Source organism: Erigeron canadensis, chromosome 7, assembly GCF_010389155.1.
Source record: "Erigeron canadensis isolate Cc75 chromosome 7, C_canadensis_v1, whole genome shotgun sequence".
Classification (NCBI taxonomy): Eukaryota; Viridiplantae; Streptophyta; class Magnoliopsida; order Asterales; family Asteraceae; genus Erigeron; species Erigeron canadensis.
The window spans coordinates 3,105,123-3,170,977 of NC_057767.1; the positions used below are offsets into that span (position 1 = coordinate 3,105,123).

At 33.2% G+C, this 65,855-nt stretch overlaps 7 protein-coding genes and 1 pseudogene across 8 annotated transcripts; 4 read left to right on the forward strand and 4 right to left on the reverse strand.

Annotated features, from left to right (window-relative positions):
* Positions 1-3,293: 3,293 nt before the first annotated feature.
* On the reverse strand, positions 3,294-4,444 carry LOC122607128 (deSI-like protein At4g17486). Of its 2 annotated transcripts, none has more exons than XM_043780049.1 (3): positions 4,268-4,444; positions 3,818-4,105; positions 3,294-3,580 (listed from the first exon to the last, which is right to left on the reverse strand). In XM_043780049.1, exons 1-3 carry the CDS (start codon positions 4,404-4,406, stop codon positions 3,348-3,350), a joined length of 660 nt encoding a protein of 219 aa, XP_043635984.1. In that variant the 5' UTR covers positions 4,407-4,444; the 3' UTR covers positions 3,294-3,347. The 2 variants fall into 2 exon arrangements, with proteins under 2 accessions (XP_043635984.1, XP_043635983.1); XM_043780048.1 differs by having other exon boundaries at positions 3,294-3,601.
* Positions 4,445-16,155: 11,711 nt separating this feature from the next.
* Positions 16,156-24,377, forward strand: LOC122608111 (nuclear pore complex protein NUP96). The gene is made up of 6 exons (XM_043781201.1): positions 16,156-16,282; positions 18,007-20,520; positions 21,131-21,254; positions 21,839-21,987; positions 22,694-22,791; positions 24,152-24,377. The coding sequence occupies exons 2-6, from the start codon at positions 18,064-18,066 to the stop codon at positions 24,345-24,347; spliced, it is 3,024 nt and encodes a 1,007-aa protein (XP_043637136.1). The 5' UTR covers positions 16,156-16,282; positions 18,007-18,063; the 3' UTR covers positions 24,348-24,377.
* Positions 24,378-25,059: 682 nt separating this feature from the next.
* Positions 25,060-26,657, reverse strand: LOC122608418 (deSI-like protein At4g17486). The gene is made up of 3 exons (XM_043781524.1): positions 26,430-26,657; positions 25,801-26,088; positions 25,060-25,488 (listed from the first exon to the last, which is right to left on the reverse strand). Exons 1-3 carry the CDS (start codon positions 26,566-26,568, stop codon positions 25,229-25,231), a joined length of 687 nt encoding a protein of 228 aa, XP_043637459.1. The 5' UTR covers positions 26,569-26,657; the 3' UTR covers positions 25,060-25,228.
* A 6,228-nt stretch (positions 26,658-32,885) lies between these two features.
* On the reverse strand, positions 32,886-34,346 carry LOC122608579 (deSI-like protein At4g17486). The gene is made up of 3 exons (XM_043781674.1): positions 34,179-34,346; positions 33,444-33,737; positions 32,886-33,112 (listed from the first exon to the last, which is right to left on the reverse strand). Exons 1-3 carry the CDS (start codon positions 34,318-34,320, stop codon positions 33,087-33,089), a joined length of 462 nt encoding a protein of 153 aa, XP_043637609.1. The 5' UTR covers positions 34,321-34,346; the 3' UTR covers positions 32,886-33,086.
* A 5,295-nt stretch (positions 34,347-39,641) lies between these two features.
* Positions 39,642-44,004, forward strand: LOC122608000 (annotated as a pseudogene).
* Positions 44,005-48,669: 4,665 nt separating this feature from the next.
* Positions 48,670-52,432, forward strand: LOC122606794 (factor of DNA methylation 1-like). Its single transcript, XM_043779648.1, has 6 exons — positions 48,670-49,570; positions 49,997-50,178; positions 50,275-50,364; positions 50,823-51,104; positions 51,338-51,550; positions 51,931-52,432. The coding sequence occupies exons 1-6, from the start codon at positions 48,670-48,672 to the stop codon at positions 52,150-52,152; spliced, it is 1,890 nt and encodes a 629-aa protein (XP_043635583.1). The 3' UTR covers positions 52,153-52,432.
* Positions 52,433-53,142: 710 nt separating this feature from the next.
* On the reverse strand, positions 53,143-54,237 carry LOC122607239 (elongation factor 1-alpha-like). Its single transcript, XM_043780174.1, has 2 exons — positions 53,374-54,237; positions 53,143-53,193 (listed from the first exon to the last, which is right to left on the reverse strand). Exons 1-2 carry the CDS (start codon positions 54,235-54,237, stop codon positions 53,143-53,145), a joined length of 915 nt encoding a protein of 304 aa, XP_043636109.1.
* A 7,870-nt stretch (positions 54,238-62,107) lies between these two features.
* Positions 62,108-64,750, forward strand: LOC122606795 (factor of DNA methylation 1-like). Its single transcript, XM_043779649.1, has 3 exons — positions 62,108-62,172; positions 63,367-63,579; positions 64,263-64,750. The coding sequence occupies exons 1-3, from the start codon at positions 62,119-62,121 to the stop codon at positions 64,491-64,493; spliced, it is 498 nt and encodes a 165-aa protein (XP_043635584.1). The 5' UTR covers positions 62,108-62,118; the 3' UTR covers positions 64,494-64,750.
* Positions 64,751-65,855: the final 1,105 nt, after the last annotated feature.

The window sequence follows — 65,855 nt, forward strand, 5'->3', positions numbered from 1 at the left end:
ATCACTAGACTTCATATTATTTTAGAAAAATCTTTTAGATTCCAATTTTACACTCGAATGAGTCCAGTGTGTTGGTTAATATATTAGATTGGTGCCGGTGCAATGCAGTGGCGGTGACGGAGTGGTTATTAACGTAAAAAAAGTTTCATTACGGTCGGCGATGTGATAAATTTTTGCGGTGGGAAGTGAAAGGGGGCCAGAAGAGACGAATTGTGAATTAGAGTTTTTTTCTATTTGTTTCTACATGAAGGTGAGATAGAAGTTGATTTTTTTTAAAGACATTTTAGTTATTGTATATAAAATAGAAATAAGGATATATTAAGATGGAGAGTAAATTAGACATATCAAGTTTTTAAATTTAAAGAGACGAGGGTTGAATTTATTTTATAAAGGAGTATAGAAGTATAGATAATTTAGACTTTTTTCTTTTCTTTAAGGGTGGTATTTTTTACTACACTTTCTTAGAAAAATTAAAAAAGAAAAAGAGAGTAGGACATATGGAAGGAAAGGAAAAAAAAGAACCGGTCTCTCCCACATTTCATCATCATAAACATATTTTGAAGACAACATATTGAAGTCGAATGATGTCATCTTGTTGGCAAATACAACAACAACAACAACAAGGTACCAATCCTGACATAAGCCGGGCTATGGGAGAGGTATGATGTAGACAGACCTTACCCTTACTCAAAGGTAGAGAGGCTGTTTCCAGATCCACCGGAGTGGAAGGGACCTCCGGCCCAAAAGTAAAAAATAGGGTTAGATCCACCGAAGTGGAAGCCTTAACCGGATAGGGATAATCTCGATCTCAAACTCTCAATCTCAATCTCAATCCCACTCTTCGGATCACAAATTCAGATCTTAGATCTAGAAATTTGTTACCGTTAGGGAGAGGGAGAGGTTAGAGAGAGAGGAGTTTGTTACCGTTAGTGCGCGCAAACACACACAGATACCATATCAGTATCTTGTTGGCAAATATGAGACCTAATTATCGAACTCCTGCTTGTCCGTATCAATGGTTCCTGCAGAAGTATATTCATTCACCCTCACGCTTCGTGTAAGTCTAAACAGCTTAGAGTGCTTCCACAATTCCGAATTGTTAATGCATGCTTGGACCACATCTTGGCGTTTACCTTTAGGTATAATGGGCAGGATCTGTCTGAAATCACCCCAAAGTAAAACAGTTAAATCTCCAAATATTTTATTCCTGTTTCTATAATCCTTAAATCCCTATTAAGAAAACCTTGTCAATTGATGGATGCATCATCTAAAATTTGTCAACCTTGTCAATTGATGGATGCATCATCTAAAATTTGTCGATTTTAAGTAATTAATGTTTTTAGTAATCAATATACTGTCAGTACATATCTTCTTTTATATCCAAGGATTGAGAAAGTAATCAAAGTAGTTGTATCATTACACTTTATTAATGTTGGCTAAATTAGGTTGAGTTGCTCATGAACATCTTATGTCACATATTAAGAATAACATAGACGTTAAATGTTAACAAAGACTAGGAAGAATCGATCACCACAATAATTATAAAAAAAATTAACACAACATTAAGTAAACAAAATTATAAGCATAAAAGGTAAAAAACATTACAATAATTTACTTTGTTTCAAGTTTTAATCGACTAAGAAAAAAAACTAATAATAATAATAATAATAAATAATAATAATAATAATAATAATAATAATAATAATAATAATAATAATAATAATAATAAACTAACTCAACGAGCAACAGACCAACCAATCATGAACACAGGTCAAAACCTGAAACCCAAATGTCAAAAAGGGGAACTTGAGGCCCAGACCAAAAGTAGGTTGGACGGGCTCGGGCTTGACCAGGACACCAGGCTTGTGAGCAACCTATACCAATGACTAAACTTCAACTTTGTTTCAACAAAGCTTTAAACATGAGAACATGAAATGGACAGCCATTAATAATTTCATGATATCTTTTTAGTAGATCTTTTTTCTTCTTCCAATAATTTGATGGATGATGGCCACAAAACTTTAGAAAATTACATGTGTAAAATATAGGATAAAGATCCTCCTAATGCGTTTCCAATTTTACTAACTTTATTAGTAAAATTTGAGACATCTTAACCATTGGACTAAAATTAATAATTAATATTCAAAAATCATTTTTAAATTTTGCCCTTTGATTTTGACTCACAGTCAAAATTCCTAATTCCTAAATTTACTAATAAAATTAACAATAATTTTAAAGGATTTAAGTCCATAAATATATGACATGATAATTTGTATGATGTAAATCATTAGGAATGAGAACTTTCTACATTATGAAGGTGTACTTGCCTTTGAAGCTAAACCACCCGAATGGTGAAGATATAGATTCATATTTTTAAGTCTTACAAAGCTACAAGATAAGATAAGATTATAGTATATGTTTCTACATATCATTCATAAAATATTCTTGTTGAAAAAAGAAAGCAATTACAAATTGACAATCAAATTATGATTTGATGTCACACAAAAATTTTTTATCTTCATATTTTGAAATTCGTACAAGTAGAATTGATTTGTGGTGTTAATTTGAAATAAAGATTTGTAGTGGTTATTAATTGAAAAAAGACTCTAAATTTTAATGACAAACTGTCATACTTATACTTTTAAGTTAACTTGCAGTTCCAGCTAATATATTTGAAATAATTTTACCATTTCTACTAAGAGTAGTCTCGAATGTTTAGAATAAAACTTAAATTTTCCATCTTTAAAATATTTAAAACAAATCATTCTTTCCATTTCAATTTTTTTTTCTCTAAAATACTTGAATTATGTATCAACTTTCAACTCCTTAATCCACACACTAAATCTAGTGATCTACACACTAAATCTACTAATACCTCTAAAATATTTTCCAATTTCCATCTACTAAAACTAGTTCTCTCATTTATTCACTAATTTAATTATTTTTAAAATCTATTAATTTTTTAAAATAATTATACTACCACCGCCGGCACCCATCACCACCACTGAAGCCGTTACCGTACGGATATCATTCTAGCCAAAGTAAATTATTATAATATATATGATATATCTGAGAAAAAACTAGTTAATTTTCCTAAAATAACAATAAGATTTATCCTACTAGTTAGTATAATTATTCTAATAATTATAATTATCTTTGAGAATCAGTTAGTTGTTATGCACAACCGACTATATATATTTTACTCCGTTGACAACTAACTCCCCAATTTGCATTGTAGATTCCAGCTCACTAATAAAGGAGCCAAAAGCAAAATAAATAAATGCAAATTAAAATTAAGAATTGACCAAAAATAATTTACCCTTAATCCAAATTCCAAATTACATTTACTACGAACAAGAAATATTTAGCATCAAAGGGGAACATGGATGAAGAACAGTTCTTCCATGACTTCTGGTCCGACCAAATATAGGTGATGCAAATGTCGATTTTTCGGATGATGATGGAGAACTCGACGATGAAGTGAACCTACTCGAACGACTCCTTAGTTTCGCCTTAACTTCTGCTTCATTACATTTGTTATCTTCGATTCCAACTTTAGTTGAACTTATACTCGCTGGAACTAGACAATTGCATAAAAGACCTAATAAATATTATCACAATATAATGTCAGAATATTCTCATTATACAGTGTTATTTAGAATAACAACTTACTTTAATTTGAGTGTTTAATTAATAGCTAACATACTTTTTTTTTTTTTACTAATAATTAAATAAAAATAAAGTAAGTCGTTATTTTAAACAAGTGATCAGGTTTGTGAAGCATAAGAGTAGCTAGTCAGTCAACTTGAAGGCTTACCGATTTTAGCTAGACGATTAACCCAACTCGGTATAGAATTTCCTGTAAGCCTAATACAAACATCTTTACAAAAGTGATTGCAATTTTTTGTAATTAAGTTATACGAAGTTCCTTTGTATTCGTGGCCAAGTTCTTCCATGAATCCTTTAACTTCCTTTATATTCATATCGGTCCATCCGATCAAAATCCGCTTCCTAAACGTAAACCCTTCACATTGTTTCGGTTCTCCTTCAAATATTCCGGTCGTAGCTTCTTCATGAGCTCCATAAGCATACTCAACTCCATGCACTTCAAAAAAAATTTATAAAAAAAAAAAACATCAATACCGAAAAATAAATAAATTAATAACTAAATAAAAGCTCGACTCATTGACAGTAGCATATAGTCATATTTAGTCATACATAACATAATAATACGATAATAGATACATAAAATATCGAACTTAATTACCTTGTACACCGGAATGATAGACACCTAGGCCTAGCCAATATGCATACTCATTCATGGGAGTAAGATCATATACGTTTAAGTAAACAGGATTTGATCCTGGTTTGCGACATTTTATTGAATTGTTTCCTCTACAAAGCATCTTGTTGTTGTGTTCAAATAATTCGAAAGATTTGAATGTGTGTGAGAGATATAAAAAAAAAAGTAGAAAAAAAAAAGAGTTAATATGGATGAAAATGAAATCTGTTGGTGCAATTGGCGACATATAAGCGCCGCATCCTCTCCTTTTCCGGGACCTACAAGGATTTTAAATTTTAAATATTAAATATTAAATTGTTTTTATTTTTCTTTTATAAAGCTTTGTTATTAAGTCTCAAAATAATTGTATAACTTTTGGAAAAATATATATAGAGTTTTAGAAAAGTAATCTTTCTCATAACGTTTTTTTATTTATTTATTTATTTTACGTTTTTATTTATTATTTGTTTTTTCAATAGTAATTTCAACTGTTGGTATTCATTCATATGTGAAACTTGACAGTTTATGATTTTTATGTACCATTTAGTAACAGAATATGAGATGGATAAGGTATTATTTTTTAGATGTTATTTTTTGGACGTAGTTAACATAAATCCTAATTGTTGCAATATACAAATTAAAAAATAGTTTTAATTGTATACAACCAACTGGGGACCCGAGTGGTTTTAGAATCTCTTAGTTGTAAGAATCAATTACGCGTTTCGCATTCGTCTTTTGATGTGATTCGAAGTTATGATTCAATAAATGAATAAACTGGTTGGTAAGGTAGTTTTTAACGATTAATTGAACTTGAGTTTACCTGGAGTCGACATGAATAATAGTTATGATAGAGAATTAGAGATTCTTTTGACATTAATATTTCTTGGTGTTTATTTGAGTAGTTTAGAATTAAGTAAATTTGGCTAGAAAAACCTTACTTTTAATAAAATAAAATACAACATAAATCTTTCAAACCCTAAAGAAACCATATTAATCTCTCTTATGTACATCAATTAATTTATATTCACCATCACGCCACCACCATCGTCACCACCACACATTGCCGCCACCACCACCGCCATCGCCACATCTTCATCACTACCACCATCACTGCCACATCGTGCGGGCATCCGTCTAGTTTTAATTAATGCAATTTTGGGATTTAGTTATGGTGAGATTTAGTTTGCTTGATACATAAAATTTACAAATTTACATAATTAAAAACTTTTTCTTTCTTCTTTCTTTTTTTCTAAGTCACAAGAATACAATTACATATCTACAAATGTTTGAATACAAAATGATTGAACGGAGTAGAGTCTTAGAATAAGTAGTAATACTTTAGTGTTTGGTGTTGTGTTTTAAAAAAAAAAAAAAATTCAAAATAGATTATGTGTTTTCAAAATTACATTTTGAAAAAACATGTAAATACATGCTTCTCAAGTGTTTTCATAGCTAATAAACATATTATCCAAACACTTTTTTAGATTAATTTGTGTTTTATAAACGTATTAATCAAATAATCACTTTATAACATAATTCCAATCGTGCTCTTAATACATAAGTAGTAATACTTTAAACCAAAAGGAAAAGGGAAAAATTAATGCTCCAAGTGTTGTAGACTTGTAGCTTAATAAACATTTATTTTAAGTGGTATTATATTTATTCACTTAGCATTAGTGTATTTATATAATATATAATTATATAATATATATATATACTTTTTTTTAAAACAAACTACCTCCATTTTTAACTTTTCACCTTTAAAATAACTAAAATACCCTTAACTTTCAACACATTTTTGACTCACACACCACATTTACCCAAAATATCCTGTAAATATTTTCCAACCTTATCAATCCAAACTATTTCTCTTCTTTTTTCACTAATTTAAATATTTTCACCTAATATATTTAATTAATTATAATACTTTTAATGAGATTATTTACAAAATACATCTTTTAACTCTTAAAATAATTATCATTACCCATTTTCACGTCAATTAATTTCACATCAATAACCACACCGTTACCGTGACCATCGCCACCACCAACACCACCCATCGTCGTGACCGCTGCCGCATTGTGCGGGTACCTCTCTCTTGTGTATATATATATATATATAATCAATAGTGAATTATATACTGTAAGAATATTAAGAATAATTTATACAAGTGTGATTATTGATTAATATTTAGTAAATTCATTTTATTTTTGAACGTTAACGGGATGGTTGCCCTTGAACCTCAGAGCCTGTTAGACCCCATATGTGGTATCTACACCCACCGGGCAGAATGTGTTCAAGGAACAACGACCGTGTGTCAGAGAACCACGGGGGAGAGAAAAACTCCCAACCAAACAGCCCAAGGGCACTACACTTAATTGGGAGAAAACCTTTGCTCCCTCCATGATTCGAACCTACGTCAACAGGAAGGAACCTCTTCATGGGAGACAGGGATACCACTGGGTATTAGCCCATTTAGTAAATTCATTTAGTTTGAAGTTTTGAAGAGTGTGTTCAATGGTAATTGAACAAAAGTTGGATTTGACTGATATCGCATGATTACTTTACTTTTTGTATCATGAAAGGGGATTAAAAGGAATATTAAAAATATAATTTGAAACTACTAATTAAAGTATTTCATATTTAAGATACAACATGTGTAGGTGGGTTCAATAGTCAATACATTTTTTGAGTTTTGAAACAGCATACATAATATTCTATAGAATAATTAAAACATAAAATAAACGATTAGAACAAAAAATTGATAGTAATGATCTAATATAATGTCTAATGAATTATTATTATACCGTATATACAAGATATATGATCAATATCATTAATAATACCACTTAGTCAATATCATTAATGGAGCCCTGGAAGGCAGTGAAGGAGAGAATTCTCATAAGAAAAGCGTTGGGCCCAAGTTGCTTCATGGTGTAACTTACAGCCCATTTTTGCGCTTAAATGCGGAGGATTTGCTGAAAATTTATATAACGAAGAAAAGGCGGATCATTCGATTAAGGTTATCATCTTAACATTTATATCTTGTTAAAAAAACAAAAGGTTCATCATCATCAAATTTTTCGAATTTCACTGAATATTTTTTAAAAGATAAATAAAGTAAGATTTTAGATATTGGAGTATGTAGTTTTAGTTAATGGGGTAATTCTTTTAAGAAACTATGGACAATATGACAAGGAGACACTCATCATTATGGATAGTGCCATAGTGGAGAACTTTAGCATTAATTTCCTTTTTTATTCATGGCACTTTGAACGAATATTTTAGCATCGTTTTGGTACGTGGTGCTATTTTCTTAATTTAATAGCTTCACTTTGTGCTCCACGCATATAAATTTCAGAAAAGAAATTTTGCAATTGTTACACTAGTAGAAGCCCAAAACTGTATCTAAATATAGTTGTGAAATCGTTACACATTCATTATAGAAGACTACAAATCTAAAATATATGATAATGTCAAGTTTGTGAATATTTTCTCTGTTTGTTGGTGATATGTATTGGTCGAAAGAATGACATTAACGGATGTAAACAAGTCTAGTCTAAGTTGCAGATGTTTTTCGGCTAGCCTATGTGTTGGGGAAATAAAAAAATCAGACAAATCAAACCGGATATTAATTATTTCTTAAAGACATGTAATCACTTTCAGATTGAATCAATTTAGCAATTCATTCAAACCATTTAATCAAATACAATTTAAAAATTTTAGAATTTTTTGTATGTTTTGTTTGAGAGCGTGAATGAACCACAGAATGTTATGATCAACCATCAACAACAAAACCGGGTAGATATAAAGTTTGGCCCGTTAACTAAGCAGTTAATTACATAAGCATTTAAAATTGGCAAAATCAGTCCCTTTAGTTCTGAAAATTTAAATTTTGGAGAGATTTTCACCATAATAACTTAACAAAAATAGAAATTTCCAACTCAACCCAGCTAGGGGTGCTGCCCCCGGACCCCATAGGGTCATAGTAGATTTAAATAGGCGTGCACTACACACCTTCAAGCCTAGATAATTTCTTATTATGACAATAAGGGTGGGAGGAGCGTCTCGCCACCCTTCCCGGTTTTGTTTCTCCTCCTTGTCCGCTGCCTAATGCTAAGAATACTTCCCCACCCCACCCCTCCCCACCCTTTTTTTTTAATTTAATTTCTATTTATTTTTATTCTAAATAATAATTAAAACTATTTTTAAATAATAATATTAGTAGTAATAATAAAAATAATAATATAATGTATAGAAAAAAAAAAGATTTTGAACTAATATTATAAATAGTTTAAACTTTAGGGGTATAAGTTGTAAAACTGAATTTAATTAATAATATATAGATAGATAGATAGATACATGGTTGTGCTTCTGTCTTCTTTCCCCCTCAAGTCTGCAACATATAGATATAAAATATGTATATGTATATATACATATAAATGACAGCTAGTTAAAAAAACAAACAAAAAACAAACGAAACAACGCTCAAATATAACGTTCATCAATCGACAGTGAAACCGGCGCGGTGGTCCCCAAAACGCTCTCCACCCTACCGGTACTGGGGGGTCGGCGCGGTGTGCCAACCGGTACCAGACCGGCACCCCTCCCCTCCCTAGGGCGCTCCCTCCACTCTAATGGTCAAACAAATTAATCCAATTACACCAAAATATCCAAGACTAATTACATCACTTAAGTTGGACTCAAGCTCAATTAAATTCTCAAAGTTTTGTTGGAGATTATATTCTGAGTATGTGATCGTTGTTTGAGCTCGAGCTTAGATATATGTGTATGAAATGCTAGAGCTCAATAAATTCTGTTTAGTAATTAAAACTCGAGCTCACATGAACTTATCTACCATCATAAAATGTGGTCATATGCTCATAAAAGTCATTTCAACCAAGTTGTTAGGAATTTTTGACTTGTAAGCTTGACTAGCTCGTTGGAATTAGATATTGAAAATACACTGCTTTCATCAGAATTGGTTGTAACAGAGCGTAGTGTAAAAATCTAATGTTCGGATTTTATACTGTTGTTTCACATATACTCGTATCATAATAGTTATTATCATTCGAAAGCTACTAAAATGATATTTATGAATCTGATCTATTTATCAAACCAATAATAGTAGTTTCTTTTATAGAAAACGATTCCAAAATGAAAATCATATTTACAAGTCATTTTGGACATCTTGACATGTATCGAAAGAACTCAGGAATAATTACAATCAAAATGCATATTGTAACTTGTAAACTATAAGCTAGGCTTTAGAGAAACAATGGTTGATGGGCTTTGTCAAAATTGCATCATGGTCTTATTTTAGGGATAATGGTATATGAATGTAACCATCTATGACCAAATAATTATGTAATGTAGTGACCTATTTAGGTGGTTATGTAATGTATGCACTTATGTTTTCTTGGCTATACTATGTTAGATTCTTTTTATTTAGGTTAATCAATGTAAGAATCTATGTATTTTTTTTGGATATACTATGTAAAATCCGTACATAGTATATCCAAGAGAACATAAGTGCATACATTACATAGCCACATGAATAGGTCACTACATTACATAACTATTTGGTCATAGGTGGTTATATTTGTATGCCATAAACCCCTTATTTTATTCAAAAGCCACCAATCATATTCTCACAGAGGCACAGCCAATAAATGCAAAGATGTCTCACCAATATTGATGTTATATGAAGTTTTACTTTGGAATTAAATCAGACGTTAACCCCAGGATTAAAATTTTCTAAAATTATTTATACTCTTTTATAAAAATTATCTCATCCCCAATTTTAAAAATAGTTATACAATAGTTACATACAGAATTACCAAATTACCTTTATTAAGTATCCACTATGAAAACAGTTTTTTTTATAAAACACCAAATTTGCTCTTAATAAATTAATTTACATGCTAAACCTTTATTTTAATAATTAACATTTTAAGCCCTTATCTTCTAAAAGTTTCTACTATTACAATTACATCAACCTACACCACTTAACACCGCCACCACCACCAACGGTACCATCACCGACATCACTAAACCGCCTTCTCCACCAACTCCGTCACATTGCGAGGGTATTATGCTCGTATTGTTTAATAAGAGTGTCTATTTGTTTATCTATGGTTTGATACTTTGATTGAGTAACTACGAGACGGGATGCCCGCGCGATGCAACGGTGATGGTGGTAACAACAAAGGTGTGACTGCGGCAATTGTGGCGATGATGTGCGGCGGTAAGGGTTAATATGGTTATTTAAGGATTGGAGAATCTATGTTGTAGTTTATTTTATTAAGGGTATTATAGGTATATAGGTAAAGATGTTTAAATTAGTGAATAAATAAGAAGATTAATATGGTCATTTCAGATTCTTAATTACTTAAAGGGGAAAGACAATTTACTTTATATAGTAGTATAGATAAGGAGGTTATAATTATAAAATTGTTTTTATTTTTTCCTTTATTTTTTGTAATGAGATCGAGAATATAATTATTTAATTTTTTTCTTTAGCCTTTTCAACTCAAAAGTACTTTTTTATATATAAATTAAAATTTTAACTTGAAAATACAATGTTAATGATATATCCTATTGGAGAAGGTCTCATTAAATCCTCCCTCCAAATCATAAACTTCGACTAAATTCTTTGTGACTTAAGCAAACTTACATGAGCTCGAAATGGGTACAAATCTAGATCATACTATAACCTAAGATAAAGATGAAAAGTTCATATTCATGACATGATGACAATCGATTACATCATATAAAGGGTCTTAACCTATCATAGGCTGAGTAACTAAATAATGCAAGGATAAAAGTATAACAAGCACATTATAACACCGAAAAGGATTAAAATATTACGAGGATGAAAATCTTCTTATTATAATATCATACATGAAAAATTTACAATCAAAAGTGGAAATGAAAAATTTACAATCAAAAGTGGAAACTAAAAAGTACAAAGAAAGTGGAAAGAAAAACCTTAGTTTGCTGTAGTAACATATCAGATAAGATAAAAAGAACGTTAATCCACTCATGTTCATATATTTTGAAGAAAATCCTCTTTCATCTCTAGAAGATATGTCTTCGAAATAATTTGTTTTGACATATTATTTATGTTTTGGTTTTCAATTTTCTTGAATTGAACTATCTTATTTTTTTTCACTTATCAGTGAGTGAAAGATTTATCCCCGGGTCTATGTTGAAAGCTTCTATATTTAAATTCTTAAGGTTCTTTATATGATGCTAAACCTTTTATGATATTCTCAATTGTTTCTTGGGAGTACATAACTCTTGTTTGAGGATTTTTCTGAAGCATTTTCCTCTAAAATTTTGTGAAAAATATCCTTCAAATACAAGGTATAGAATTTTCAGAATAATTTACTTCGGGCATCCATTTCCATATCCATAAAAAAGTATAGAGAGGGTATAACCTCATTTAAACCATTACTTTTAACGACTATATCTTTTAATTTTGAAGTAATATTTACCCATTCAGTATATAAACCTTTATAAGGTTCTGGTAAAATTTGAATCGATGGCCCATATGAATACCACCATTCAACAAACCAATTTGGGATATGTTTGTTATAAACTTTAACACATACTTGAAATAACCAAGTATGTTTTCTTTGAGGATTTTCATATAAAAATGCTTTATGAAAACTATCGATATAATCCCACTAATTAAATTTAATTGGAATATGTAATTTTGGATGAGTAAATTCTCTTTCTATGAGGGCATTTAAACCCCATTCTTCAATAGATATCATTTGCTTTATAACAGCTTTACTAAAATCATAAACTCCAGGATTTGTTTTAGAAGTAAAATGCAAAATTTCGCATGATCGTGTAACTAAGAGAATAGTTTCATAATATGTCCTATCTTTATAAGAAGCGGTCGCATATGATTCAGTACCAAAATATTTTGACATAAGACTCCAAGGATTATTTTCAGATTCAAAATATCTTAGAACATCTTGATGTTCTAAGATAGTAATAAGCTCTTCATGAGCGGTTTGAATAAAATCAGAAGAAGAGGTTGTTGCTTTTAGATAAAAAAGATTATCATCTTTTTTATTTTTCAAAAATTTTATAAATTCTCTATATAATTGATCGTCTTTTTTCGGATTACGAAGATGGTGTAGATAATACGGAAGAAACATTATTTTTAGATATTACTTGTTTACTTCCTTTTTGAATGATTATCGATTTTGTTCCATATTTGAATGGCTCACCTCTACCACTATTAAGGTAGCTTCTTCTTCCTCGTCGACGAGGTGTCATTCCTGCATATATTGTAACACGTAATTACTTAAATTAAGTACAATTATTAAGCAGAATTATGTCATGCTACGAAAAGATCATCATACGAAGTGCTGGTTTTTTTCTTCTTCTTTTTTTTTTTTTTTGGTTTTGAACGGCATGCAAATTGGAGTTTTAAAGGGCATTATAGGTAACATTAATCCATTGAATTTAAATTAACTTTGTTTTTCTCTCGAAGACTTGTAGGTAATTTTCATGTATTAATTAACCATCCGCAAACAAAACACATATATATTTCTTTAAGATTAATTGTAGACTTGTATTTATCAGTGGTGATGATAATAGATTAGCTCATAAATAGAATACTAACCTTATCTTCTTCTTCTTCCATAGATGATTTTGAATAGATTTATTTCTTAACAACTAAGCTCTGATAATTTCAATTGAATTTCGATTTGAAGAAATTTATGGATAAAGTCAATATAGAAAAGTGAGTAACCAAGGTGTAGTGCCTAAACCACAGCTTTGAAGCATCTTATATAGATGATATTTTACGAGGCTATCTTACAACACATGTTAAATATTTTGGCCATTTTATTAGTATCTTATTACCAGTACTTTATATATAAAATCTGTTAGCTTTATATTTTGTAGTGTGTGTTTTGTATATTAGCATTTGTATTATCCTTTGAGTTTATTATGTTTTGTTGAAAGGTTTATCATGTAATTAACTATGTACTTGTTTGTAATTATGAAAGGGGGTTTAAGTACAATTTATATGCCTATATAAACCCCCCACATGTAATAAAACTTAACTTTTTGCCCACTTTATTATTTCATTTATGGTAAATAATAACATAACCTGTGAACATAATTTCCCGTACTTGTTGAACAAATAATACACAAATAGAATTTTGTTAATTAAGATTAAAAAGCTAGAATTTTGGACTAAATTCATAAGTATATATTTGCATATTTGTGTGTATTTTGGTTCTGCAGAGTAATTATTTTAAACTTTCAAGTTTCTATGTTTTTATTGTTTAATGATTAACTTTATGTATTTATTAAGTGTAAAATGACGTGGTTTAGTGATTTACATAATCAGTTGACCTTAAAACAGCCAAACGTATAAATTAAAGACTAAAACTATGACCAAAAATTCGACCCGACCTGGAAAATTAATACACTTGCAAAATTAATGAACTACAATGAAAGAATATTTTTAATTATGCAACCTTTGGTTGAAATTGGGTCAAACAATTCACTTTTATTTATTTTTATTTTATTTTTAACTCAATTTTTAATAAAGTCGTTAAAATTTTAAGTAAAATAAAATAAATATTAAAGTAAAATAAATAAAAAAATATGGATTTCTTCACTAAAAATCACTGTACAATAATTGTTTCATGAATCTTCATACATCAAGTTAACTAAGATCTAAAGATCAAATTTGTCTTATTTATTTTACTTTATTACTTGTTTTATAATAGACAACATTTACGATAGCCAACTCAAATTGTTTAGTTTGGCTTTTTTCTTTACTTATTCATTTTTTGTACACCTGGTATATTTATTGTGCATCCAACACATACGTGGAACTTACTTCGGCGTCTTACTCACCAAATAGAAACTGAAAAAGATAAACATAAAAAGCATTGGATTATGATCTTTGACTACGCTTTTAACGTTTTTATTTCCAAACATGTTACGTGTCTTTTTCTTTTCCTCTATGTAATTTGTTTTTGATTCCCTATAGACATTATGTTGACACGTACACATACAATCATACATAACATTTCAAATAATGAGATATTTTTTAAAAAATTTATGTAATAACCCTCTTTAATTAACTATCACAGATCATGATATTTGAGGCAAACAAAAAATAAAATTAGTGAAGCATATATATTAACATCCTCATTATCATTTTACTAATATTTACCATTGTTCATTCTTATTTTCTTAGCCTTTAGTCTATTACCGTAATATATTATTCGGTTCATGTTATAGGTTAGGTGAATATATAATTTGACAAACTATATATGAAACTTTACATTTAAACTTAAAAAATCTGAAAAGATGTTGGTAAATTATTATCATAAGAATTCTGCAACAACGCGTTTTTCTACCTTTTTACATAACTTGCCCTACTACCATGGACGGAGTTACTGTGGGGCAGTAGGGTCAATTGCCCTCATTCTAATTTTGATACAATGTAAATTTTTAAAAAATTTAAATGATATATTTATAACTTTTTTTTAAAATTAAGAAAACATAATTAAGAAATACATATAAATGTTATCTCCGTTGTTATAAGCTTATTATTTGAAAGTCATTGGTCATCATAGTATTAACTTTGAGATAGATCTATTTATTGGCAGAATAAAATTTGAGTAGTTTTGATTTTTAATAAAACGAATGAAAACAAGGTTAAAGAAAAAGATTTATTTGTTTTGATATGTAAATGTGTAGTACACTAATAATGTAGTCGTTTGTGGAAAAATTTTCTTTCAAAATATTATATATGTTTATCACAAACAATTAATTATAATAATCATAATAGTTATGTAGGAAAGATATATATACAAGCTAATTATTAAATAATAAATATATTTTTCGGGTTTCTTGGATTATTTACATTTTCATTTAATAAAACCTTGTCTCGCACGTGCAGTCTTTATTTTTTCAAAATAAACTCTTATTTTTGAATATGAGTGTTACACTCGTTGTGATGACGAAATTTTTTCGAGGATCCATTTTGTATAGCTAGGGTTCAATTGTTTTTATATTTTTGGATACGATTTTTATAAGTATGACAAACAACTTTTAAAATTGCCCCTACGCAAAAAAGTTTCTGGCACCATCTCTGATACTACATTTAAAAAATGAGTAGTCGTATTTTCTTTTAGAGATTAGTATTTCAGGATGCAATCAACTTCACACGAATTGTTATAGTGTGTATTAAACTTCAATCATATGTATTGTATGTAAGAAATTTTCAAATCCTGTGTATATTGTATGTATCTAACCAATAAAAAACTTACAAGTGACAGCTTTATATGGTTGCCACATACACGCGAGTTAACATACAATGCACAAGATTTGAAAGTTCATTACATACAATGTACATGATTGAAGTTTGATACATACTATAACAATTCGTGTAAAGTTGTTTATATTCTAATGTACTAATCCCTTTCTTTTATTACCTACTTGTGGTAATTGGAATAGGTATTCTAAAACCACAAACATAAAGGGTTTTGAGTATTCTTAAATAACAATTTAGTAATAAGAGATTATAATGCCGTTTTTTTTTTTTAAAAAAATTTATTGCTTTTTATGGACGACAAATATATTAACCAAACAATCTAATTGGTAATCAAACCCATTATTCTATTCTCATACCCATCAAGCAAACACACCCCGTAAACTAAAGTATTTAACAGATTCAATAATTGGGCCTTTTCCATAATTTTAATCATTCATGGGCTAAAACCAAACCAAATCGGTCAACCACTTATTACATATCAGGCCCACCAGTTAATTTCATCAAAATGCATTTTACATTTTCCCCCCAATACACACGCGCCCACACACTTTCTGTCACATAAACTTCCTAGGGTTTTCTTTTGGTATTTTTTTTCCGTCAATTGAACAACCGTACCTCCGCCGGAAGTTGATCACTCCGGCGACCACTATTGCTAGTCCCTGTGTTTTCTTTTCACGGTGAGCAATTTCCTTATTCTATTTCTCATATTAGATCTCGTTCTCAAGTATATATATATGTATATATATATAATGTATGATCTCTTCAATTTGTTCATTTGAGTTTAAATATGTTAGTTTATTCATGCATTTCAGCTAGGCTGTATGTATGTGTGTTTGTGTGTGTATATAGTACTTTACATGAGCTAGTGATATAGTAGATACTTCACACACATTCATATATATATATATATATATGTATATGAGGGACAATCAAATAAGAACAGTCTTAAAATAAGAACCGGTGAGAACACTTAAAAACTACATTTTGATGCATTAAAAGTCCATAAAACTAACATAGTGTATAACTAATTATCATTATTTAAGTGTTTAACAACATATTGGCCTATCAAAATCGAGAAAATCATGTTTTTTTGTTTTGTGCATCCATCTTGGATGCATATTCATCAAAATGATGCATACAACAAAAAACGTGATTTTTTCGATTTTGACGGATCGATGTGTTAAACACTTAGATAATGATAATTAATTATGCACTGTGTTTGTTTTATGGATTTTTAATGCATCAAAATGATGTTTTTAAGTGTTCTCACCGTTTTTATTTTAAAAATGTTCTCACTGGAGTGCTACCCTATATATATATATATATAGGTGTACTCATAAGTTGTTAGACTGTTACGAGTCACAAGTTGACTCTTACGAATTGAGTCAATTTACAACAAAAACTAGGCGACTCGTTGGGTGACTCTTTTTTTTGCTGACTCTTACGAGTCGTGGTGTGAATTTGGAACGAGTCAATGTGAGTTGCACACTTATGATTTTTGTAGTTTGATAATATGGTTATATATTATATATCATATTGATAGTTACATTATATAAAAGTGTCTTAACTCTTACGAGTCGAATCACGAGTCAAAATTCAGGTTTTCGAGTCGAGTCAAAAGTTATCAGTCGACAACTACTGTAGTGTTTTCTATAATGAGGTATCATAGTATTAGAGTCTGAAAGGGATTGGTGACACTATTAAAATAGTAAAGCTAAGCATGAACTCTGGTAGGAAACTATCTGCCCATCTGTCTAAGCTACGGCAAGTATAGAGAGCTGAATAGCGAAAAGCAATGGGCTGTGCTTGTTGAACTGCATGTGCTGGATCTTTTGGTTAAGTCGGTCACTTGATGAGTTGATGGTTTTTAACTTCTTTTTTTATTTGTCAAGAAATTAGGTTTCGGTTTCTTGTATCAGGTTTTGCATGAATCTATATGAGCTGGTTGTGAGCTATCGTTTAATTTTGTTTTGTGAAGTTTTAGTATGTTAATGATGTGCTCAAGCAATGTAGTTGAGTGGAAGTTAGTGTCAAGCTTGGAGATTTCTATGTGAAACATAATATGCGTTTCACTAGGGTGTTTTATAGGTCACAATTTGTCAACCATCAATGTGCACTTAGCAATCTAAATCAATGAAATGACTAGTATCTAAATTTGGATTTGTTTGAGCTTGAATCATTGATTTGTCACTTGTAGAGCAACCTTTCTAAGTATAAGTTTGAGCTTACCTACCCTATCAACATGGTGATTATATATTTAGATGAATGATGAATCTGCTTTCTTATCTGTTCATCAAGTTTCCCTCACAATAATGATATTATGATGCCAGGGGAGTTGATATAAATCCAGACAGAAAATCACAGAGTTTTTCTTATAGCTTCTTTTTATGCTTCTTATCAGGGGTTATTGAAGAATCTAACCGGCTAATAGGTGAGGTGAAATACAAATTAGCCTGAAATGGGTGTCGATCTGGATGTCCAGGACCCTTTTCACGAGTCTCTTGTTAGATCTCAGTTCAAAAAAAGGAAAGTAAGTTTGGATGGTGACCATGCTTCTTCAGCATGTTTGGTTTCCCATGAGATCAATTCTTTTTTTCCTACTCTGCGAGCCTTTGATTATTTCATGGAACCTAGTTTGAGTGAATTAGCCATAAGGGAACTCATGGATCCAGGTCATTGCAGTAGGGTTCAAAACTTCACAGTTGGTAGATATGGTTACGGATGTGTTAAGTTTTCTGGAGAAACTGATGTCAGATGGTTAGATTTAGACCAGATTATCAAGTTCAGGAGGCATGAGATTGTTGTGTATGAAGACGAAACAGCCAAACCAGTGGTTGGTAAGGGACTTAACAAGGCTGCAGAAGTAACTCTATTGCTACAAATAAGCTCTTCGATAGAAAAGTTGATGGCGAGTGCTGAAAAGCAAGGAGCAGAGTTTCTTTCTTTTGACCCTAGTCGAAAAGAATGGAAGTTCTTTGTCCAACATTTTAGCAGATTTGGTTTAAGCGACGATGAGGAGGACGATGTTATGATGGATGATGCTGATGTCAATTTAGAAGTTCGTGAGCGGGTTATTATGAATGATAGTGATGGTCCTGATCTTGATGAAGACACCCCGTCAATGGATTCTCGTCTACTTTCCCATTCTCTTCCTTCACACCTCGGTCTTGATCCAGTTAGAATGAAGGAAATGAGAATGATTATGTTTCCTGATGAGGAAGAAGAGGATGAGGAATCAAATGGAATGTTTTCAAACCACAGGCCTCCGTTTGGTAAGGAACCCATAAGCAAACCAGTGCAAAGATCCAGTCCACAGGCAATTCGTAAAACTCCACTAGCTTTGCTCGAGTACAATCCTGCCAGTTTTTGCTCTAGTCCTAATGGGTCTATATTATTGGCTCAACAAAACAAAGGACTACCTTTGATGATAGCAAAAGTTCAGGGGTTTAAGCTGGAAGTTAAGGAAACACCGGTAACACGTAGCTATTCTCGGAATATAGTTGATGCTGGATTATTCATGGGTAGGTCCTTTGGTGTAACCTGGGGTCCAAATAACCTTCTTCTTCACTGTGGTTCTACTGTTAGCAGCACTGATCAGAAGCGGGAATTGTCTTCTACAATAACTATAGAAAAAGTTGCAATGGATAATGTGGTCAGAGATGAAAACAACAAAATACGGGAAGAACTTAATGATTTGTGTTTTGATTCTCTACTAAATTTCCATAAGGAAATTAGTCATGAAACAAAAGAGGTTGCAGTTGGTTCATATAAGATAAAGACTCGGGAGGTTGCCTGCAACCGTTTGGAACTTTTACATGTATGTAGAAGCTACATAGGAATTATTGAGAAGCAACTGGAGGTTCCCGGATTATCTCCTTCAGCTCGTGTGCTGTTAATGCACCAAGTATTTGTCTGGGAATTGATAAAGGTTCTATTTTCCTCGAAGGAAAGTTCATTAGAAGTTGATGTGGACGCACTCCCATTGATCCGAAGAGCAGAGTTTAGTGACTGGTTACAAGAAAGTGTGTGTCACCGTGTACAGGACGAAATAAGTTCTTTAAATGATTCAAATGATTTACAACATTTACTTTTGCTTCTAACTGGACGACAACTCGATGCAGCTGTAGAACTGTCTGCTTCTAGAGGAGATGTAAGACTTGCTTGTCTGCTGAGTCAGGCTGGCGGGTCCACTGTCAATCGTACTGATATTGATCGGCAACTTCGTCTTTGGAAAACCAACGGTTTAGATTTCAATTTTATGGAGCAGGACAGAATCAGACTTCTCGAGTTACTTGCTGGTAATATCGATGATGCCTTGGGTGACATGATAATTGACTGGAAGCGGTTTTTGGGATTGTTGATGTGGTATAAACTTCCACCAGATTCAGATCTAACCTTCATTTTCCGGACGTATCAGCATCTTCTAGAAGATGGACGGGCTCCCTTTCCTGTCCCTGTATACATAGACGAAGGATGGGTAGAAGATGGTATAAGTCGGATCCGTGGTAACCGTTTTGATCTTTCATATTATCTTATGCTTCTTCATGGTAGTGAACAGATTGAATCTAGCATCTTGAAGACTATGTTCAGTGCGTTTGCTTCAACTCATGATGCCCTTGATCATCACATGATTTGGCATCAACGTGCAGTTTTAGAAGCAATTGGCACATTTAGTTCTGATGATCTTCATGTTCTTGACATGGGATTTGTTTCCCAGCTGTTATCTCTAGGGCACTGTCACTGGGCCATCTATGTTGTGCTCCACATGCCCCATCGTGATGATTATCCGTACCTGCAAGCTAATGTTATCAGGGAAATATTGTTCCAGTATTGTGAAACCTGGAGTGCTCAAGATACCCAACGTCAATTCATTGTGGATTTGGGAATTCCATCAGCTTGGTTGCATGAGGCCTTGGTGAGATGTCTCTTTCTATCATATAATAATCAAAACCTTTAATCTTCTTCACTCTGATTGTGTTTTTGGCCCACCTATATCATCTAAAGTAGGTAGAATAACCAGGTTGGCTAACTGGTCAAAATGGGTAATCATGAGTACAGACTGGCGAAACACTTGCCCCTTCTCAATTAGCAATTTAGCATTCTCAAAATATATTGATAGACTCTATTATTACAGTATCGTTACAGTTGTTGCATAAGCAATTTAGATCATATGTGATGAAGTTACACTCTGGGGACATTTGATCCATTTTTGTTTAAATTAATTTTTAATATGGCTCATTTGACCCCTTAGAGGTATAAGTTTACTCCATTTGAATTAACTGAGTCCATTTGGTGACCTCTGCTACCATAGGTTTTTTTTTTATTTTTGTGTGTATTCTATGGGTCATGTTGGGATTCGTATGAAAGTGATGGTTGTTGGAATAGGCGAATAGCAAACTAATTTTTTAAATACTGACACTTAAATGCGACATTCATTTACCAATAATTTCAAATGTTATCAGGTAACTGGCCATTTTTATCAAACACCATTAAATCTTATCGTCTCATGCGGTTTGTTTCTGCAGGCAGTATATCATGCTTACTTTGGAAATTGTTTCAAGGCCCTTGAACACTATCTCGGATGTGCTTTTTGGCAAAAAGCACATTCAACCTTTGTAACTTCAGTTGCACTTTCTTTGTTTTTGTCAGGTAAGGCCCATAATTTGTTGAAGTTCATTTTACTGTAGCACCTTCTACTTATAGAGCTTGATGTGCAAAGTGTTTATATGCTTGTCATGATAAGTCACATGACTTCATTAGCCGTGATGATCTTTAGAATAAAAAGAGGATAACTCTTTTTACATGTTGCATGTGTTTGTCTTGCACATGTTTAATGTTATTTCTCTGGTGGCATTTATGCATATATTAAATTATACAATAAATGTTCAGCTAGTATAGTTAAATATATAAAATGAAGTAAGCAATTAAAGTTAAACAAGTTGTTCGAGTAAAAGAAAGTTATTGAAATTTTTTTTTTTTTCCATAAAATAACTTAAATGAGTCGAGTCATTTTGTAGTTTAAATTATATAGTGTAGATGTTTTAGAATAAAGGTTAGAGTGTAAGCAGACAAAGCTTTTGTTGATCTGGCTATGTTGTTTCTAGACTCGTTGATTACCATTGACAGTGGAAGCCACTAAAGAAGATCTTTGCCATATGTATTTTTTAGCTATTCAATGCTATAAATTTTGAAAACTTAGTAGTACTTTTTTACTCACATCTTCATATTTTTAGGCAAAGATTCAGAGATATGGAGGCTTGCAACATCTATGGAAGACCATAAATCAGAAATTGAGAATTGGGACTTGGGCGCTGGGATATATTTATCATTTTATTTACTTAGAAGTGCATTGAAGGGAGAGGATGATACAATGACCAAACTGGTATGAAACTTTTCAAACGATATGTATGTTTCATCTTTATTAGCTGAAGAATCAGCGAATTTTCATCCTTATGTCTGCTATTAGCCGACTGTAGATTTCTCATGATAAAGTCATAGTTAGAGGTTAGAAAATGGGAAGGTCGGCCAGGTTCAGTAACGATTCCATTTTTTTAGATTTTGTAGTGGGTAATGATCTAATTAAATAGGATTCTTTATAGCCTTAGTATAGCAAGGAGTTATATTAGGATGATGCACTAAAATGACACTTCGGTTGATTTCGACAATCATATATTTGAAGTGATTTAAAGTTGGATTTCAGGAGAATCATTGGCATGATCCAGTTAAAATCTAGCTATGACAAAATGGGCAGGTTGGGTCAAAACAGATGATGTTCGGTTCAAATTAGGCTTGGTTGTTTCCAAACATTTAAGTCCAAAAGAAATTATTTTATTTAAATAGTTACTGTCATTTACAAAAAGTGTATTGTATCAACAGTTCTTTTAGGATGTATTGATGTAGGACTTTATGTCTTAAAATACGCTTTGAAGGACTTTTGAACTCCCTACCTTCTGAATTTGTAGTTTCTTTATTTTAACCAAGAAAACTAACACTATCATATAGCAAGTTAGCAACTAACTTGTATAATCTTTCCATGAGTTCTAGTATTTGTTAGTGATTATTTACATGCAACCATTCTACTGTTACAGGTTTCTCTTGAGGACAAAAATGAAGACTGCAAGAAATTTTTTGGTTGCTTGAAAGGTTCTTTGGCAATTTGGGGTAACCGCTTGCCTATTGATGCCAGGTACTGTAAAAATGATCATCTAATTGTTGAAATTTCGCTGAGACGAGTTTATAATATATAGAGATCGGAGGTGGCTTTTCAACCCGTTTGCTTGATTCCTTTTTTATAAGGAATTATCAAGGGGGTGGGTGGAGTGGGGTAGACATTGCCTTTAGAAAGTGGTAACGTAATATGGAATAATCAGGAATAGATAATCAGGTGTAGCAAAGCGGGTTACAGCATAAATTCTTTGGATATGCTTATACTGATTACATATGAGATGGTCAGATGGTGCAATCTGTTTATTTAGGAAATAAAAAAGGTCAATGAAACGCAATCCCAAACACCACCTACATAGTTTTATTTATAAAGCGATATTATGATTTAGGTATATATAAATTTTGTAATCATATCTGACACCCTAATAATATATACTTGTATTAGTTTTTTACCATTTAGGGAAATATAGTATTTTAAGTCAACCTATGTTTACTTAGCCTCTAAGTAGCACCGAGACGGGTACGGCGAAGAGGTACGGGGACAATACGGGTACGGGAATTGGCAAAAGTAAAAAATATAAGATACGGGTACGACGAGGATACAGCAATAAAAATGTAAAAAATAATAAATATATTAAAAAAAAAATACAAAATAGATATATAATGATGTAAAGTGTAAACTCCAAAAAAATTACATCTCTAAAGATAAATAATTATCGAACAACTTTTTAATATATAACTTTTATTTAAATTTTAATATTTTTATATTTAATTAATAATATATATATATATACACTTTATTACATAAAATAATGTAATATATTAATAATATTAATAATGAAAATCAAACATAAAAGAAAGTTATATACTCGTACATAGCATATTAGTTTTGAGGTTGTTTTTGATATAAAGTATGAAACTTTAGGGTTGTTTTAAAATAAAACTAAAACTTCAAGGTGTAGATTAAAAATTGATAATAAATATTATGGATAATAAATAAATTAATTGATTGTTGTCTCTTCTTCACCTTCGTTCCATACTTTCAGCTACTGGAAAAACCAAAGCAATTTTTTTTTGCTATTTTTGGGCTTACATACCCACACAGTATATATACATATAGGATATATATAATATAGGAAACATCCTTATAGTCAACTGAAACGTCCCCAAACTCTCCCCGCCGCCATCCCCAAAATTGGAAACGTCCCCTGCCGTTTCCGTCCCCTGAACGTCCCTGGGACGGGTACCCCGACCTTGGAGCCGTTCCCGAAAAAATCAACTGTCTTTTGTATTTCCTGGAACTCGTTCATTATGTTCAACATTTAGCAATATGTCTTTTGTATCTCTTATCATTTTATAAAAAATTGCCTTTTGAACTGCAGAATGGTGTATGCAAATATGGCAGAGGAGATCAGTGATTTGCTAGTTGCCGATTCTGGGGAGGGTTCGACCACTGAGATTAAGTTAGAATGCTTCAATACTATATTCGAGGCCCCCATACCTGAAGACCTTCTTTCATGTCATTTACAGTCTGCCGTATCTCATTTTACATTGTATCTTACTCAAGCAGCGTCATAACATAACAGAACCATCATACAGTCATATACTCCTTTGTAAACACGGATTTATCAGCCTAAATTTTGTAGATATTGTTGTGATGAGAATGATGGTACACTTGTACGACTACCTTTTGCCAATTTAGTATATGTATATCTATTGGCATTTGGTCCCTTAACTGAGTTTTTTCCCCTCATGTTTAATATGGTTGGTTTCATATTATAATTGTCTCATGGTGTTTAGTGTTAAAGCTACTTCACATCAGATAACACTGCATAACTGATCCAGGCCGGAACAAGATATACATTGCTTGTTTGATCTATAAGCCATGAATTATGTTTACATGCGGTCCTGACTCCTGATGTCCCCAACCTATAAGCCACCATGGCTTCTTACTTTTTAGCAAAGAATCAAGTTTCAGCCCATGCTATAGAATATTAAGGTGGGCAGGAATTTTTTTTTTCATGGCTTTTTCACCCCTCCATCTGAAATTGCCAATAATAGTGAAACCCCTCTTCTGCCAAATAAAATCCTAAGTTGATCCTATCAGACAATAGACTAGTTACAAGCTTTCTTTGGACCCCATCTGCACCATTTTACATGTATTCTTAACATTTTAGATTCGCAAATCAAAACATCCAGAATAATCTGAAATCATAATTCAACCTAGAAGAATAAAGTTCTTTTTGTGAAGGTATCTGAAAAAAAAGTTGTTTTTACTAACAGTTACGAGGGCAGGTAATTCAAGCCATTGAGGTCTCGCCTCATGAGACCTTTGCTACCAAACTCTGATTGCAATAACATTGTCGTTACATGAAGTTTTATTCATTTTTCCTTGCTAGAGAAAAAGGAAAACTACACTTAGTAAGATTGAAAATTCGACTTGAATTAATATGGTAGAACTAAGATGAAGAATATGAACAGTCGAGAAGAAATGGTGAAGACGGGGGAACAAAACTTCTTGTTCCAAAGCTTCTCCTTAAATCAATAGTAGTTGATGCCACAGTTGATCTTTCAGACGATGATGTAGAACTTGAAGATGAGGTGAACCTACTTGAACGCTTCCATAGTTCAGCTTTCTCTTCTTCATTACACACGTTGTCTTCAATTCCAACTTTACACGAACTTATACTTGTAGGAATTATACAATTACACAATAAACCTAAACAAAGAGTCACGATAAAATGTGAGGGTCTCGGGCAAGTTCTATAGAATAATGATGTACTTTGCAAAGTCATATAATCTAAAGCTTCACCAAGTTTTTCAAATGGGCTAACATAAAAAGTATAACATTGACAAATCTAGGACAACATAAATACATACTGTGAAACATGTTTGGTGGTATACGAATTACCTCCTAAATTTGTTATTTAGGCTGAGCTAAAAAATATTGTTACTAAATTGTACAGGTGTGTAAAGTATATTGTTCTGTGTAATCTGCCATTGGTTGAATTAAAGTTCTTGAGCAACTTACCGATTCTAGCAAGACGATTAACCCAACTTGGAATAGGGTTTCCGGTGAGTCTAAGACAAGCTTCGTTACAAAAGTGATTGCAGTTTCTAGTGATCATGTTATACGAAATTCCTTTGTAGTTTTCAGCAAATTGTTCCATGAATCTTCTCACCTCCCTTAGATTCATATCCGTCCATCCGATCATAATTTGTTTCCTAAACACAAATCCTTCAAATTGTTTCGGTTTTCCTTCAAAGATTCCAGTCGTCGCATGGTCATGAGATCCAAATGCAAACTCAACTCCATGCACTACAAACATCAAAAATCCAAATTAACCACATTCTTCTATTAGCTTACCAAACTATGGACGTTAATTTATGCAATATTTTCTTGAATGAAACTTTTTGTATATAACGTAATTTCATTATTTCATTCACCCCTCAGCTGCACACATATATGTTAGTGAAAATGTATGTAAATATGTCACATTCAGGGGTGAAAATGTACAAGTTTGTTACATCTAATGCAATTATAACGCTTATATATAATTGCATACAGATGTTCATAAATGTATCAAGCTCCAATAATACGTTATATTTTGAAACTATTAACCCTTTATCGGAACAAATAATACAAGGTTAAGATCAAACCTTGAACGCCCGAATGGTAGGCACCAAGGCCAAGCCAATAAGTACAACCATTCATGGAAGTGATATCATACACATTAAGATAAACAGGAACGGATCCAGCCTTTCGACATCTTGGTGAATTCCTACCTCTTCTTAGCATTAATTTTCGTTGAAAATGACCAAAACTATGAGATTAATTACCAAACACCAAGTGATCGAAAAATGGATTCAAAAATGTGAAAGTGTACTATGTAGAATTGAAGTGAAGCTGAAGAGAAGGTTGATACTACTAGTGTGACATATAACTGCCGCAATGGCATCATTTGCTTTTGGCGGACCACCACCATTTGTTACCTTCTTTTTTTTTTTGTATAACTTTAATAGATTCCGTAATTCTAGGACTTACAATTATTCTTCTTAGTTAGAACCTTGGAATAGTTTATTAGATTTTATTCTTGAATAGAAATAATAAAGGTAAGTTGTCACCCAATAAATGGAATTGTATAGATGATTCGAGTGGAATTTTAGCCTGTTTTGAGAGTTGACAAACCCGATCGAAAGTATGGTTTCGACACTCAATAGGATAAGTATTCGACACGAGAAAGTGAGAAACGACCGTGAAACGACACAAGATATAACGTGATTATATTCGGTTGATCAAATGTTTAGTTTTCGAAAGTCTATTTTGTGTATGCCAACTTCTAATACAGACCGGGTTATAATTCCATTCGAATCCACTAGACGACTACAAGTCATAAATTAGAGGTCAACTTTTTATCTACTTTTTTTTTTTTTTTTTCATTTATAATTACGTCTCTCTAATGAACTATAGATAATTAATCATGTTTTCTACGGACATGAACTTTAGGTTGAATACCTTTTGTTTCTACCAAGGCAGTAAACCCGGCCAGGTACTCGGGATCGGACACGCTCACAAACAGGCCAATTCAGCCCAACTCAAACTGAAACTTGGTCAACGGGTCAAACTCAGGTCAGGGATAGTCAAACTTGGCCATTTCTGGTCAAACTTGGGCAACTTGGGTCACACTTACTTCTAAGATGCTCCTTTTATTTCTTTTCATAGTTGAAGTTTTTATTTTCTTTAAATAACGATTATCATTCTATACTCTTGATACGAAATTATCCCTGAGTTGTCCTGATCTCAGTTCAGACCGAGTCAGCTTGGACTTAGCTCAGGCCATGATGATGTTTCCCTCGATGGCACACTTTGGGAAGATGATTGGTGATTCTATCTGCCCCCTAGGATTCACCTTACTTAAGTGAGAAGACTGAAATGTTGGGGGAAGTTTGAAGATCAGCTCGCAAATTCCTCCAATCTGGGTCAACTTGGAAAAAGAGTCAGCTTGGGACGCCCAGTCTGGGTCAGCTTGGAGCAGAATCAGCTTGGGATTTTCAAACACTTATCTGTTTTGATGCTTTCAATAATCAGGTCAAGTCATGTGATTAACACGTGTGTGTGGCTGTTCTAGATGGTTATGAATAAGGATAAGAATTTAGTTTCATGTTTTTGTATTGTTGTGGTGACACTTGATCGTGGGAGAAGAAGAATACAAGTGGGGACAAGAGAGAGAACCTTCCACTACCCTACGGCTGCAGATTGTGCTCTCCATTCCTATTGGTTGATTAATAACAACCTTGTACTAGTTGTCTAGGGTAGAATATTCCTTGTCTCTTGTATTTCTTCTATAAATAAAGGTTGTCTTTCATTGTAAAAAGATCAGAGTGTGTTTATGAAAAGTTTGATAGAGCTGAATTCTTTTCATTTGAAAATCTTCTTTACCTTTATGGATCTTTGATCTTGGTGGTTTGAAGTGGTTCCTTTATCAGTTATCTTGGTGGCTTTGCCTTTATAGATTATTGTGGTGAGATCTCAAAATCTTCATTACTTTTATTTGTATTTGTGGTGGCTCAACCTTTATCAAATATAGTGGTATTTTGGAGTGTTTCTGGTATTTGATTCTGGTGGTTCAGTCCTTTACGAGTCAAGTATTAGATTCTTAATAATCCTTGTTTATTTGTTCTTGTTTTAGTTTATTTCCACTGTTTCATTACTGCTGTAGTATTTGTTTTTATAGTCAGCTTGGGTGTGTTTTGTTATAAAATCCAGAAAAATCCTACAAAAGTAGTTTTTAATTCCGTTGTGCTTGTGTTTTGTGAGTTGACTCAGTCTGACTCTGAGTTTTCCACTTAAATTTCACATCAACTCTAGTTTTTATTTCTAACTTATTGTATGTTGTATTTGTCATTAGTATTTCTATTTCTGTTAACTTATCAAATCTCTATATATAATAAAACAAGATTGTTTTTTATAGGTATTATTAGAAAGATTTTGATGTGACAAATCCATATTTCACTTAAAAATTCTTTTTATTTAATTATGATGTCATATATATATAAATAAAATAGAAATAGTTTTTTACATGTTTAATTAAAATATCAATCATTTATTTAAAGAGAATAAAAAATTTCTCTTATATAATATTATTACAAATAAAATGTATATTTTTTGTTTAGTTGATTTATTAGCTATATAATTATTGTTTTAATTGAATTATTAGATTGATATGAAATTATAATGTTTTAAAAACAGATATTACATAAAAAAATTTAATTTATTTTATATTTTAAGATTTTAATTAATATGCCCGGGTTTAACCCAGGCTGATTAACTAGTAAATTTAACATATTTCAAATTTTGAAGTATTATGGTTATGTATTTAACCAATTAATTGTGTTAAGTTTATTTTTGAAGTTTCTAGTGTATTTCTATTTTTCAATTATGTATAGTATTTGGGACCGAGTCGCCAAAAACTCGTGACTCGCCAAGTCTCTGAGCCGACACTGAGTTGTGAGTTTCCCGACTTTGGTTTATATATTACTATATAGTTGAATAGGTTTGAACTGTCTTACAATCAATAACAGTAATAAACACAAATATGACCAATAATGGCCCTTATGCTATCTATAAGACAAAAACAGATATACGAACCCCAGAAAGTGCTATGAAATTAGAAATTGGATATGTAAATAATAATCAAAGATCTTAAGTGAAGTCCTGAAACGTGTTAGACGTTCTCATCAGATTGTAATATCTCGACCCGACACTTGCTAGGGGCTGAAAAAAAAAACCTTAGAGGATTAGATTAAATATGAATAATCATTTTGAAGTTTTTGACAAAACACAACTAGGAAAAGGTACATGCTGCCTATTGAGTCGCGGCGCAACCCCACACCCGCTAAAGATGCTGCAAGTTGACCTTGACGTTCATCGTATCTGAATCAACTAATTAACTCATACGATCGAGTATGCACTTTAGACATCTAACCCGCATTAGAACTTAACTTGTAATACCCCCGTCTAAGGGGAATCAAAATTATGTATAAAATGTTTTGATAATACCCTAACCATCAATAATGTGGACCTAAAGTCTCGATTCAAATTTTTTTTTTTTCTTTAAAAAGCAGATCCTAAAGTTTCACTTGTAAAAAGTTTTAATGAGAAAAAAAGAATTATGCCAATTTGTAATTTTTATATCCAATAATTGTCTGGTTTTCTTTGGTCCAGGAACATTGTTATTTTTATATATCCAATAATAATTGTTTGGTCCAGGTTCATGAAATGGGGCTGGTATGGAAAGTGAATGGGTTTCGGCCCTAGATTATATTCCTTCAACCCACATAAGATAACATAGTTTAGAAACAAATAATATAAATATTTATTTATTATGTCAATTGAATTTGTCCCATATAATTATACATCTTAAAAGTTTCTAAACACCATGCGAAAGAGACATCTTTAAGAACAATTAGATTAAGTAATGATGTGGCTTTTGGAAATTGTACGTTGATGATGATATATCCTATCTTCGAAGCGAAACCCAGACTAAAACGCACGAAATTGTACAAACAGGTCTTATAATGAATACTTAAGTTCGAAAGTAACACTTGCAATGGACTCTATTAAATTACATAGTTATTGACTTATTTCTTCACTTTGCCCCTAAAAAGGAATTCATTACCATAGACATATAACTCATATTATAATTGGCAGTAATAATTAGTTAGGTTCTTCTATACTTTTACAGTTTTACTAGTCTTAATTCCAAAACATTTATTGGCTACGACATGGGTCGAGGATGTGTAATTTGGATGGTGTTAGCTAGCTGGAGCCTGGAGGGATATTGGACTATTGGTGTGTCTTGTATAGCCTAAAAGTCAACCAGGGGTCAAACTCATGGGAAGTAGTGGGAAATTTGCTAAGGTTTTAATTTTAGGGATTAGTTTCCTCAAATGTAAAAAACTTTGAATGAATGTTTATAGTAGGAAATAACTAAAGTTGTGTGTATTGTATATAAACAACTTTGAAATAATGTTTATTGTATGTAAGAATTTCGTTTCAACCAATTAAAATCTGACAATTGACACCTGTATATGGTTGTCACGTATGTTTTCTTACATACAATAAACATTTTTTCAAGTTGCTTACATACAATACACATAATTTTAGTTTTTTTTCTACTATAGACATTCGATCAAAGATAATTACATTCCAGGAAACTAATCCGTTAATTTTATGTAAAGGGTCAGGGAGATATTGCTAGTTTTTAATCCTATGTTGATTCTCTAATGAGACGATAACAAGCTCTCTCTGGACCGCCAATTGTACCTTTTAAAGTTTATTCTTCGTATTCGTAAAAAACAAAGGGTCGATAGTTCTAGTCATTAGTCAAAACGAATACACTTTAGAGTGTGTCGAACCTTTTCTTACATTTATTGTTAGGAGAAATCATCCGAGCTATTGTACCCTCAAACTCAACTTTTACATTGCAATGATCCTAATAGCTACTATTATTATTATTATTATTATCTGAAGGTCTTCTAAATGGGAAATGATATTTGTGTCACAACTCTTGATTTATTTACCATCAACATGCTTTACTGGATTGTATACTATGTTCTGAAAGTTACACAATGTGATAGACTTATCAATATTTGTGGTAGGAAAATCACTTCCTTTTTAAGATTGGGTATTATGAATTTATTGTTGTGCTCATCTATAATGGTATATAAAATTTATAATCTCATATTAAAAATTTTTAAAAAATGAGACATGCGAATTGACCAAACTATCTTTAATAAATTAAATCACTATAACCCTAATATTAAATTACATAATCAGTCTCTTATATTATAAAATATTTTTATTACTCCTTTTAAATCAAACATCTTTACATAAATAATATACATCATTTGACACCGCCACCACCATCACTAATTCACCCTCCGTCGCCATCATCACATGTCGCATTACGCGGGGACCGTACTAGTATTAACTATAAATAAACATGTAATATAATACATTTGGGCTTAGATCCATGACATGACATGAATCCAATAAGAGTTACCGGGTTCGTAAATAAAATTATAATAATATTTTATTATATTAAAACTAAGTTGCTTTAATAACTTATCGACCAATCATAATTTTTGATTTCTTAATGTTGACTTTTGTTTTCAATTTTGACTTTAATTTACACTTTTTTGTTTTCCATCACAAATTTACACTTTTTACCCGATAATTTTAATATAATAAACAAATATAATAGTATATAGTATATATCCGATAGAATAATTGCTAATATTTAGCCAATAAAATAATAACTAAGATATATCCAATTTACATTTTTTACCCTATAATTTTAATATAATAATCAAATATAATAATAACTAATATACATCCGATAGAAGAATAGCTAATTTTATCCAATAAAATAATAACTAATATATATCCAATAATATGTTCTATCATATATATATATAATTAATTAATTAAAAATAAATTAAATTTAATGTAAATATATTAAGATTTTAATAGTAATTGTACTATTTTAATTTTAATATATACTAAAAAATAGTTGAACTAATGACTTATTAACCAATCATATCTCTCGATTTCATCTAATTGACTCTCGCTGATGTCATAATTTAGTTTTTTACATAATTTTATTTAGTTAATAAAACCAAAAAACTAAAATAACTAATTTTACAATGTTATTAAAAATTGGTTTCTATCTACAAGCCCGGTTTTCACACATGAACAATTGTACATTGCAATATCTTGAGTTAAGTCGAGAAGGGTTTTAAGGTGTTAATATGTGACAAAGATGAAAAGACAAAAAACAATACAACAAATTTCTTCCATAAAGAAGTATTTCAAATGATGAAGGAGGGTATATCTTTCCAATTTTCTTTTATTACATTAGTTTTCTTTCTATTAGCTTAACATTCTTGGCATTTGAATTGAACTCTTCGTATCCATTTATATCTTCAACTTTGAACTTATAAGTTTTTATGAGTTACATGTATAATAAATTAATATCTAATATTAATAATGTCGTAAGTCTCGTGTCCAGTGTTGGACACGGGTCTAAAATCTAGTTACATACTAACATTATATAAAAATTACATTAAATTAAGTAAAAAAAATTTCGCGGCATGTTCGGGTTGCACTCTCTCGGCAAAAGTGGCCCGGCCTACCTTACAAGAAAAACATCACTCTACAAAGCATGATTAAGATGAAAAACAATAACAGAAGAGAAAATATTGGTTGCACTTCAAAAGCTTATGGTTCAAACTTGTACTCCAGGGGATTATGCCTTAATTAGCCGAATTGCACAATAAACCTAAACACACACCACGAAAATGTCATAGATATATCCAATATTAATCTGTTTGGGAAGTTAAAATGTAGGCAGACTTACCTCTACCTAAGTAGGCAGACTTACCAACCTTTGCATGGGATGAGGTTAGAGGGTCTTTTCTACCATTTAGGTAAAAACTAGAAGCAGCCTCTCTACTTAGGTAGAAGTAAGGTCCACCTACATCTTAACCTTCCCAAACACTGTCGAGGTACTTACTTTTTATATCTAATATTAATCTGTTGGAATATATAATTGTTTGATGAATCAAATACATATATACATTTAAGTTACTAGTTAGATATGATCGACTTACCAATTCTAGCTACACGATTAATCCAACTAGGAATTGGATTTCCAGTAAGTCTCAGACAAACATCATTACAAAAATGATTGCAGTTTCTAGTAATTCGGCCGTATGATATTCCTTTGTAGTCTTGAGTAAGTTCGTCCATATATCTTTCAACTTCCCATAGACTCATATCCGTATATCCTATTAAAATCCGCTTCCTGAATGTAAAACCTTCACATTGTTTTGGTGCCCCTTCGTATATCTTGGTAGTATTTGCATTTTCTCGCGATCCAAATGCACCAAACTCAACTCCATGAACTACAAATATATATATATATATATATATGTGTGTGTGTGTTAGTGACTTGTTAAACAAAAGAGTTATGTTAATGACAACCCTTAGTTAATTTGATGCATTAAAATTTGTACTTTGTCTTGCGAAAATTCAGGGGGACGGTTATTAATATATAAAGTACTACTTTTTATGCATGTAATAAGCTGTTAATGACAACCCTTAGGGCTGTCATTATCATTTTCCTAAACAAAAAAGGAAGTGTTTTTATTTTTCTCAAACTTTAGGACTACATATATACATGCAATGAGTATATAAGTAGTAGTCAATACTACTGTCTTCCACGAGTTATGGGTGCCAATACCTTCTACAACGATTAGACTACAAATTTACGGTAATAACTAGCTTTTAAATAGTGACAAATTAATAAATAAGGCGTTATTAAGATGCACCTAGCTAGATCAAACCTTGAACACCCGAATGGTAGATACCGAGGCCAAGCCAATAAGCCCATCCGTTAATGGAGGTAAGATCGTAGACGTTAAGATAAACTGGCACTGATCTGGTTGGTATTACACATGTTACTGAACTTCTTCCTCTAAACACCATATTTTCTTTAAAGGGACAAAAAAAAATTGATCAAATTAAATTGGATTGGAGAATATGAAAGTGTATATATATATATATATATATATATGAACATATATGGACTAGCAAGGCGGGCCGGGTTGATGAGGAAAAAGGTTCATACAAATACATATACATTTAGACTCTGCAAATAAGGCATCGGCTACTATTGGCGGACCACCACCATATATATATTATTTCCATGTAAAATGCATGGGATTCTTCTTAAATTTACAACTATTATTGTTTTTGGAATCTTAGCCTAGAACTTAATTGGTTAAATTAATGCTACTTTTCAAAATTTACACCAACCTATTAATCCACGTAATACACGAATAACATAGAGTAACATGTTATGACAAAATTCCACGCAATACACGAGTAACATGTTATGACAAAATTGTTTAAATGTAGAAAATGTCAAAATACATGCATAAGTTAAGTTTTAAAAATAAAATATAACATCATAAAAGACAAAAATAAAAACAAATTACTTCTTTAAGAATATCAAATTATGAAAAAATTATTCAAATGATCGAAAAATTATGATATCATATCGAGTATTAAAATAAAAAGATTGAAAATTTTTAAAACTGATATAAAAGTACGGGTTATTTTTAAAATATGATGTAATCACACTTTTCTTTTATTTATTATATAGATGGATATAGATAAAAATTTTAATTTTAAATGTGAGTGAGTGAGTCAAAGCTACTACATATTTTAGAATATTTCACATAATCCTAAAGTCCTAAGGCTATCTCCAATGCTAAGGACGCCCTTAAAGGTCCTTGAACTGGCACATCATATCCTTACACATCCTTATAAATCCTTAAAATCCTATAATTTTATCTCCAACCATACAAACATCTTTACATATCCTTTAACTCCACTAATAACAAAAAAAATATAAGTAAGGGCATGCCTTTGGGTAAGGGCATGCATAAAAAAATCTTTAGTTTTGGACAAGCTTCAACCGCAAAGGATATTCAAGGGCACCCAAGGGCGTACAAAAATATCCCCATTGGAGATAGTCTAATCAATTTAGAAAGTACACTATATATCGGCTAACTTGGGTAATTTGACTCGTTGATCCTAAACCTGAAGTTGGCAAACCCAAAATATAAAGCAATTTTCGATTGATAAGCCATCTCTATGTTACCTAACAGTTTTTTCCAATTTATTTGCTTCTATATTATCCTATCGGGGATCATTTTTTTCCTTTTTTCCCTTAACATCTATCTATAAAAGTAGTGCTCAGACCCGTCCAATAGACGAGTAGTTTCAAAATATATTAATCAAAGTTAAAATATTGATTTCAGTTTACCATTTTTTTTTAACTTTAGTTAAATAAAAACCAATATCACAACTGAATCAATACGAAAGCTAAAGAATAAACATATGAAAATTAACCACATATAAATATTGATTCCAGTTTACACTTTTTTTCAAATTTAGTTAAATAAAAATTTGTAGTTTTTCTTATATCTAAACTTACTACAAACACAAACAACAACTTTAGATTAAACAATTTAGAGTTAAGCTCAACAAAGAGAAAGTTTAGACTAAACAATTTAGAATTAAGTTCAACAAAGAGAAACAAAAAGTGTATAGTGTATAATTTTAAAAATACATATCAAATCATCAACAAAGACCAACTCGAACGTTTTGATTTTCTTTGGGTTGTTCCACTATGAAACAGTCCATACATGCACAACACAGAGTCGCAGATGATGGTTAACATATGTGTTGGCTTAAGATCTTCAAGATGAACTAATGTGGTCTTATTTTTTGTTATTAAAGAAAAAGCCATAATGAACCTATAATGAACAACAAAGTAAATTAAAAAAGATAATAATAATAATAACATAAGAATTCAATATTAAATAATAATAATAATGATTAAATATCACAAAGTATATAAATAAAAGAACCCTTTTGGTAGTTGATCGTAGGTGTTTTTTTTGCCGTAGTTTTTTTTTTTTTTGGTTGATAATATGTGAAAGTTTTTTCTAGGTTGTATATATAAAGATAATAAATTTTTGGAGAATTTTAAGGATATATAAAAGGTTTTTTTTTATTTATAGTTATAATATAAATGTCGGTCATTTATTAAATAAATCTTTAAAAAAATAGAGGATTAATAAGAAGGGAGAATTATGCTCAAGGAGAGGGATTAGGGGTGTCAAGTGTATCCCCAACATCTTCTTTTAGTGATATTAATGATGATACTTGAAAGATTCAACGGATAAGACTCGAAAAGAAACTAAGTGGAATATACATGTCAAAATTTTTAAAATTCTAGTTTAGATTTTTGAGAAAATGTCACAAATGGTCCATGTGGTTGGTCATATTTGCATTTTGCCCTTTGTGTTTTTTTTCATTGCAAACGGTCCCTGAACTTTTCATTTTTGTTGTTAACAGTTCCTCACACTAACTTCTGTTAGTTGGAAGCCGATAAGGAGGGTATAATCGTCCATTTATAATAAAAATCTTCTTTCTCTATCACTCTCTCTCATTTATCTTCTTGATCTCCCAGATCTTCTGTAAAACACACAGATCTAAAAAGCAATCCACATAAAAATACCTAAAAATAGATCTAAACATATACACAGCCACATGTACATCTATATCTATACTTGCTAACCACCTTTGTTTTCAAATGCTTCTTTCGGCTCAATAAACATTCAACATCAAAAACAAAGTAAATTAAATTGAATGTCGGTGAATGTTGATAGGATGGAAATGTAAGGTCAATTTGGTGGAGTTGTGGCAAGTCATGAGTGATCAATCAAAATTCAACACCAACCATAGTTCACACATTGTAATTGAAAGATGAAATAGATACGTACAGGTTCATGTATAGATATATAAAATATTGAAAAACAATGTAACAAATGTCAAATATTGTTATTTTGACCGGTGGGTTTTTGAGAAAATTTGGGATCTAGAAAATGTTGGGAAAAAGTGTATATTTCCACCAATTGGACATCAATAAATATATGGTCGTGTGACATATATCGTGAACCGTTTAGTAGGTTTTGTAGTCTCTGGCCAAGGCTACGTAACAAACTAAGACGCGTCCAAATTGGGTTAAAGGTGAATGAGATATCGAGTCTCAAAGTTGTGTATTTGGTGCATAAGTTGGAGTTAGAAAACCTTGTCCCACATTGGTGTGAGATATAAACTTTCACTAGTTTATAAGTGGAAGTTTTTAAGCTATGTCAAGATCTTGTGTTGTGTTTTACTCTGGCTCCTACCCGCGCGCAGGGGGGGGGTTGCAGAAAACGGGTTTCTGGGTCAAAATTCTCTAAATCGATGCGTGTACGTGTGACCTACGGACACGAATGCAGCTCGAAAAATTGGGGCCCGCGCATAGCTTTGTGTATAGGTTACTTAAATGACGATTATACCCTCACGTGGTTCGCACGTGAAGGGTTTAAACGGCCAAAACTAACAGAAGTTAGTGTGAGAGATTGCTAACAACGAACACGAAAAGTTCAGGAACCGTTTGCAATGAAAAAAAAAAACATAAGGGGCAAAATGCGAATATGTCAACCATTTGTGACATTTTCTATAGATTTTTTAACTCTATCTATTTATCATTTTCCAAAAATAAATATATGGTCAATGAAAAACCAAAATAGTACTATTGCCAATAGGGAAATAAAAGGACCTACTCATGAGTCATGACCCACCAATGGCTAGCAAGTTTTGTTTTTTTCTCATTCCTATACTAATTATTTCCTTCTCTAACAAGCTAAAATAAAACAACTGCATATTTTCTCTTGGTGTTCTCCAATCACTCGATCACTCCACCTGATTATCTCCTCCGTGTTTCTACTGGTATTTCCAATCACTTTCAAGCCCTACATTGTCCTTTTCCCCCCTTGTTTTACAACTGAATATCATTTATTCATGTTTATTATTTTAGATGATCATTTTTGTATATGCATTTTTTCACTTTATTTATACTAAATCTTTGATGGTGTCTTAGGATGTGGTTTGTGTGTGTTTTATGGTGTGTTAATGTGTGTGTAGACTAGAGATATGTACATGTTGTTGGAACCACGTTAAATGTGACCATCACTGATCGTTTATCATTCATGATATGATAATTGACGATAACTGAAATCCCTATGTCTAGTAAATATAAGATGGGCATATTTACTCTTAAAGACATATTATAGGGTTTCCCATTAGATGATTAAAACTACGGGGACTTATATTGCACATATTAAACACCAGGGGCTAAAGATGTAAATGCTCCCTCTATAGACAGAGAGCCATTTACAACAATTTCTAACCCTAATCTTTCTCCATCTTTATGTGTGTTTTCTCTCCATACTCATACCCATCTAATAACAATCATCTTGTTTTAGGAACCCGATATCAATGACAAACATTATTGCTCTTACAAGGTCCTATAGATCGTGAGGTACATATTATTATTATCATGTTATCATTATGATTACAATACGAATCATATTTATTCCAACACATATATGTTTATAAGAAGAGTGTGATCTTAATTTCAAAATAGATTATGCAAGCTATATATATATATATATAATTTTTGAGTTTTCAAGATACATTATGCGTTTTTAAAATTGCGTTTTGAAAAAGCATATATGTACATGCTTCTCTAAAATTATGTTTTCATAGCAAATAATCACTTTTCCACACAAACACATTTTTAGATTATTTGCGTTTTACAAACGTAATAATCAAATAATCACTTTATATCGTAAACCCAAACACAATAGAAAAAGGCGTGGAAACGGTAAAAATATATATATTAAAAAAATATATGAAAAAGGTACTTCTATAAAGTTGGAGAATTGTCTGCTTGAAATACTTCGGAAGATCAAAAGTACTATATTTGTACGAATTTTGAAAGTTCATATGGTATATATAGCGCAACTATGTAGAAACCAAAAAGTATGTTTCAATTTTAAGCCTTAAACTCTTTAAATAATACTAGTATACTATAATGTATATTAAAATAAAATTAAAAAATAAGAGTCCTTCTAATAATTCTCATTACAACATGATCATAACACTTGGTAAAATCAAAGAGAGGAAATTAGTTAGACATATTTGTATGGAGGATATATCATTTCTTTGAAACAGTTTTTATAGAAGTAAGTATAGATATTATGCTGCAATACTTTTATGCATATATGAGCGTATATACCTACCCTAAGAGTCATTTATTCTTAAAACAAAGTTATTATGTATGGTTCCAATGATATTTGAGTGTTTTCTGATTAAGTTGTGCATTGTGTTTTTATGCATGGTAGATGGAGTATAGCTCAGGTGAAGAGTCCGACATCAGTGATTCAGAGATTGTCGATCGAGTACAAAGATAAACCATATGAACAACTAAGGAACGGGGCATTAAAAATAAAGTATCCTAATGACATTCTTAGGTGTCCTTTTTGTGCCGGGAAGAAAAAACAAACTTTTAAGTACAAAGATCAGTTGCATCTACATGCTTCTGGAGTGAGTAGAGGTTCTTCTAATAGAAGTGCAAAACAAAAGGCTAACCATCTCGCTTTAGCCATGTACTTAGAGAATGAACTTGCAGGTGACCTTTCTTATAGATATACGTATATAGTATTATATATAAAGACTACAATATAGTCATATAGACCCCAATTGTTACAGAAATGGTCAAAGTAAGTATTTTGGCAGGTGAGGCTGAACCTGTACAGAAAGTGGCTGCTCCAAGCTCTGAAGAAAATGAGTTGTTTTGCTGGCCTTGGACCGGTATTGTGGTCAACATAGTCAAAGATGTTGATAGTATGGAAGATGTTGAGAGTACAGCCTATTGAATGAAGAGATTTTCAAAGTATGATCCAGAAGCAGTTGAGATTCTTCAAGATAATCAAAAGAAAACTGTACAAGCCTTGGTGAGTTTTAAAAACGATTGGAATGGATTCAAGAATGCTATGCAGTTCGAGAAAGCTTTTGATGCTAGTCATCACAGTAAGAAAGAATGGTATTGTGCTTCTGAAAATACTTCAGTTTCGGGTATTTATGGATGGCTAGCTCGTGCAAATGACTTTGAATCACACGGGCCAATAGGAGATTATCTTTGCTCCAAGAGTGTTCTGAAAACAGTTTTACAAGTTCACCAAGAAGCTTTAGAAGCTAGAAACAAAAAAGTTTTTGAGTTGGTTTTTCAGATTGACGTGAATAAAAGGATTCTTGATGATCTGCAGATCAAAAAGAATCAGACAAGCATGTCTGTGAGTAGGATGATTGAAGAAATAGACGAATGTCATCGAGTTTTCAATGAAGGTTGTTACTTTCTATTTGGCTTCTTAGCTTTCCTATATGCACTTTCTTGAAAGTGCTTGTCTTGGTATGCATTAATTGCAGCAGTGAATTGGTGAATGCATGTGTTGGGATTTCTAAGAACAACATTGAGTTGTATTATTATGAGGACATGATGGCGAACTGGGTAATGGGTCAAAACATGTATACTTCTAAGCATGGGTCAAATGGTTCAACCACCAACATTTTTTTATTGATTTTATTGACCTTTTAAAGTTACCAGAATGCCAAAGTATTGATAAAATCCATATATTGTCACGCATGGCCAGAATTTCGGTCACATTCCTGAAAGCAATCTGGAGCAGCCCAATCAACTATAAACTGATATACTAATTTCAGTTATTTAGGATTTTATCATTATTAGTTTGTATTCTTGCATTGAAATACATTGTGGTTGACTTTGATTCCTTTGACTCGGTAGACCCATTTGACCCGTTAGAGCTAAAACATGACTTCATGACCCATTTATAGGTAAGTGGGTTTAACTTACCACCTGCCACTTTTTTTCTGTGGAAATTCATATGGAAATGTGAGGTCATGCTAAAATCCAACTGTTCTATCCCTTTCCAGAGAGAAGTAAGATACAACGTGATGAACAGGAGCGTATTAGAAGCTTATTAGATGAACAAGATTGATGGAATGCAGATTTGGAGAAGCGGAGGAAAGAAATTTGTTCTCGGAGCAAAGAACTTAATAAGAAGGAAGCCTTGACAGAACGCGAGAAACAGAAGTTAGAAGAGGAGAAATGAAAGGTAAATTATGTTCACAGTTTGTCATCCATACGCATGTTATTACTTCGTAAACAAATATTATGATGTGTTTCTCTTTTTTAAATCTAAAATACAACTTCAGATTCATTGACGATACCAACTATTATTATTATCATAGTATGTGCTTCATATATACATTTTCATCTCCAGAATGATGCGCAATACACTTCGTTGGATTTGGCTTTCACAGAGCAGAAAAAAACTAACGAGAATGTTCTACGGCTGGTTGAAAAACAAAAGGTAAACCTGCTAAAGTTGTCCATTAGCAATGTATTCATATCTGTTTTTACTGATGAATGGGTAGATTCGGGCTATGTTTGATATCTAGCAAGCTAGGGAAAAAAAACGTTTAAAAGGAAAAAGGTCTAATGGGTTGAATGACGCCAAAAGTGTAATTTTTATTGCATAAGTATCGGCAGTCATTTGATTTGAAAGTTAGACTGTTTTTGGAAAAATATAGTTATTGTCGTTGTATCTAATGCACCAAGTGTTATTGGTCAACCAGAGCCAACACACACCAAAATTGTCTCTTTTAATTTACTGCCCAGGCTGCCTGTCTCTCTCATTTTAAAAAGGCTTCGGGCACTCTTAGAGTCCTAGGCAATAAGGGGCCAAAAGCCGAGACGCTAGGCAAATGCCTCACGTACACAGTAGGTGTTAACTTCTACATGAGAATGCAGTTAAAAGATTTCAGTTATGTAAGTATTCAAGAGGTGTTACTGTGTTAGGAGAGGATAAAATACTTTAGGTTAGTTTCATCAACTGCGACTTATAAAAAGTCTAATAAAACCCTACTAATTTCATTGTCATGAAGAAAAAATGAGGCGCTCAAAATCTGTGAGGCGTTCATTTGAGATGCCTTTATAAGGTGACTATGTAGAGTAGGTTGAGGCATTTTTGAGATCACCTATCGCCTAGGCATGCTATTTTAAACCAGGCTCCCATTTTGACGCTTTTTTTTTGTTTATAACTTTCATAATTACACTGTTGGTTTGGATAATATTTACTTGATCAATCACAGAGAGAAAAGGAGGAGGAGTTGGAAAAGCTACTTGAATTAACACGAGAACAGGATACTAGACATAAATTGGAAATGGAATGTGAAGAATTAAAATCGATAGTGCATCTAAGGAAGCGTATGGGAGATAAAGATGATTATGCAATTCAAAAGCAGATTGAAGAGCTGAATGATAAACTGCAAGAAAAGAAAGATGATGTGCAAGGCATGGAGGATACGAATAAAGTTCTTATGGTTAGGCAGCACCGATTTAATGATGAGGTTCAAGAAGGCCGCAAATTGTTGATTAAGGTGTTGGTTTTTAACATTCTATAAATTCCATTATGGTATAAAATATTACCATAAGAGATGACAATTTCAGTCCATTTAGTTATGAATGTTCTAATTTGTACTGTGTTAACTTTGAAGATTTCTAATCAAAACAAAAAGAGAATAGATCAAATGGGTCAAATGTTGCCCAAAGTCTTATTTTAAATGAACCATCCATCTTTCAACCTTAAATTCATGCTTCATGAAGTGCAGTAAGTTAAAAAAATTCTCATTTTGTATGTAGGGCATGCAGGATATGCCGAGTGGACGTACTATTATTGGGGTTAAGAGGGTGGGTGAACTTGATACAAAAGTCTTCCGTGATGCCTGCAAGAAAAAATATGACCACGAAGAAGCAGAAGTCAACGCCCTTGAATTGTGTTCTATCTGGCAGGATAATCTAACAAATGCAGGGTGGCATCCGATGAAAGTTGTTACAGTAGATGGTGAACCTGAGGTAAGGTTTTAGAAAATCAATTTATGTATATTGGGTGTTTCAGGAAAGCTACCTCTGCAGGTTCTCCGACCCTATCTCTATAATCAGAGGCAGCAATTTCTGCATTTATTTTGGGTTCTGCGTTATAGTTTATCTTTTACGTGTATAGGATGCAGAATAAAGAAAGTTATCTAAAAGTGTAACTTTCATTCACACTATTTGCTTTAAAATTTAGTTTTTGCTAAAGTAGTAAACACACTGATGGGGCATGCTATTTAAACTAAACACTTGCTTAGTCATTTATGATTGTATGTTAATTTGTATATCATATTGTTGCAGGAACTGTTTGATGAAAATGATGAATTGCTGAGAACTCTCAAGGCAGAATGGGGAAATAGCATATATAAATGCGGTTGTTGTTGCTTTTAAGGAGATTCATAAGTACAACTCTAGTGGAAGGTATGTGGTTCCTCTGCTTTGGAATTTTAAAGACGATCGAGAAGCTACATTGCAGGGAGTTATCAACTACATTATCAAGAATTTGAAGAACGGGCTTAAGTGCAAAAGATAGTAAGGTTTGTATCTGGTACTTATGTCGTCTTACTAGATTATACATCCAATATTAAACACACTATTACTATAAATATGGGAAGAAAATCGTTATGGGGATTAGTTGTGTTTGTTTCATTTCTGGGTTGTAGAAAAATCGTTGACCGAACCTATATATATTTTGTTAAGGAACTTCATGTAATGGACCAGTATGCAATCTGAATTCTCTTGCTGTTTATTTCTTTTTTATGTCTGAACAGTTGATTTTCTAAAAGATTTTTGATTAGTAACTAACACCTACTGCCCTACTGGCCAAGAGCTTACTTCATTATAAAACTCGAAATATAAGAATGCAAGTAAAGGAGATCCAATGTGTTGAAGAGCATGTATAAAAAGTATTACACGAAAATGTAGTAAGTTGTTATGTTTTGTTATTGTATATATTTCACATTTACAATGTTTGACACTTAAACGTGTTTGTCAAACATTTAATTTGTAAATGAACAACCCTAGTTATATATATTCATTAGGTAACATTAACTTTGTTGACGGAGTATAAGTTCTCTCTTTAAAATCGATTACATGGGCAGGCATAATTACCATTGAACTAAATTTAATAATTTTTTTATGTAATTTTTACTTTGAATTGTATGTGGAGTGAGAAGAAAATGTGTCTATTTCAGTGATGAGAACTTGTTGACATCATGTTCTTTGTCATAGACTGACAAGATGAACTGTGAGTTTTGTTTTCTTTTTTTTTTTTTCGTCAATGAATATCCCGTTGTTTTTACAATCATTTCCAACCCAACTTTAATACTTCATTTTGTAATCTTTACTCTTCATTTTATGTGTTAAGTTCAGAACAAATCGTGACTTTTAATTGTACTAAATAGGAAAAACTAGCAACTCGTGATTGCATATAATACAAAACAGCACAAATTTCTATTGTAAAACATTCAAAACGACTTATGTAAGGTCACGAGTTCATTTTCATTTTAAATGTGGTGTTTTCATCAATGAAAATAGTTGGAGGATGTCTAATGGACATCCATTTAATTAAGGAGGTGATATCTGTACCACAAATTTTGATATATCATTACTGACTTGTACAATTAGTTATAAAACTTGTACATTGTAGTAGATGAATCAAAAACAGTGGTACATTTATCACTTCCCATTTAATTACCTATAATATGGATATGGACAATGTATGAAACAAATGATCATGCTAAGTAATAAGAGATATTTATATGTCGGGTTTCATGATCGGATTATTTTATTATACATAAATCTATACTTTTCAAAAATTTGATGTAAATTATATGACATATTCCAATACAACAATAATAAAATATTTATTGTTAGTTTCTAAGTAAAATTTATTCAATACAAATTTTAATAAATTATTGTTAACAAAAATTAAACATGATCAAATCCGGACGAAGCAAAATTTTTTAATTTTACATAAAACTACCCAAACTTTTTGACAGTAACGAACACCAATAAACTTTTCATTTTTCTTTTCAGTTTGCACTCTTACACACATATACACTGAAATACCAAAAGTATGACCTGAAACCAATGTAGACCTACCTACAAAAAAAACACACATACACACACACCATGTGATCTGGAAAAAGAAATAGTACACTTTACACGCCTGATAAAAGAAAAAGTTTTTTCACCCTCCAAGTATTCATAAATGGAATCGGTTTGAGTGGATTACTTAATGTAGTCAAAGACACGCACACATTCTTCTTTTCCGATCAGTCTCTCACGTTTTTGTCAACGTGCCACCTTTCTTCTAACGTACTTGTTTCCTCTCACCATCATTTCGTACATTTTGTTTTTAGGTATTTTTATTTTTTTACCACGGAATTTCTTCTATTTTTTAAAGTATTTTATGATACATAATATAGATATCTATATATGTATATGTGTTTGTATATACTCAATTTCTTGCCTCCATGTCAATTTGCTATATAATTTTGGTTAAACAAAATAGTAAGTGTTTTAATTTTAGTAATTACAGGAGTACATAATGTAAGTATATAAATAACACTTAATACGGTAGTGAAACCGTCTTTCACGCTAATAAGTCATAATAAGATGCACTTAGATCAAAAAACATTGAACACCCAAATGGTAGATCGATAACGAGGCCAAGCCAAATAAGCCCATCCATTCATGGAGGTAAGATCGTATACGTTAAGGTAAACAAAAAAAAATTCTTGGTGGACCAGAAAAAAGTTATTGACCTTGATATAACCCTTTTTATACCGGAGTAAATTCAGACTCCTAAAATGGCACGCTGGTAGTAATCCGATCGGTATTAAGGCTGGCAATTTTGACACGAAACTTGTTAATACGACACGACACGACCTGTTCTTAACAAGTTTCGTGTTTGACCTTGACAGGTTTCATGTCCTAACAGGTCCGGACATGTTAAGATTATACATATATATAAAGTACCAAGAATTGATATTATGATTTTTATAAGGTAAGATGTTTATAAACTTTTGTAATGTAAGGATTATTGTCGCTATAAAATAGTTGAGATTTGTAAGAGTTTTTGTATCCTTAAGGTTTTTTTTTCCCAATATTAGTCAAGAATTGTATAATATACATGTTAACAGGTTCCTTAACAGGTGCACATGTTAATTTTCGTGTTTGAAATAAATAACACGATTAGTTAACACTTAACAGATCGTGTTCGTGTTTGACCTTAACAAGTTCGTGTCTTAACCGGTTTTGTGTGACCTGTTATGCCAGCCTTAATTGGTATTAGACAGGTCACTGAACTTCTTCCTTTACATACCATGTATTATTCTGTTCAAAAAGTTGATTAAATTAGAAACGGATTAGAAAATATGAAAATGTATATGTATATATGAAGATAGATGGACTAGCAAGGTAAGGTTGATGACGGAAATACACAATGGTACAAATATAAACCGTGTATCGCAATTCGCATCGGCTATTATTGGCGGACCACCACCATATATGTTTTTTTTTTTTTTTTTTATTTCCATGTAAAATGCATGTGTACTTTTATTGATTCGTAATTTTAACTATCATTGCTCTTGGAATCTTAGCAAATTGAGTCTATTAAATATTTAATCTAGAACTTAATTGGTTAAATCAGTGCTAGTTCTCAAGTTTTTTTTAGTACGCGCTCATAGGATGAATTGGGAATTTGACTCATTGACCCAACACGTAAAGCAATTTTCGATTGACTAATTATCTTTTATGTTACATGTCAGATTTTCTCCAACTTACCTGCTTCTATATTATCCTAGCACAAGTTCGGTTGTAAGAAGTGAAAGAAAGTACAAAAGAATGTTCGGTTACAACTTACAACTTTGATTTATATAGATCAAAGTGAACCGTAAATCAGACCTTCAACAGTTATTTATAATGGATTCAGTTATTATTATTATAAAAAGTTGAATGTTCGGTTACAACTTACAACTTTGATTTATATGAAGAGAGGGGAAAAGGGTTCGATCAACACATTAAAAAACGTATTTAATATTTAAGAGGGTTAACTATATAATCTCTTAATTAATTTGCTATATCATAGGCTCATAGATGTTTTTTTTTTTAAGATAAAAAAAAAAAATTGGTATATCTTATGATCTTTAAATATATGTAAATAAAAAGATCAAGTATATCTAACAAAACGATATATAGACCGTTCAATATAGAACATCCAATATTCAGTTCAATTTTGAAAACCAAAGTAAATAAAATGGTTGGTTTACTCTATGGGTTTCATATTGCGATAGAGAGTTTTTTTTTTTTTTTTTCATTAACAGTACGTTTTTAATTGGTTTTCGGGTGCTGCGCCAAGATTTTAAGTCTAGGGGCCGAACTTTAAGCTAGAAATATAAAATAAGATTCCAAGACTCTAAAATAGTAAAATGGTAACTTAACTTTTGCACTACATAAAGTGGTTTTGATAAAAAAAAAAAAAAAAGAAAGAAGAAGCAAAAATGGTAATTGGCCAATGGGGCTCGAGTAAATGAAAGGACCCACCAATAGCAGCAAGTTTTTTTTTTTTTTTACACGTCATATGGTGCATATTATTTTCCTTCTCTAACAAGCTAAAACAGAAAAGAAACAAAAAACTGTTCATTTTCTTTTTGTGTTCTCCGATCACTCTCACTTCACGTTGCTTCTTTCCGCCGTGTTGCCGCTGGTATATCCAATCGATCACTTTCAATCCCTACATTGTCCTTCCAGTTTTTCTTTTAAACTGAATATCATGCATGTTTATTATTTTGATTTTTGATGATCATTTTTGTATATGCATTTTTTACTTTCTTTTAACTATATCTTTTATAGTATCTTACAGTCTTAGTGTGTTTGCGTGTTTTATGGTGCATTTTGTTGACGCTATTTTTGGGTTTGCTATAAATTTATTTATTTATATATTATTACAACTGATGTTCACCTATTTTCAAGTATTTTATGATATATACATGCATTTATATACATATACATATATATTAGACACCTACACACATATGTATATGTATATGTGTATATGTTCTGCAATTTGTTGACTTCAGGTCAATGTTTTATATATTTTTGTGCACAATTACAAAATGTGAAATCGGAACATTTCAAAATTTTGATGGAATATGTTGAATACATACTTTTTTTATAGGTACTTCTTTAGTTTGCAGAAAATGTTAGTTTAGTACTATGGAATGTAGATACACCCTAAAACAAACACGAAAAAAGTGAGCGCCGTGAGCGCCTGTGACTGAATGGCGATATTTAAGGCTAGACTCTAAAAAAAATGTGACTAAATGTATAGGCGTTAAGGTTGTTTTTTATGATATTGACGATTGGGTAATTCGTATATTTGAGTCTAAATTTTGTGTTTGTATTCGGGGTAGATGGAGTTCAGCTCTGATGAAGAGTCTGACATCAGTGATTCAGAGATTCCCGAGTATAAAGATAAGCCTTATGAGCAGTTGAGGAGTGGAAAGCTTAGAGTTAAATTTCCAAATGGAATTTTCCGGTGTCCTTTTTGTGCTGGGAAAAAGAAACAGAACTTCAAATACAAAGATTTACATCACCATGCGACTGGAGTGAGCAAAGGTTCTTCGAACAGAAAAGCAAAAGAAAAGGCTAATCATCTTGCTTTAATGATGTACTTGGAGAATGAACTTGCAGATGAGGCTGAAATACCATTGGTAGTGGCTGCTCCAGTACCTGCAGCTCCGGTATCTGAAGTTAATGATTTATATTGCTGGCCTTGGACTGGACTTGTGGTCAACATAGTCAAAGATGCGAAAAATGGGAAAGATATTGAGAATAAAGCATATTGGGTAAAAGTATTTGCAAAGTATAGGCCCGAAGATATTGAGATCTTATGGGACGACTGGAAACCAACCGCTCAAGCCTTGGTCTCGTTTGACAATGATTGGACTGGTTTTAAGGATGCTATGGAATTTGAGAAATCTTTTGAAGCTGCTCGTTGTGGTAAGAAAGAATGGAAGGCTTCTAAAAGTCCTACTGATTCTAGAATTTACGCATGGATAGCTCGTGCAAATGATTTTGAATCACAAGGGCCAATAGGAGAATATCTTCGCGCCAATAGGGTTCTGAAAACGGTTTCAAGTATTGTTCAAGAAGCTGCTGAAAACAGACACAAAGCAGTAGCTGAGTTAGCAACTGAAATTGACATGAGGAATGAAAATCTTGATGATTTGCAAGTCAAATATAATCAGAAAACCATGTCTTTGAGCAGGATGATCGAGGAAAAAGACAACCTTTATCAAGCTTTTAATGAAGGTTTGTTACTCCCTCGTTGCTTTCATCTTGATCCCTCTATCTAATATTTCGAACTTGGTACTTTTATAAGAGTTATCATACCATCGATTATATTGGAGACTAAAGCGATTTTACATGTCAAATCCCATAATTTTTTTTCTCTGGCTTTCTTTTTGGTGGCGCCACTCACTAGAGGTGGCGAAAAGGGAAAGATGGGTCTTTTTAGTGTGGGTAACATGGGCCACATCGGTTGAGCTGTTCACGTTCCAGTCAAATGCTTTGGCTTAATCTGTTTGACTCATTAGATTAAAAAAAAAAACATAACCCAGTTTTCTATTTATGGATTATCGGCTCCAAATTTCCACCTTCAGTTCTCACACTTGCATGACCTTTTTAAAGAATTTATATATAAGGTCATTCTAACTTGTACATATTGTTCCTGTCCAGAGACAAGGAATATGCAGCGGCTTGCCAGGGAGCATGTGAAATGGGTACTAGATGAACGAGAAATGCTAAATGCAGATATAGAAGAACGTAGAAGAAAGCTTGATGAACGAAGCAAGCAACTCAAAATGAGTGAGGCCAAAACAGAACGTGAGAAACAAAAGCTAGAGGAAGATAAAAGAAAGGTGATTATATTCACAAGTTGGTGTTCATAGGCGGCAGAGACCCTCCTTATCTTTACAATCAACTTATATGATTCATTTCTCTCTGTTACAATCCAGAATGATCTGCAAAACACTTCTCTGCATATGGCTTCCATAGAACAGAAAAAAGCTGATAAGAGTGTCTTGAGGCTGGTTGAAGAGCAGAAGGTAAACATGCTAATGTACTTGGAGGTGGCAATCTCAAAGCGTTTGCTTATATATGGGTGATCTGGGTAATGCTGTCTCTAATGGCTTAAAATGGGTATTAAAAATAGCATAAAATCAAATTGCTCTGGCGGGTTGAAAGTCGCCTATGGTATGGTTTTTTGTATAAAAGCAAACTGCTCCAAGATCATTTTTCTTAAAAATTAAGTAACATTTGGCAAGCATAATTCCAAACACTATTCAAATTTTTTTCGCGAGATAAAGTGTTCAACTTGACCAAATCCGACATACAAACTCTTTGCCTGTTTATGTGACACAACTCCCTGTTTTACTACCTCCATGTATCGTTATTCATCACGGTAATCTCTATTTTTAAATTATTGTTTTTAATTTTCATGTATTTGTTATTCATCATGGTACTCTCTAAGTCCAAAATTTTTTTGGTGGATTGTAAATCACAGAGAGAGAAGGAGGAGGCTTTGAAGAAAGTACTTGAGTTGGAGAAACAGCTAGATAGTAAACAGAAATTGGAGATGGAAATCGAAGAACTGAATGGGAAACTGCAGGTGATGAAGCATCTGGGAGATGATGAAGCAGTTCAGGAGCAAATTAAAAAGATGAATGATGAACTGAAATCAAAGAAGGAGGAAATGGATGGTTTGGATGAATTGAATCAAACTCTCATGGTGAAGCAGCGTCAAAGTAATGATGAGATACAAGAAGCTCGCAGAGAGTTGATTAAGGTATTTCCACTTTCATTTGAATGGGTTGATTTTATTGGAAGTTAGTTCATTAATCTATGTGGATTTAAGTTTAGGGGCCATTATGTAATTCGTCAACAGATAATAACTGAATGGTAGTTAATTTCGGTTATCACAATTTTGTTCAAAAAGTTGTGTCTTTTAGAATAGTTATGTTGGTTAGGAATGGTCTGAGTCTATTCCTAACAGCTAATATATTTATCATTTGTTCGTAGGTCATGAAGGATATTTCAAATGGACGTGCAAATATTGGGGTTAAAAAGGTGGGAGAACTTGATGTGAAAATCTTCCATGATGCTTGCAAGGAAAAGTATGACCCCGAAGAAGCACAAGTCAAGGCCTCTGAATTGTGTTCTCTCTGGCAGTGTAACCTAACAAATGCAGGGTGGCATCCGATGAAAGTAGTTATGGTAGATGGTAAACCTGAGGTAAGGTTCTAGAAAATCAGTTTATGTATATTGGGTGTTTCGGAAAAGCTATATCTGCAGGTTCTCCGACCCCTATCTTTAACATCAGAGGCAGCAATTTCTGCAATTTACTTTTATTTAGATGTGGGTTCTACGTTGTAGTTAATCTTTAAAGTGTCAAGGATGCAGAATAAAGAAACTTATGTAAAGTGTAACTCTTATGCACCCAATTTGCTTTAAAATTTAGTTTTTGTTAGAGTGGCAAACACACTGATGGGCATGCTATGGAAGCCAAACACCCTTTTTGCCTAATCTTTTATGTTTATATGTTAATTTGTATATAATATTGTGTTATCACTAGTTCTAACTTTTACGGATGAACTTAGCCGCAAGTTGTGCAGGAACTGATTGATGAAAATGACGAATTGCTGAAAACTCTCAAGGCAGAATGGGGAAATAGCATATATAATGCAGTGGTGGTTGCTTTTAAGGAGATTCATAAGTACAACTCCAGTGGAAGGTATGCGGTTTCTCTGCTTTGGAATTTTAAAGACGCTCGAGAAGCTACATTGCAGGAAGTTATCAATCACATTTTGAAGAATACGAAGAAGCGCAAAAGATAGTAAGGTTTGTATTTTGTACTTATGTCGTCTTACTAGATGATACGTCCAGCACTCTAACAACTGTTATTATGGGCGAAAGATCGTATTGGGGCTCAGCTATGTTTTTTCAGTCTGGGTTGTAGAAATACAGCTGAGCTGTCTTATTGAAACCTATATATATTTGGTTAAGGAACTTCATGATATGGACCAGTATGCAATATGAGTTCTCTTGCTGTTTATATTTTTTTGTATGTCTAACAGTTGATTTTATCCCAATATAATGTACAAATGCGCGCTTTAATGTTTTAGTAAAAAAAATGATTAATCCTCCTAAATATCCTTAAAACCTTCAAATCATGACATGTTTATTCCACTAACTCTCTTTTAAGTTTTAAGTTTTTTTAGGAGGTTTAGTTAGGAGGATTTATTACTTCCCTATCCTAAACTGGCCTCCATATCCATAGAACAATATTTCTATCATTGGTAATACTTATTAAGAAACAAAATAAGTCTGTAAACGAATTTTGATTACACTTACTGCTTACTTAGTTATATCATATGTGTCTAAATAAAAGAATGCAAGTAACGGAGATCAAATGTGATGAAGAACATGTTTAAAAACTCACACAAAAATGTAATAAGTTATGTTTTGTTTAAATCCATTTGTCACATTTATATGATTTTAGAAAGATTTTTAAGCTAATGTTTAAGAGGATTGATCATATTATATTATATTAATGTCTATACCAAACTTTTAATTTGTCAATAGACGACCTGGTTATGTGTTCGTTAGGAAACAATAATTTTGCTGTTATAAAAAAGACAAAAAAAAAAACAATAATTTTGCTGACCGCCATATAAGCTTTTATCTTAGCAAAACCGATGGCATCGGTAGGCATAATTAGTTACAAGTATTTACTACTGATAAAACCAGAAAAAACTTGTCTTTGGTGTGATGAAAGGAATTAAGATATTAATCTTTTCAAAATCGATCTCATTGTTATATGACTACTATATCACGTCGTCGCCACCCCCGCCGCATTGAGCTGATAATCTTTTAATCTAAATGAAAACAACCAAACCAAAAAACCAAAAAACTTAATCAGTAACAATCATACTAATCAGATACATACTAAACAGCTAATATATAGATAATATTAAAAAAATAAAAATATGTATTGTATTGTATATTATATGTATGTATGTATGTATGCCTGCGGCACCGGTACCAAGGACACGAACTGGAACCCTCTTATCCACGTTCTTGATCACGCCCACAGCAACAGTCTGTCTTAAGTTCCTCACAACAAATCGACCCAATGTAGGATACTCAGAGAAAATCTCAACCACCATCGGCTTTATTGGAACCATCTTCACTATTCCAGCGTCGCCACCTTTCAAAAACTTGGGCTTACTCTCAAGATCCTCATAAGTATCACGGTCAATCTTGGTCAACAGTTCAGCAAACTTAACTGCAACGTGAGAAGTATGGCAAGATAGCAATGGTTCATACCCTACTTTAATTTGACCCGGGTAGTCGTTCATGACGATGACATGAGATGTAAAACTAGCAGCACCCTTTGCAGGGTCATCCTTAGAGTTTGAAGCAACATACCCACGCTTAAGATCCTTTGCAGCAACATTCTGAACATTGAAACCAACAAAATCTCCTGGCAATGCCTCAGGCAGTGCTTTGGAGTGCATCTCTACAGATTTGACTTCAGTTGTCAAACCAAAGCCAAAAGTGACCTCCATACCTGGCTTAATCACACCAGTTTCAACCTGTCCCACAGGCACAGTTCCAATCCCACCAATCTTATAGACATCATGAAGGGGAAGACGGAGAGGCTTGTCAGATGGTCTTTTCGGCTCATTGATCCGGTCAATGGCTTCAAGTAGAGTTGGACCTGTGTACCACGGAAGGTTAGGTGACGTCTCAGTCAAGTTGTCGCCCTCAAAACCAGAGATTAGGACAAATGAGATGTTGATATGAGTCTTTTGTGGCCGAGCCCACATATGCACCACTTTTATTATTTCTTTGCGTTTGGAAGCCCACAAATGGGACCAGAGCTCCTTCCAGCTGAACTCAAACAAAATTACTTCCATGTCATATAATCTTGAGCTTCGTTCTCGTCTGACTTGTAATATGTAGTGCAAACTTGAGCTAAAATCAACTGAATTTAAACTTTTTGTTATACCTCACAATATGAACCTACAGTTCAAGTAAATCATCTATTTTAAATATAAAAGTCTATAAAATAAGTTAATAACCATAATCTAAATATAAAATAAATGATATCGCATAAAATAAATATATATAAAATATGCGATATCGTATATCATATTGTGTTATAGCTAGTTCTAACTTTTAAGGATGAACTTAACTGCACGTTGCAGGAACTAATTGATGAAAATGATAAATTGGTAGAACTCTCGAGGCAGAATGGGGAAATAGCAGTATATAATATTGCAGTGGTGGTTGTTTTTAAGGAGCGAGATTCATAAGTACAACTCTAGTGGAAGGTATGCGGTTCCTCTGCTTTCGAATTTTAAAGACGTACGCTCGAGAAGCTACAATGCAGAAAGTCATCAACCACATTTTGAAGTATACGAAGGAGCGCAAAAGATAGTAAAGTTTGTATTTTGTACTTGTGTCGTCTAACTAGATGATACGTCTAATATTAAACACTTTACAACTGCTATATATTATGGGAGGAAGATCGGATTGGGGCTCAGCTGTGTGTGTTTCAATTTTGGGTTGTAGAAATACAGCTGATCAGCTATCTTGTTGAAACCTATATATATATTTGGTTAAGGAGCTTCATGAAATCAACCAGCTGTATGAAAACTGAGTTCACTTGTTGTTTATATTATTTTGTATGTCATTTAATTTATCCCAATATATTGTATAAATGCTTTAATGCATTAGAAAATTATCCTAAATTGGTCTCAATATCCAAAGCTTACAGGTATGGAGAACAATAATTCTACCACTGGTAATAATTATTAAGAAACACAAGTCTGTGAACAAAAAAAAAAATAACGAGGGGAATTTTAGCCTCGGTATCACTATAAAATATCCATCGAGTCACCCCATATGAGCCATATGATGCGGGTATAATACCTCCACCTAATCCTCACATGATTTAGGTACCCAAAGGATCAAACCCTCGTCTTTAGAACTTCACATGTGGGTCTAGGCTTCACTAGTAACAAGTATTTTAAATGAATAATTTTTTGTGTTAAGTTGGGATCGAGCCTGAGACCTTAAGGTCACCAAATGTTTTCCTTACCACTAAGGTAACTCCTTTTTGGTTTATATCAAACTTTTAATTTGTGGACGACCTTGCTAGAATAAAATACAAGTACTAATGACTTCATACGTCTCATTTTGTCGTTATTTCGTTCTGTCAAATCAAACATAAGTGTTGCTTTCGATGTCACTGATCACATCGATAACACCTACGATGCTACACCCGCCAATCCCGACAACAAACCCCCACTGATGTAGAGTGGATCAAACTCGACTCCATTGTTCGCAACTGGATTTACAATACCATCACTCCTGATGTTCTCGCCAATGTCCATGAACGAAAAACCACCGCTCGTGTAACTTGGTTAGCCATTGAAAATCTGTTTCGTACCAACAAAGAAGCCAAGGCTCTTCAACTCGATAACGATCTCCGAAACATCACTCTCGGCAATCTGTCCATCACCGAATATTGCACAAAAATTAAAACCATGGCTGATCTTCTCAAAAACATCGGCTCACCAGTCCCGGATAACAATCTTGTGGCCTACACACTCAATGGCCTACCCCGTAAATGGAATGGAGTTACCCGTACTTTTCGCCTTCGAGAAAAACTTCCGACTTGGGTGGAAACACGAGCTCTCTTACTTGGCGAAGAACCCAAGTTGGATGACAATCGAGCATCGGATTCCATTCCTACGGATACCGCTTCATCTCCTAATGTTTTGTTTACCGGTATGTCCTCGAATAATAACCGCGGAGGAGGGAGGCGTAATGATCGTCGAAATAATGGAAGGCGGAATGATCGACTGCAACACATGGAACAACCAACAATACGGCTGGTTTACATACCACCACCATGGAATAATAATATAATAATAATAATAATAATAATAATAATAATAATAATAATAATAGTTCACGACAAAATAATAATCACCATACCAATTTTGCTCGTCTTCCCCATGCAGGTACTAACAACCATGCTTTTTGGACTAGATCACAATCAAGTCTTCTTGGGCCTCCTCCTTCTAGCCCAATAGTTCAGCCTTATGCACGCCAAGTCCAACAACACTCTCCACAGGCCCAAGCCTATGCAGCTGGACCAAACCTTACTGCTGCTATATCTGGTGGCCCCACATCTCCAAATGCTTCTAGGCCCATTTTCGGATATGGGCTGCCGACGAATCAATGGAGTGAACAGCCGACAACATTGCCCTATTTATTTAATACCATGACTTTGCAGGATCCGGGACAATCTGGTTGGATCATGGATAGTGCAGCTACCGATCATGTTCACTCAAATGCAGGTATACTCAAGTCTGTTTCTAATAATCTTGATACTCATTCTATTTTTGTTGGTGATGGTTCCTCACTTCCTATTTTGACCACCGGGCACACGACCATACCAAACCCGTATCGCACATTTCATCTAAATAATATACTTATTTCACCAACAATTATTAAAAACCTCATTTCAGTTCGTAAATTTACAACTGATAACCGGTGTACAATTGAATTTGACCCTTTTGGTTTTACCGTGAAGGACTATCGCACCCGTCAGCCTCTGATCCGATGTGACAGCACCGGACCTCTTTACCTAGTCACCCAGACCCCACCTCAGGTCTTTCTTGCTACTACTCCATCCATTTGGCACCAACATCTTGGGCACCCTGGTGACCAAGCCCTTCGTCATTTAATTTCTCATAATCAAATTTCTTGTAATAAAGTGAAGTCTAGCGTGCTTTGCCAACCATGTCAACTTGGCAAACATGTTAAACTTCCATTTGATCTTGCTACTTCCGTTGTTAGTTCACCATTTGATATTATACATTCTGATATTTGGACATCACCTGTTACTAGTTTTAGTGGTTTGAAATATTATGTTATCTTTTTAGATCATTTTACTCATTATCTGTGGGTGTATCCACTTCGTTGTAAATCTGATGTATTTCAAAAGTTTTTACATTTTATTGCATATGTTAACAATCAATTTAAATGTACAATTAAGTCTTTTCAATGTGATAATGGTGGTGAATACAATAACAAAGAATTTCATCATTTCTTTGCCACCCATGGAATTCTGTTTTCGCTTTTCATGTCCACATACCTCACAACAGAATGGTAAATCAGAACGCATGCTTCGTACTATTAATAATACCATTCACACCCTCTTGTTTCATGGGCACCTTCCTCCTACATATTGGGTGGAAGCTCTTCATATGTCTGCTCACCTTCTAAACATTCTTCCCTCGTCCACTATCCAAAATGACACTCCACACTTTCGCCTCTTCAAGCAACATCCAACATACATGCATCTCCGTGTGTTTGGGTGTCTGTGCTTCCCTCACCTAATGATCCCTCACAAACTTGCACCCCGATCCACACCATGCATATTTCTTGGATACCCGTCTGACCGTCGTGGTTTTCGTTGTCTTGATCTTTCAACTCAAAAGATCATCATCTCTCGTCACGTTGTTTTCGACGAGACTATCCTTCCCTTCGGTTCTGTGACCCCCACTCACTCACCCTCATATGAGTTCCTAGACTCCCAGTTTCCTCTATTTCGTCCAGAGTTCCAGGCACCACCACCATCGCTATCCTCGGATTCAGACTTCCCCACATCACCTGGATCACTTGTGTCCCCCCCCTTCACCTAGCACCGCAAATACATTACCCACCCCCACCCTTAGCACCCAAAACACCTTACTCACCACCCCCACCCCTCCACCACCCCAACCTGCCCCGCCTAGTCATCCCATGATCACACGTGGTAAAATCGGGATTAGCAAACCCATAGACCGCCTTAATCTACACACCTCCATTACATCACCTGTGCCTCGGTCATATTTACAGGCTATTAAGGACCCTCACTGACGTAAAGCCATGAATGAGGAATATCAGGCTCTTATTAAAAATGGTACTTGGGTACTTGTTCCCCGTCCACCGGGAGCTAACGTGGTTCGTTCTATGTGGCTCTTTAAGCAGAAGTTTAATGCTGATGGTTCCCTGGCTCGTTATAAAGCCAGATTAGTCGCTAATGGTAAAAGTCAGCAGCTTGGCATTGATTGTGATGAGACCTTCAGTCCGGTTGTTAAACCGGCCACCATCCGTACTGTCTTGAGTCTTGCAGTCTCACGTCAATGGCCCATTCATCAACTAGACGTGAAGAATGCATTTCTCCATGGTGATTTACATGAGACCGTTTACATGCATCAGCCACCTGGATACCGTGATTCTAGATTTCCTGATCATGTGTGCCACTTACAACGCTCTTTATATGGCCTTAAACAGGCACCACGTGCTTGGTACTAGCGTTTTGCTGATTATATGCTAAAACAGGGTTTTCATCGTAGTCGATCGGACACCTCTTTGTTTATCTATCACCATGGGTCCTCCATTGCCTACCTTCTTCTATACGTTGATGATATCATCCTTACAGCCTCATCAACGTCCTTGCTTCAGGACATTATTAGACAGCTTGGTCGAGAGTTATCTATGACAGACCTAGGTACTTTTAACAACTTTCTCGGTATATCAGCTACTCGCAGTTCTACTGGTTTGTTTTTGTCTCAGGAAAAGTACGCTACTGACATCATCAAGCGTGCTAACATGTTCAATTGCAATCCCTGTCGCACACCCGCTGACACACAGTCCAAGTTGGATGCTTCAGGATCTCCAGTTGCTGACCCCACTCTTTACCGGAGTCTCGCAGGTGCTCTTCAGTATCTTACATTCACTCGCCCAGACATTTCTTATGCTGTCCAACAGATATGTCTTTTCATGCATGATCCTCGAGAGCCACATTTTAATGCACTTAAGCTTATCTTGCGCTACCTTCGTAGAACTCTTGACCATGGCCTTCAGATTCATGTTTCCACTACAGACGGCCTTGTCGCATACTCCGATGCTGATTGGGGTGGATGCCCGACTACACGTCGTTCCACCTCCGGATATTGTGTATTCATTGGTGCTAATCTTCATTCATGGTCTTCAAAGCGACAACCTGTTATCTCTCGCTCGAGTGCAGAGGCCGAATATCGGGGTGTGGCTAATGCAGTAGCTGAGACATGTTGGCTACGTAATCTTCTTGTGGAACTACATACATCACCTACTAAGGCTACACTTGTATATTGTGATAACATCAGCTCGGTTTACATGACAATGAACCCAATACAACATCAGCGGACTAAACACATTGAGATTGATATTCATTTTGTTCGTGATCAAGTTGCCTTGGGTCATATTCGGGTTCTACATGTCCCCTCTCAGTCACAATATGCAGATATTTTCACGAAAGGACTTCCTACTTCCCTATTCAATGAATTTCGATCCAGTTTGAATGTTCGGAATTCTCCTCCCGATAAAACTGCGGGGGGATGTTAGTATAGTATATAATTGTATAGAGTAATATTATAAGCTTGGCCCGTTGGCCCTATTGCAATAGTCCATCATAGCCCATAATGTAATTATATATTCTCAGTAATGTAACATTATGAATCATTGAGGAAAATAGTATTCTACAAATATATCTGAAGGTTGCCTGAATGTTTTAGATCATAATTATACAATATAGATATAACATGAAGCAGTTCTTAACATGACAAATGAAAATTATGATGATTTGCAGATCAAGTACTATCAGAAACCTATGTCGTTGAGTGTGTTGCTTGACGAGATCGACAACAGTCATAAAGCTTTCCATGAAGGTTCCTTATTCCCTCTTCTTTTCTGTGTTCTTTTTTTTTTGTAAACATGCTAATCTGGCAATGAGCGCCGATGACTCTATGTGTTGGATTCCCAAAGATCAAACATGTATTAGTCTACTATCACTTTTCTTGATGTTTTCTTTTTATGGTAGCAATATGCGTGTGTGGCACGGGCTGGTTGGGTAATGGGTAATCTCGGGTCAGGTTTCGTTGAGTTGGAATGGCCACAAATAGATTCCTTGTCTATTTTCTCTAACATTTAAAGTACTAGTGCTCAAATTTTAATGATGAAAACTATATTTAGCTCTAGCTGGGAAAGTATTTTGGACACACTCCTAGAAACGATAGATCGTATCAAACAGGAGGTGCTCATTCAATATTACAAAAATTGTCTCTGTTTTTAGTAGAGGTATATTGGAGGTTGTCTAGCAGTTGAATACATTTTGGATGACTATCCAGCCGTTTGACCCAATAAATCAACGTTAGAGATTGAAAATTACCTAAGTTGTTTCGTGTATACGTGGTTTACACATAAGTGGGTTGCATTTACAACATCTAGTTTTGACGCAAGCATGATCTTTTTTTGAAAAAAACGATACATGTTGTATTTGAAATTTCATTCAGATGCTTAAGGTCATGCTAACATGAAACTATTTTCTCTCTTCCCAGAGACGGAAAAGACACAACATGCTAAGCGAGAGTATGTTAAAAGGGTACTAGATGAACAAGGTAGGTTGAATGCAGAATTGCAGAAGCAAAAGGAAAAGAATAAATCTTGGAGCAAAGAACTAGATAACAGGAAAGCCCTATTGGAATGTGAGAAACAAAGATTGGAGGAGGAGTAAAGAAAGGTAATCTAAGTTGCAGTTTGCATTCATTTCATATATGTTATATATTTATATCAAAGCAACTGTGGATCATCTTCTTGAACTAGGTATGGTGTGTGTTGACTGTTGAGACCCCATGAGGAGCCACCCGGAGCTGGTGATCCTCATGGCACGAAGGGGGAGGGAGAAGGGGTTGTGAGGAGGGTTTTGGTGGGCCCATCTGTAGTTATATTATTTGTAGTCTGTTAGAGTGAAAGGGTGTGTGATAATCAGGTCTAAATTTTCTGTGTGATGATTGACGTGGCAGTGTGGGAGTTGTGTGAGTGTGTGAAATCCTTTACGTATCATTTACTCCTAACATATCTATAGTATCATACAAATCAGATTCACGGAGATTGCTTTAGGCCATAGAGAGATTTTTTTTTAATCCAACTTCACATCTAGTTGTTGAAGCTTCCTGTTAAAGTATACATCAACTCAAATTAAGATTCAAATGTTGTCTAGTTTAGCCAAGGATAACAACGTCTCCATGTAGTTCATCCCATGTTTAAATGAATTCTTTGACTACAACTCTCACCTAGTGCCTCTTCAATTTTTAATTTCCCAATCAGCACAAAACTTTGGTGTGAACACCTACGGTTCGTTTTCCTTTTGGTAGTTCCTCTAGGTTCTAAGAAGGGATTTACTACCAGGTTTACATTTCTTTTAGATCTGTGTGCTTCCATTCTAGGACCTTAACAACGTTCTGCACAGTTTTAGCCATGTCTATAGCATATACATTGGAAAAGCTGATAAGGCTAGTGGAAGGTTACTTGAGGAATCAAACTTAAACATTCAACGAAGTACGACTACTACAAGACCATGTAGTCTGAGAGCTATTGGTATCTGTTTACTTGAGGAATCAAACATAAACATTCAACGAAGTACGACTACTACAAGACCATGTAGTCTGAGAGCTATTGGTATCTGTTTCTAAAATCCGTCCTTGGATCAGATTCTAGCAGTTCTAGATATTGCTAAGAAGTGTGTGCCTCTATTCCCAAAATAGAACTCATCTTAAGATATTGTTCCCAGAATAGAACTCGTCTTAAGATATTGTTCCCGGAATAAAATAGTATAATACTTCTACTTTAAGTTTTCATAACTGATCTTTATATGTGATTTATATCCACTTACGTATATTCAGATTGATGCGCTTCGGATGGCTTCAATAGAGCAGAAAAAAGCAGATGAGAGGCTCGTTGAAGATCAAAAGGTAAATCTGCTGAAGTTTTGTTTTAGCAATATGTTCCTATTCGTCTTTAATAATCGAGGTGGCAATTTTGACATATTTGCTGAGAGAGTGGATGAATGGGTGATTGGGTGGATATATCATATATGTTATGTTATATCTCTAACGGGTAGAAAGGTTCTCGTACAGTTAAATAGGTTGAATATTCCTTAATCTGTTTTTAGTTCATAACACTTCCTCGACCTTTTTAATAATGTGTGATTATACTAGAAAATGATAGGACTTTAATAGTTTATGATTGATATAGACTAGTTATTCATAAATCATAAAGTAAATTAAATATTTTAGATACACTTTCTTTGGTCAATCTGGGCCGAAATGCTCAAAGATCATTTGTTTCGACAAATTACCTAACCTGCCCACCCTCCCATTTCTCCATGTCATCTATTTATACTTCTTTACTTTCAATTATCGTGTGGAACATGGTGACTAGAATACTGGATCCTGAATCATAAAGAGAAAAGGAGGAAGCTTTAAAGAAAATTCTTGAGCTAGAGTTAAAGCTGGATAATATTCAAAAACATGCTATGCAACTTGAAGAGTTCAGGGGGCAAATGCCGATGGATGATGAAGATAAGATCTCAATTCGAAAGCAGATAGAAACAATTAATGATGAACTGCAAGCAACGAACGAAGAAATAGATAGCTTGGAGGAAAAGTGTCATACTCTTGTGGCTGATGAGCGCAAATGCAATGATGAGTTGCAAGAAGCTCGGAAAGAGTTGATTAAAGTATTTATTTCGTTACTCAATTCAATACTTTTACTTTTTAACATGCTGATTAGCAACGGTAATTTCAGTCTTTAGGAACAAGATGATTTGGATTCTGTTTTATCTCAAACATGTTTAAAGTTTCCCAATGCCTATTCTAAAAGCATAAAACCTCCTAGTAATTTTTATTTGAAGAGTTAAATAGTGTTGTCCTTCTGATCATAATCAATCTATTACCTATTCAAATATTTAACTTGAAAAAAATGGGCAAACAAGTGATTCGGGTTACCGACCTAACCTCGCATGTTTTAACTGTACTAAATATGCCACCTTTTAATCTGAACCCGTTATGACCCATACTAAACCCACCCAAACTGTTCATCTTGTTACCTCTATTTCAGATAATGCTTTGATGCAGCAAGTTCATAAATTGTCCCTTTATTTACAGGGCATGCAGGATATGCAGGGTATACATGCTAATATTGGGGTGAAGAGGATGGGAGAACTTGATAGGAAAGTCTTTGAAGATGCCTGCAAGGAGAAGTATGAACCCGAAGAAGCACAAGTCAAGGCTCTTGAATTGTGTTCTCTATGGGAGGATAATCTAAAAAATGCAGGGTGGCATCTAATGAAAGTTGTTACAATAGATGGTAAATCTAAGGTACGGCTCCTGATTTTTGTTTACATATAGTGTGTTTCATGAAAGCTGTTGGTGTAGGCTGTTGGACATCTTTCTTTAATATTAGAGGATGTAAATTTAATCCTTTTACCTAAAACTGTGCCCATTCAAATTATGATGTATCTTTAACAGATCAAAAATGTAGATTAGAAATAGTTAGCTAAGAAGGAAATGTGTCAAACGGGATGAAACTCGCTTTAAGTGTAGTTTGAGACTTTGAGTGCATATAATCTTCTAAATAGCTTTATTGAAGTAAGATTATTTATTTCAACGATAACAGTATGTGCTGGTGATGTGGGCTAGGCGGGTTGGTAACAAGCTAGTTTTTGTCAATTACATTATATAAAGTACTTAGTTTGAAATATGATTAAGCGAGTTAATGCTTTAAAACTAAACATTGGAAAGCTTTTGACCAAATATTAAGTAGAGAAGAAACATGGCCTGAACTTTATAAGCTGATAAGCCTGGAATTTGCTTTTAACCTGTTTGAGATGAAACATAACTTGACTTGAACCCATTCGTTAGTAAACATGGCTTGAAATATACAATAGACTGGTCAACGTATATGCTTATATTAATATAAGCTCTTAAATATGGTTCTCAATTTTTTGATAGATACGCCATATTGTGTTATCATGGGCGTTAAAATTGTAACTTGTGTGCAGGAGGTGATTGATGACAGGGATGAATCGCTAAGGGATCTCGAGACTGTTTGGGGAACCGACATCTTTGATGCAGTGGTTGCTGCTTATAAGGAGATGAATGATTACAATGCTAGTGGAAGGTATGTGGTCCCTGAGCTGTGGAACTTCAAAGACAATAGAAAAGCTACATTGAAGGAAGCTATCAGCTACATCTTGAAGAATTTGAAGACCCTTAAGCGAAAAAGAGGTTAAGGTAGATATTGCCATTATATTATGTGTACGTGCAAAACAAGCTAACAAACAACGTGATGGCAGTCGTAGACTCGTAGTCGTGGCAGTTTGCTTATGCTTTGTTAGAAAAAGCTGACCCCTTTTGTCGTGTTGCTAGAAAAACGATGATCTTTTGTTGTGTTGTTGGAAAAACATGATCTTTAAGTGGTTAGGAAAATGTGGATGGAGTGTGTAAGACAACTCTATCTATTTTATGTATATTAGTATGTTTCTAAAAATATGACCGGGACCATGATCCATTACCATAACCATGAAGAATACAGATGGAGTTTGATTGGATAAGAACATTGCCAAAGTTTTCAGTGATTCTTTAATTGTATTTGTAGGTAAAGTTCATGCTATTTATAAGGGTGGAGGGAATGTTCCACTAGTTGGTTAAGTTATCCAAATCATCTTCCAATCAAAACCCTCCAACTCATAACTACCTAATTCTATATAATTCTTACCCAAATCACTGGCAATATATATCCAATTCATTAAACTTACCCAATTTCATTTTCTTTTTCATTTTTTTTTATTACACCAATAATTTAGCTAAACATTTTATTAAAAACTTAAATAAAACATATACTTTTATATGTTTCTCAATTGATAAAAAAAACATAAAACATAAAATTAATTATAAAAAAAGTTATAGTTTAGGACTTTAGGGGTAAACAAGGAAACTTTTTAAATTGGTCATGTAAAACTCACAAATATAACAATACATCAGGGGCTATTATGAAACATTTATATATGTTTTTACTTTCACCTCTTCTCCTTCTTCATGGATCTCACCACATGTAACTTCCATTTTTTTTTCCTCACTTATAAATCGGTCAAATAAGCTTTATTCCATCAGTTGGAGAGGGGGCCCCACATTCTAACATTCAAATAAGCTTACCTGGGACTCGGTTTCAGTAGTCAATTTGATACCCGATTTTAGGTACCCGAGTTCTACTCGATTGCTTGAAATTGTGTATCCGATCATGGTCTCTCTACCCGATCTCTTACCCAAGAGGTATTTCCTCCATCCTAATTGTGCTACGGCAAAACTTAGTGAATTTTGATTGTTAAAAAGTTAAACTTAACTATGTAAACACATTATTACTCATTTTAAAAGTTGCATATTTACATGTTAATTTAATGCATATGAATATGGATGATGAAAAAATAATTGATATAGCTATGGACTATGGTCTTATGGATATAATAACATCATATCCATATTCAATCCCTATTCATGATTATGAGAGTAAGTACCCGTGCGTTGTGGCCGTGAGATGGTGGGGTGATAAGTCATAAAGTGTGATAGCCAAATGCCTTAACCGGACGGGTTCCGTC

Bases quoted from the DNA above. Each gene is read 5' to 3' on its own strand.
- LOC122606794 (XM_043779648.1), top strand. From the start codon at position 48,670: ATGGAGTTCAGCTCTGATGAAGAGTCTGACATCAGTGATTCAGAGATT. The intron at 51,105-51,337 runs GTATTTCCACTT...ATTTGTTCGTAG, and splicing joins CTCGCAGAGAGTTGATTAAG to GTCATGAAGGATATTTCAAA. The intron at 51,551-51,930 runs GTAAGGTTCTAG...CAAGTTGTGCAG, and splicing joins TGGTAGATGGTAAACCTGAG to GAACTGATTGATGAAAATGA.
- LOC122606795 (XM_043779649.1), top strand. From the start codon at position 62,119: ATGGCTTCAATAGAGCAGAAAAAAGCAGATGAGAGGCTCGTTGAAGAT. The intron at 62,173-63,366 runs GTAAATCTGCTG...CTTTATTTACAG, and splicing joins GGCTCGTTGAAGATCAAAAG to GGCATGCAGGATATGCAGGG. The intron at 63,580-64,262 runs GTACGGCTCCTG...ACTTGTGTGCAG, and splicing joins CAATAGATGGTAAATCTAAG to GAGGTGATTGATGACAGGGA.
- LOC122607128 (XM_043780048.1), bottom strand. From the start codon at position 4,406: ATGCTTTGTAGAGGAAACAATTCAATAAAATGTCGCAAACCAGGATCA. The intron at 4,106-4,267 runs GTAATTAAGTTC...TTTTTTTTGAAG, and splicing joins CTATCATTCCGGTGTACAAG to TGCATGGAGTTGAGTATGCT. The intron at 3,602-3,817 runs GTAAGCCTTCAA...AATATTTATTAG, and splicing joins TAATCGTCTAGCTAAAATCG to GTCTTTTATGCAATTGTCTA.
- LOC122608111 (XM_043781201.1), top strand. From the start codon at position 18,064: ATGGGTGTCGATCTGGATGTCCAGGACCCTTTTCACGAGTCTCTTGTT. The intron at 21,255-21,838 runs GTAAGGCCCATA...TCATATTTTTAG, and splicing joins ACTTTCTTTGTTTTTGTCAG to GCAAAGATTCAGAGATATGG. The intron at 21,988-22,693 runs GTATGAAACTTT...CTACTGTTACAG, and splicing joins ATGATACAATGACCAAACTG to GTTTCTCTTGAGGACAAAAA.
- LOC122607239 (XM_043780174.1), bottom strand. From the start codon at position 54,237: ATGGAAGTAATTTTGTTTGAGTTCAGCTGGAAGGAGCTCTGGTCCCAT. The intron at 53,194-53,373 runs GTTCGTGTCCTT...GTTTTCATTTAG, and splicing joins ACGTGGATAAGAGGGTTCCA to ATTAAAAGATTATCAGCTCA.
- LOC122608418 (XM_043781524.1), bottom strand. From the start codon at position 26,568: ATGCTAAGAAGAGGTAGGAATTCACCAAGATGTCGAAAGGCTGGATCC. The intron at 26,089-26,429 runs GTTTGATCTTAA...TGATGTTTGTAG, and splicing joins CTACCATTCGGGCGTTCAAG to TGCATGGAGTTGAGTTTGCA. The intron at 25,489-25,800 runs GTAAGTTGCTCA...CTCTTTGTTTAG, and splicing joins TAATCGTCTTGCTAGAATCG to GTTTATTGTGTAATTGTATA.
- LOC122608579 (XM_043781674.1), bottom strand. From the start codon at position 34,320: ATGGTGTTTAGAGGAAGAAGTTCAGTAACATGTGTAATACCAACCAGA. The intron at 33,738-34,178 runs GTTTGATCTAGC...ATATATTTGTAG, and splicing joins CTACCATTCGGGTGTTCAAG to TTCATGGAGTTGAGTTTGGT. The intron at 33,113-33,443 runs GTAAGTCGATCA...GTGTGTGTTTAG, and splicing joins TAATCGTGTAGCTAGAATTG to GTTTATTGTGCAATTCGGCT.